Source organism: Rousettus aegyptiacus, unplaced genomic scaffold, assembly GCF_014176215.1.
Source record: "Rousettus aegyptiacus isolate mRouAeg1 unplaced genomic scaffold, mRouAeg1.p scaffold_m13_p_6, whole genome shotgun sequence".
Taxonomy (NCBI): Eukaryota; Metazoa; Chordata; class Mammalia; order Chiroptera; family Pteropodidae; genus Rousettus; species Rousettus aegyptiacus.
In genome coordinates, this window is record NW_023416309.1 from 73,327,791 (window position 1) to 73,388,738 (window position 60,948).

The following is a 60,948-nucleotide window of genomic DNA, read 5'->3' on the forward strand; positions in this document are numbered from 1 at the left end:
CTCTTTTCTCTGGAAGAAGTATCTAGCCATTATTTGGGTTTCAGCAAAACCTAGGCCATAAATATTTGGCCCAAAGTTGCCTTGTTATGCTCTACTATAAAGATTATGCAAATAGTATTTTAGATATCTAAAGGTATTTTAGATATCTATCTACAAGAAATGTTCAAAGCAGACAGAGAAGTTATCTCTTAAGCTTATCCTAACTATATGGACACTAGCTCAAACCTTAGGTAAACACATCACTGGAGGGAAAAGAACAAGGTGTAGGAAGCCCAGCTGAAATCCTCCAGTACAGAATATCCAGAAACCTTTCAGAAATTATACAACTTATAAGTCCATCAATAGTGGACTGATTAATTTACAGAACAACCAAACTATGGGATGTTATAAGCCATGAAAAATAATTACATACTTCTGTACCTTCAGAATGGAAAACCTCTCACACATATTGTTAATCTTAAAAGAAGCAAGTTGCAAAAATAACTGGTTATGTGTGCAGTGTATATTTTTGATTACATGGTAATCACGGTTATCTCTTGGGAGTGGGGCTGTGTGCTGGATTTCACTTTTTCCTTTATGTACTTCTACATCAATCTTTTTTTTTTACAGTAAGCATGCACTACTTTTATAATTTTAAAATCCTCAGTAAATATTTTAAAAATTAAAGAAAAACAACCATATGAAATAGGGGAGGAAAGAGTGGTAAGAAATATAACAAATCATTAAGAGTGGTTATCTTTGGGGGAGGTTTTTCTTCCTTTTATTTTTCTGCATTTTTAAAATTTTCTAAAATTATCGATAATTTTATAATGGAAAATTAAATCATTTTGAAACACTTTGAATGTATAGAAGAAGAGTGAGTATAGTATGTTACTATTTATAGTAAAAAGGACATTTATATAAACATACACTTTTATCTCTGGAATGTTAGACAAGAAAATCATAACCCTGACTCTTCAGATAGAAACCAAGTCACTGGGGGACAGTAGTATAGGGAAATTTTTCATTCTCTACCCTGGTATAACTTTTGAATCTTACAACATGTGCACATATTACTCTTTCTAAAAGGTTACGATATTTTAAGTTAAAACTAATATATTGCTTTACTAAATTTGTTTTGAAAATGCCATGTTCACGAAGTTTTATGAGGTAATTTTTTTGAAGGGAATATGATGTTTATTGATTGTTTATTCCTTGTGAGGACTTTTATACACATTATCTCATCTCATGACAACCTCAAAAAAAGGATGCTTTAAGTAGTTGAGGAAACTCAGGCTCAGAAAAATTCAGTGGCTTGCCTGAAGTCACATGGCAACACGGATCTATTCCAGAGTTCAAACTCTAGGCTGTCTGGCATTTAAGTTTATGTTGTACTCACTCTCACTGGCTGATTCTGAGGATTATAAGAAAGTAGCCACCAACCAGTACTTACCTGTGGCATTTTTTTACCTCTCTCTCGAATTTTGTTTTTTCTCATACTTAAAATGCAAATATTGCTTTTTCTGCCATCTTGGAACCTATGGAGGCCTGATGAGGACAGGACTTCTAAAACAACAAATATGTCTGGAAGGCTGTGGTCCAAGGCCATTTTTGCTGGTTATTAGTGGGGTCTCTGGAACCAGAGTGAACACACCACTTTTCTTAAAATTGAAGGTGTTTATGCTTGAGATGAGACTGAGTTTTATCTAGGCAAGAGATATGCTTATGTGTACAAGGCAAAGAACAACACAGTGACACCTGTTGGTGAACTGAACAAAACCAGGGTAATCTGGAGAAAGGTAACTCATGCTCACGGAAACAGTGGCATGGCTCGTGCCAAATTCCAAAACAACCTTTCTGCTAAGGGCAATGCTGTACCCCTCACAGATTTAAACTTATTGAAAGTAAATAAAGCAGATTTGTTCTGTCAAAAAAAAATGGAAATATTGATCATTGGTATTTAATAAAATTCTATTATTTGAATACAGTCCTTTAGTTCATGGGAAAAGGACAATTGGTGGAGTGTGTATACTCATATTCATATTATTACAAGTGTGTCTGAGTGTCAACCAAATACAGTGCCTTTGGAAGTACCCAGCTTAAAGAGAGAATGTGTCTTGCAGATTCAACCTCATTACGTGCTTGCAAATGTCATAGCTAGGGTAATACCAGCCTAGTCTTCTGTCTCTTCGAACTCTTATTGTTGATTTATGAAGCCAATTTTATATGACCCTGCTTGGCCTTACCTCAAAAAACCATGAACCCTATCAAAGCCAGTCTCCAACGTCCCTTATTAGATAAAGATTTATCTTAAACCTCTTGCCCTGGTTTTCACACTCTGCTCAACTGCTTCCTGATCCATGTGCCTTCTAACACCCATGTCCTTCTCACTAATGCCTTCGCCTCACCCCTCTGGCCTGATGTTCAGCACTACTTCTCCACCTTGATTCCTTTGCTTCCTTCTTCAACCATAATGTGTCATCTCCTCTAGTTAGGCTGCCTTCAGCCACTCACGACAGATATACTCAGTCTCTTCTGTCCCCCAGACTTCATCTCCACACAGGCCTTCCCTGGAAAAGCCTGTTTTTATTTGTTTGTTTGCTAAACAAATAAGGACATTCTAAAGTGAAGGCCAATGCTAGTAGCAACACCACAGAAGTGTGGGAAGTAACTCTTATTATAATGAGTTGACGACTAGCTGATGACAAGAGGAAGCCAAAACCAATGAAGTAGAAAGTTATTTCCTTCTGATTAGGGAAAAACTGTCACCAGAAGGTTTGTGATCTCTGTACACAGATACCTTATGTAGCTCCTTCTTTATTTTTCTCTTCTGCATCTTACATGGAAAAGAAACTTGGCTCCAAGGATTGAACTATTTATTTGCTCATGGAGTAACAGAAGGCAGGGACTTTTCCATTGTATACATTCCCTGTGCCTATCTCAGTTACTAACATATGGAAGGTACTCACTATATATATTTTTAATAACTAATAACTAAATTAAACTTTAAATAATTGTAATATGAAAATGTCATAATTATAAAGTTGCAGGAGAGGGGGCACGTTCTGACAGCCCCACCGATTCTCAGAAAAGCCCAGTTTGGGTGATTTAGCTGAGCTATCAGGGCCATCTAGTGGTAGAACACCTACATTACCAGCTTAGTAGGTTAGTCAGGGTTTTCTTTTTTGAATCAATTTTTTGGAAGATAAACTATAAAACTAAAATTAAGACGTGATAGTAAACATATTATAGCATAAGAGATTATTAGAAAAATGGAGAGGAAACCAAGAGATGGGAGTTACACCGTTGGGAGAGTTGAGGAAGAGAATGGCACCAAAGACAATATAAGCAGAGGAAGGAGTAAGGTAAAGGGAGAAGGGGTGGGGTTGGGTCTTGTACTTGTCAAAGTTCACATCCAGCATGCCCGCCTTCTCTTGGCTGATTCGTAACAATGGTGTATCCAGGCGCCGAATACAGTCCTTGTCCAGCGTCGATGTCCAGTCTTGGAAGGTTTTTCGAACAAGTTCATCAATGGCCTGAACCATCTGCTGATAGGTATGTACACTCTCCTCTCCAGTCCCAATGTGGGGCAGGAAATGAGCACTAGAAAGACACTGAGGAGGAAGAACAATGAATGGGTCAAAGCCTACCTGCCACATTCCTCTAGGTTACCATCCCCCTGAGACCACACATACACATACACCCATACACTCACCTATACACACACATACACACCGATGGCACATGTAAGGCTTGCTATGAAGACTGATTTTGACTACTTACAGGAAAGGCAGAGCCAAAAAGGTTAAGAGGAACAGACCAATGCACAATGAGAAAGGAAGTCAAAATCAAGAAAGAGAAACACAGAGATTCAGCTTAAGAAAAAAGTTGGGGGAAACAAGTAAATTACAGGAGGCGAAGGATTTAAGAGATACCAGATTGAAAACTAGTATGAGGTCTTCCTCATCATAGTCTTAGCCCACCGCTTCTTAAGCAGCACCCAGTTGTCTGAAGGATGCCTTATTCTCTCCCAGAACCAATTAGATGATAGCAAGTAGCTCAATAGCCTTAGACCTACATTCCCAAAAAGTTTTTTTAAGTTGTTTTTTTCTGTTTCTTTGTGACTGTTCTTCTAGGGACACCACCCCTAAAAGAGCCTCACCTGTCCAGTTCTCTGGATTGTGAGTTTGTATTACTCTCCTGGTGGCACAATTTTGCAGATGCTGACCCTATTCCTCCTCTCCACCTTAACATAAAATGCCTAAAATGACCCATGTTCTACCACATACTCACCATCACTGCAAATCCAAGGCCATGGCCTGCCTCGCTGCTTCTGCCACTCCCCTGGGCAGACTTTCTTCTAGTCATGAAAACTCTCTAGGGAAACTGAACAATGGACGGGTCCTCCATCCTTCCCACCACATGGCACAGCCTGAGAACTCGACCACCTCACTGAGGACAAGTTTTTAAAAAGGCCAGGCACTCACATTCATGACTCTGTCGATGCGACGCCGTAGGATCCGCACCCAGTGTGCCTGTCCAGAGTAGTGGGCCTTGTAGGGCTCCAAGTATGGCCACTTCTTGATCAGTTCACGGTTTACAAGGGCCAATTCACTATTAAACAACATGTAGAGATCCACCGCCTTCTTGTCATACGTCCTCCTGATAGTCTAAGGAAGAAGAGAAAGACGTTGACAACATGCCCTGGGGATGTGGGTTCCTCCAGTTATTCATCCTACGGGAAAGCTACACCCTGTTGTGGGAGTCACACTCCTTAGCAATCTGGAAACCAGGGGAACAGAGAGAAAAAAAGAGACCCTGGCTATCTAGGACAGAAGAAAGAGCATGAGGTAGAATGGGGTCTAGAAGGCTCAGGAGAAACCGAAGGAAAGCACAAGAGAAGCAGGGGTGGAGGAAGCAGGTGGAGCAGCAGCACCTCACGGGTTGCAAGTCTATAGAAGGTGTCCAACAGCAGCACGCCATGCTCCACGTCTCGAACTAACTCAAAGGCGGAGGTGATCAGGTTCTGAGTCATCACCTCCAGGTCTTTGACTCCAGCACGAAATCTGTTCCATTAGAGAAGTATGTGGAAGGGTGGGTGCCCTCACCAGACCCCAAGTACATCCCCTGAGTAAAAATCCTATGTGTTATGTAGTGAGGATTTCCTACTTGCCAGGCAGTAAGTACTTTATATGCATTAATCCATTTATTACTTAAAACAAGCCAACGGGATAGGTAACCTTGTTTCATAAATGAGGACACAGAGGCTCTAACTGGTAATTCGTCCAGTCACATATCTAGTATGTGGCAGAACTGGGATTCAAGTTCTGGAAGGCTGACTCTGGTCTCTTCATCCGAGCAGCCGCCTCATTCCTTGCACTGTCTCCTGCCCACCCCCATCCCCGAACTGTCACTTCCACACTTTCCTTTCTATACTCTCACCACTCCTTCCTTTCCTGTTTCCCCTACCCTTCCTTCCTTGCTCTACCCAAGTCGGCCTGTGGCTCTCTCACCGATTGTAGTCTTCATGCCAAGAAGTGTTCTTGACATCCAGGATGCCCCCACGAACAGCTCGTAGCATGTGCAGATTTTTATGAAAGATGTCCTCAATCTCCAGCAAGTTTCGTGTTATCTGGGGCCCCTGGGCACCAAAGAAGCAAGGAAGTGGACCTTGCTTGCCATCTTCCCAGCGGGCGAAATGATACTGACAGTCACATACCTAAAAGAAAAAGTCATTGTGAGAACTCTTGCTCTCCTTTCTGATCTTATAAGTCCTATGCTCTTTAGCTTAAAATGTCTAAACACTAGGGAGGACCATTCAGATGCAAGAGGCTACTTAAATGAATTTTGGCTGCAGAATAGAATATGAAATGCTAAGGCAATGATAGTAGGCAAAATTTAAAAAAATAGGATGATAGTAGGGCACACAGTGACACAGGAAGAGACAAAGCAGTAAGTTCTATGTTTAGCCTCTGCCCCAGCTTCCCCACTCCTGGATGGGGATTCTGGAGCATCTGCTGTTGTCTTTGATTCTCCTTCCTTGACAGTCTTCCCACCTCAATCAGGTCCTTGCAACGTTGCACAAAAGCATCAACCTGAGCAAATATGCTGGTCTGGTCTAGGACCCAGCCTCGACTGGAGAACCTGTGTTAGGAGAAAAATGGACCAAATCAAAATAACAGGAACACTAGGTATCAATCTGCCAATGCAAAGCTAGACTTGGTATCTTCAATTCAGGGGAGCCTTAGAAAATGAGACCCTAAGAAGCAGTTTTCCTGAACCCTGAAAGAGGAAATGCAAGGTGAGGAAATAAAGTATCTCGATTCTAAGAGGTTTATACATAATAGAATTTTAGACTTCAGGGCCAAGAAAAAAGGAAAAGACCAGGAAAGACTTCTGGAATCAGGGAGAAGAGATTAGAGTGAAGACAGTTAGAATATCTGTACCCAGAGAGAAAACTCAGACCCATTTAAAAACTCCTAGGTCTAGAAAAATATAATCCATTGGCTTTAAAAAAAAAAATAAAGTGCAAGTGAAAGGAGTCAGAATCTACCCTCCATAGGAATGACAAAGGAGTAACACACAGGACATTAGGGGAGACATATCGTACTGGGTATGCATCTGCACGGCCCGCAGGTAGTGATCTTTCCAAGCATGACAACAGGAGATGCAGCCTTGTAGATCCTCCTTGCTAGAAGTAACATATCCCTCAAAGATTCGATCCAGGGAGATGGCATGGCAGCATAAGCGGATGATCTCATTGCTCATCTGCAGAAGGGGTCCCAACAGCCTCAGTTCACAGCCTTAGTTGCACCCACTCCCTACTCGGAATCTCCCTAATGTGCCTCAGGTCTCAGCCTCCTACTTCTTCATTTGACTCCCAATACCCATCTGCCCCCAGGCCTCCACTTCTAGAGGGCAGCCTCTCTGGGCTCCACCTCCCTCTCTGCCTCAGTCCAGCTCACAACTGCACTTCCCAGAGAGCACTCAACTCAGCGTCCTTTCTCCCACACTTTGGCTCTATCACCCCAGTTGAAATGTGTCAGGTCCTGCTCCTTAAAAGTCAGTGTTCCTTTCTAAATCTACCTCTTGCCCACCACAATATCTTTGGAAATTAGAAGAAGGTCTTCCCCTTTTGTACAACTCAGCCTGAGAATCTGTCCTTCCTGCCTCCCTCCTCACACTACACCAATTCTTTTTTCAAAGCCCCTTCTCCCCTGCTCCCCAGGCTACTTCCATCTGGAAGCAAAATGTCCAAGCTAGGCCTCAGTTCTGAGTGCCACTGACGTTGACGATGTAGGCAGAAGCCTTCGGTCTCTGTCAGACCCCAAGGGTGCTCCTCACAGCCTTTCACCACAGATCTCTGCTAAGGGAATTCTACCTTATTCAGACAACCTGAGTTCTGTCAATATGACCACCCTCTAAACACTCTCTGCCCCACCCTCTGCAGACACACACCTTTCGGAAGAGGGAGGTCAGTCTCTCCCGGGTGTTGTAGTGGGGAGAATTGACCCAGATGATGCGAATGAGACTGATCAACCTAGGAAGCTTACTAGAGATGTCCTTAGGCCTCATGAAGGCCAATTCCTGGTAAGGTTCCTTCAGGATTGACAAAAAAGTCAAGTTTGACTGTGCTTGACAAGAACCATCCTGGCAAAAAAGAGAAAACAGAGTAGACTTATCCACTGGAAAGAATTGATTTAAAGTGAGTGTTTTTTATCCATCTTGAACTCCATCCTGACTTGCCTCCACTGGGAAATATTCCCAACCCTACTTGGTACCAGTCATTTCAAATCTCTGCGGCCCTCAGGACCAGAGTTTGTACATATCAACTTTTACTCATTTACTAGGTTCTATGAAAGTATTTTTACGTCTTTTCTCCTGTGTGAGTCCCATCTCTCCCATTAGAAGGGAGTTACCTGAGCTCAGGTTTTGTGTCTATTCCTCTAGTTACTCCAGTTGAACTCAGCACTGTTGATCAACTAACTAGGCATCATTCCCATTCACCTCCATAGTTTTCACCACAGTCTCCTTCATTGCCCTGTTCGCGACCAGGGTTTTAGACTTCTCCACCTAGCTGTGTCTCAATTCCCTTAACACCTAGCTTAAAATGCCACCTAGGAAAAGAAGTCTTCTATCTCCATATTTTACAGATCACTCTGATCTTCTGTATCCCAAAAAAATCACATAATCAGCTTTTCATACTATATCAAATTTATTTTTTAAGTCTTTATTTTGTAACTCTCTTAGCTGAACCACATGGGTTCCTCTCTGATCCCATGACATCTAGTAATCCTATTTTGTGTAAGTCTTCCTTTCTCAGGATTAAAGGGGTTGGACTCATAAAGGGTATTCAATGTATATTGGTTGATTAACCAGTTGTCTCCCTAACTAAACTATAAGCTCCTTGGGACCCTGTGTTCTGCTACTTTTATACTCTCCCATCAGTACAAGTCCAAACCTGGGTGGATCTATCTTTGCTGTTGATTTTATTTTGTTGGCTCTCTCTTAGCACCCTATATTGTCCCAACCACTACCCACTTTCTGCTAAGCCTCCATCCTTCAAGCCACTCACAAACCTGGATCTGCTGAGCTAGTTTAATAAAGGGTGCTAAGTAGGATGACTTGGCAAGGCGCAGGATGGACTCAATGTGTTTCACTCCTTCTTTCACTAGCTGTGTGCTGATGCCAGACAGGTCCATGCATCGGTTGCGCCAGAACTCAATCTCCTCCAAAGGACCTAAATTTTCTCCTGTATCCACAGTCTCCTGGGCACTAAGTACCTCCTTTATCTGCCGGGTCCAGTGGATCATGGAGGCTGCAAGAGAGAATACGAAATCTCTCCATTTCTTTACATTGCTCCCTAATGTGTCCTTCCCTCTGCCTCCTACATAGCCCTCCTAACCCAATTCTTTTCTCAGCACCTGGGCTGCCCCCTTTCCTCTCCTCTGGGATCCCCGACTCATGAAAAAATGCCAGCCACTCACTCTCTAGCCGCTGCACCAGTTCTTTGTCCTTAAACACCACCTCAGGCTTCATGTTCAAGGCCTCTGCAGGGATGTAGAGAACAGTGTGCCCCTCCAGTTTATACCGAGTATCTAAGGAAAGGAAAGGACCATGGGAGTTCATAGACAAGAATGAGTTTATGCCACCCCACTTCTATCATGGTTGATGAACTGGGACCCAGGAAGTACATGTATTTCAGGAGAGCAAGCGGAAGAAACTGACTCATACTTTGTTGATATCAAGAGGAAAAAATGACAGAAGGCAAGAGGAAAACCTCATTAAGGTATAATAAGAGATCATCATAAAACAAGGGCAAGGTTCCATGCCCTCAACAGGCTCATTTATGATATATGCACTTTCCCATTACCCCATGCCACCTAAATTTCCTCTTACCCCACATGTACTCTTGGAAACTTCCAACTCTAAATTTGGAAGGTCTGGCAAACTATTCTACAGCAGAAAACTATATCTGAACTAGAAGGCAAATTCTGTACCTTGTTCCATTCATTCAACAAACACATACCAACTACCTACTCTGTGCCAGGCAATGTACGTACCCAGAATGACTCTCTCACATGTCTCACTAGCACTAAAACAGAGTGTTGAGGCACCAGGCACTCAAGCCTGTCTGCTCACCTGTCAGGCAGGCCAAGAACCTGTGCAGATGAGAAGCAAAATGATTTCGAATGCTCTCAGGCCAGGTTGTGTTTGTAAAAATCTGAGGAGCAAAGACACCACTGAGGAGGCGAAGCAGGGCTGGAATATAGGAACCCCGCACTGTCCCAAACTGCACAGTTGCCTCAAAGTTCTCTGGAGTGATAGGAACGGGTGCTTGGCGAATGAAGTAGACAATCTGGTTCTGGGTCTGCATGAAAGACAGTAGATCAGAGTTCAGTTGCCAGGCCCAGCCATGATACCCAAAGGAGACTCCAATCATGAAAGCCTGACTGAGTTCTTTGTCACATTCCCTAACCATATCCTGATCCTTTTCCAAATGTAAGTGTCATGAAATGCTCCCTGTTCTTTTTAGGGACATAACAGAGTCCATATCCAGAGATGTAGGGAGGAAATGCAGAGAGCATGCCCTGAGGGTAGAGACTGTATATTTTGTCCAACTTGACTCTAGAAGGTAACACAGTGACGAGGATGTATTATTAGATGTTTAAAAAATGCTAAAGGGATGGATGGATGGATAGATGGATGGATGGAAGGAATAGGATAGACTAGTTGAAACACTTTCAGCTATAGGAAAAGCAGAAAGGAGAAGGTCTGGAAGAGAGAGACTATTGTCTAAGCTTTTCTATTTTGGTTGTATACACTTTTCCGCCAATTTTTCATTTATCCTTCCATTTTGTTTATAGTGAGTTTTTGTTGTTTATATTCAGAAAAGTATAACTTTCATGTAGTTAAAACATTTTGAATTTAAAGTTTCCAACTTCTACATGCCTGGAAAGGTTATTCCCACCCTAAGATCAAATTCACCTGGTTTTTTTTCTTTACTGCATTTGTAATTACTCTTTACTATTTATTTAATTTTAAAACCGAAAATAAAGCACAAATAAAAAATTAATAATCACCCATCTTCCCATCCCCCAGAATTAAATATTGGCATTTTGTGTCTATTTTTGAAAAAACATAACAACTATTATTTTTGTTAAAGGGATTCGTCAATTATAAATAACTGAAAACAATGCAAAAAAGTACAAAGATAAAGTTAAAATGTTATCTGAAGTTCCACCACCCAGACAATGCCATTAACATTAAAGAAAACATTATTCCAAACATCTTTTTACATATACATACAAAAAATAAACTAAAATCATTATTTCAAAATAGGATCATGCTATTTTTAAAGTATTAAATTTAATTTTACTTGGATTTAATAGGATAAAAAGACATTGACATGAATATAATAAAGGAATTGTTAAGCTTCAGATAAATGTTTCTTTACCTGTAAGAGAGATTTCTTCCTTAAAAACCCCTTTCTAAAGTTATGAGAGAAATTATAAAAAAATATTAAGAGGTTAGTTTTCTCACTACCTTTCATTTTTAAATTTTATCGACTCACTGCTTTTAAAGATAAGAACATTGGAATCCTCACACTTCATCTCATTTTCTCACCACTTCCCAATTTTTGTTACAGTAGTATTATTTTCACATTGTCCAAATTGATAATATTCACATTCAAGAGCATATAACCATAATTCCCATGGTTATTTAGCTTTAGTTCTTTATTTAAATGAATTAGATGTTCATAGATTCTCTATTCCTGAATTCTTTATTTGGTTCATTTTTTTTTTCAATACACAATTTTTATTGCATCTTTAAAATATCATGGGTAAGTCTGCGGAATCACCCGGCATCTTAGTGTTTCTGTAGCTGGACCACTTTGACCTTAATTCATCGGCCTGTTGAACTGTTTCTTTTTCAGAAACATAGATACCACCCAAAATTTTTCTGATATCCTTGTTTTTCATTGTGGCTTGTTGAATCAAAGCCGCTGAATTTGATACAAGTTCAATGTCATTTCCTTTGAGAATTAACTCATCTTTCTGGGCTTGAGATACTGAACAAGCAACACCTGACCTCATCCAAACCCCGTATATGTATTTTTCACCCAAGAAATTTCTAATTTCAACAAGAGAACCATTCTCTTGAATAAGGGCGTTGATGTGGAAGTGAGCATACACAGACCTCATCTTGTAATAGAAGTCCAGTGTAACACCCTTGATCGTGTTCTGTACACTACAGATAGTGAGAACAGTGGCCAGTTCCTTTCTATTTCCCCACCATTTGTCAACCTGGGGCCTCTTCTTTTTCTTTCCAAGGAGACTGAGTTCTACATCAATGTGATTGAAATCCCTCCACAGGGCACCTCTGGGGCCTTCATAATAACTTTATGTCCCTTCAGAGTGATACCCACATTTGCTGGCATGTCAACAGTCTGATTGCTGAGAATGGCCTTCATCCTCACAGTAGATGCAGCAAAGTTATTTGGTTCATTTCTTAATGGGATGGACTTTTGTTGATGATGTTATTTTTGTTTTTTTAAAGTAGAGTTCTTTCACCTTTTACCCATTTGCCCCAAGAATACTTGCCGGCGGTACATCACTTGAGGCTGCAGCATTTACCCTGAGATAACGCGCAGGATTACAGTCCCAACCTTACCCCCAAAGTTTGCCATAAAATATCTTGCTTTTATTATTATTTTTGCATTGCTGTAGTATATCGATAGCCTTTGGAAACAAATGACTATTTAAAGCATTCTATTTTTAGTAGTTCAATCACTGAGTGTCAAATCCTAGAAAATTAGCATTCCTACGTGTGATATTAAATGAATGCTGGCAGCAAGCTGCACTTTTTTTCTAAAAAGGAAAAGGGTTCAAAATTGAAAATGACTACCTACCTGTTGCCTTCATATTTAATCATCTAGGCCAGGAATAATACCCTTGAGTCACACTCTTTCCCAGAGTACTCTGGAGGTATGGTCTTCTGGGTGTTTGAAGAAGTCTGAGACCAGCCTGATGTTTCCCCTTACTAAATTATGGCTTTTTACTATAAACCTAAATAATATTTTCCCAAATTTTTATTCTGAAAAAAATTCCAACCCATAAAAAGTTGCAAGAAAAGTACAACGAACAACAACATAGCCTTCATCTAGCTTATCTAATTGTTAACATTTTGCCCTGCTTGCACTCAGTTGGGCCTCCCCACCACCTCAGGTGAGCCATTTGAGAGTTAGAAGCAGACATAAAACTATATCCTTAAATACTTCAGCATATAGCTCCTAAACGTGAGACTAGTCTCCAACATACCCAACACTAGTTATCACACCAGAAAATTTAACTTCATATAATAATTTATATAATACATAGTCCACATTCCATGTTCCCCAGTGGTCCCAATCATTTACATCTGTTTTTTTTCCCATCCAGGATCCAATCCAGGATCACACACGGTCATGTCTCCTTAGTCAACTTTAATACCACACAGTTCCAGTTTCCTTTCTTTCATGACACTGATATTTCTAATCGTCCAGGCCAGTTGTTTTCCAAAAAGTTCCTTGATCTGGATTTAATCTGATTGTTTTCTCATTGCTAGATTCAAGTTAAATATTCATGGCAGGAATACCACATAGGTTCTATTCCTAAAGAATTAATTTCCTCAAATTTTACTGGCTCAACTAAGATGTGTATTAACATTAAAACACTACGTAACAAATTTTGTGGAACAAAGTAAGTCCTTTCAATTTCCAGATTCGATTTCTTCTACAGATCAGGGGAATACTTTGTATTTTATCTTTAGTTTATATTCTGTTTCATTAATTGACTCTATTATACTACCTATGTCTGCCTTTCATATCTATTAACTTTTAATTATGTTGCCATTGGTTTTTTCTTCTGCATACACTGTAATTATCTCAAGCCACTCTTTTATGTCAATTCATATTTTCAGGGATAGCTGTTCATTTCTTGTTTCTACTAGTTTTGTAATATGCTTTATTTCCTAAAATTTATTTCCTAAAATTTGCAATCTCCCTTTTATGTCATTCTCATGTTTTGTTATTTCACCTCTCAGCTTTTTTTTAAATCGAATTCATGTTCTTATTAAGTTATGCTATAACATGATGTTGTGAGGAATTTCCTCCTGTTCAGTTGTTTTCCTTCTCTGCATGCTTTGTTCTATCTCAGGTGTTTTTTTTTTTCCCCTTGATGTAATATGCTTGCAGTTGCCGTGCAATTTCTTTTCACTTTTTTCATGCTTGAGCAGCTGTATGAATTCATTATTTTTGCTGTAATATACTATGGCGTGACTTCTTGATGTCCCACTCTGAGAGCTCAGTTTTTTCCCCCTCAAAGTTAAAGTGAAAAAATTGAGTCTTTAATGTTTTATTTACTTTTCTCTAGCCTAAGAGAATTGCATGAAGGCATGGGCAGGTGGTTAAGGCTAATTTAAAACAGTATAAAATCTTTGTTAAAATTCCTGGATTCTCTATCTCTTTTCGGATTTTGTTAGATGCCCTATCTAAGGTTCACTCCCTCTCACTGGGGCTTACCATTCCTGCCAGGAGGATGGTTTCCTTAACTCAGGGCATGGACGTTTCACTGGCTACCACTTTTAATTAGATTAGATTATGCTTCTTTCCTTGTTTGTTTATTCTCGGGTGACTTTTTTTCTGGTTTTACTTTTTGCTCATTTTATCATGTATTCAAGGTTACTAATTTTTAAGGAAGTTTCAGTTGGCCATCTTAACCCAGGAGAATATAATTAAGTCTATGACTGTGATCTATTTAGCACCCATTTCAGCATGCTAAAGATTTTTTCAGCTTTATTGAGTCATATTTAACAAATAAAAATTACATATATTTAAAGTGTGCAACTTGATGTTTTAATACATGTATCTATTGTGAAATGATCACCACAACCAAGCTAATTAGCATATCCACCATCTTGGTTACATTTTCTTGTGTGTGTGTGTGTGTGGTGAGAATACTTAAGATTTACCCTCTTAACAAATTTCAAGTATACAATATATTATTAACTATAGTTACCATGATGTATATTAGATCTCCAGAATGTATTTGTCTTACATAACTGAAACTTTGTACCCTTCTCCTCCACTCATGTAATTGAGATATAATTGACCTCTAACATTATATTAGTTTAAGGTGTACAACTATGATTCAATATATGAATTTATTGCAAAATGATTACCTCAAGTTTAGTTAACATCCATTACCTCACATAGTTACAAACTTCCTTATCATGAGAACTTTAATATCTACTCACTTAACAACTTTCAAATATATAATACAGTATTGTTAACTATAGTCACTATGATGTACATTATATCTCCAGAATTTATTTATCTTATACTTGAGTTTGTTCCTTTTGACCACCTTCACTCATTTTCCCTATTCTCCACCCCCTGACTCTAACAACTACCAACCTGTAACCTGTTTCAATTAGTTTTCTCCACCTCTAGAGTCCACATGTGAGATTATAGTTTGTCTTTCTCCATCTGACTTATTTCACTTAGCATAATGCCTTTAAGGTCCATCTATGTTGTTGCAAATGGCAGGATTTTTTTCTTTCTCGTTGCTGAATAATATTCCACACACACACATTTTCTTTATCCATTCATCATCCATCAGTGAAAACTTAGGCTGTTTCCATGTCTTGGCTACTATTAATAATGCTACAATGAACATGAGAGTATAGATATCACTTCGAGACAGTGACTTCATTTCCCTTAGAATCCACCAGGAAGTGGAATTGCTGGATCATATGGTAATTCTATTTTAAATTTTTTTGAGAAAATTCTATACTATTTTCCATAGAGGCTGCACCAATTTACATTCCAACAACAATGCACAAGTGTTTCCTTTTTTTCACATCCTCACCATTTGTTATTTCTTCTCTTTTTGATGATAGCCATTCTAACAGGTGTAAGGTGATATCTCATTGTGGCTTTGATTTCCATTTCCCTGATAACTAGTGACATTGAGCATCTTTTCATGTACATATTGGGCATTTGTATGCCTTCTTTGGAAACATGTCTTTTCAATTCTGCTGCCCATTTTAAAATCAGATTATCTGTCTTTTTGCTCTTGAGGTGTATGAGTTCTTTATATTTTTTGGATAATAACATCTTATCAGATTTATGGTTTGCAAATATTTTCTCCTATTCCTTAGGTTGTCTTTTCATTTTGTTGATGGGTTCCTTTGCTATGCAAAGGTTTTTCGGTGTGATGCAGTTCCACTTGCTGATTTTGCTTTTGTTGCCCTTGCTTTTGGTGTCAGAAACTTTGTACCTTTTGACCAACATCTCCTCATTCCTCCTTCCCTCCAGTTAAATAAATATTAAATGAAAAAAACATTTTTTTTCATGTTTCCCATTTCTATTCTTTGAATAATTCATCTTTCCAGATCTTAAATGCCATTTTTATTTTTAAAAAATGCTTACATATATGGTTCTGTACTTTGTTTCTTTACTGTTTCTTATATAATGTATATTGCTGCCCCAGCATGTTTTTAATTACTGTAGTTTAATAACAAATTTTCATATTCACTATTCTCCTCCATTACTTTCCTCCTCCTTCATTTTCTTTGCTATGTTCATGCATTTTTCTGGATATATTTTGAAATCTTTACACAAGATATCTAGGGACTATATCGCTTGGATTGGAGTTGAATTGAAATGATACATTTTTTTAGATGGAATAATCTTTCTTATATTAAGATTCTGACCCAAAAACAGAGTATGGCTCACCATTTACTCAAATTTTCTTTTGTGGCCTTCAACAAAGGTGGTTTCTTTCATATAAATTCTACATATTTTTTTTGCAAATATTTGTTCCTTTTATGAACAAAATCTTTTTTTCATGATGTTTTGTAGCTGATTATTGCTGATATAAAGGAAAAAACCATAGCCCGTTTTTGCCTTTAATATGGAACATTTCACAAATTGTACTGTTGCATAGGATCATGCCCATCTTCATTATCATTGTGATTTTTGTATATGTGCTGCCAATAAAAGCAAACCAATAGCCTTTTTCTCTTCCAAAATTTTATTTCAAAAAATTTCAAACATACAACAAAGTTAAAAGAATTTTACAATAATGACTTGTACACTCACTGTTCAGATTCTAACATTTTACTGTCTCCTTACCCATGGTTTACCCTTCACGAATATATCCTTCATATTGTTGAAACAGTTATCTATCTAACCATGAAAGCCTCTAGTATTTCTCTCTAGGAAGGAGGCCCAAATCTTCGTATAACATACAAGTTCTTTCACAAGCTGACCCCAACTCGCCTTTTCAGTATCACTTCCCACAACTCTTTTCCTTGCACGTAAAGTGTCCTTTACCTGAACACCTCTCACCAGCCTCAGTGAAATCCTGCTTCATGAAATCTAGCTTCAGCCTCAACTCAAATGTCACCTTGCCAAGCCTTGCCAGCACGCCACAGGCTACATTAGTTGCTTCCATAAAGATCCCATAAAGCTTTGCCTATGCATTCTAATATATTGTAAATATTTTATATGTCTATCTTCCCCCCTAGACCATGAGATCATCAAAAGCAAAATGTTGCCTCATTCCTCTCTGTATCCTGCTGCTGAGCCAGGTGCGTGACATACTCTGAGGCTCAACAGATCTTGGGCACAGGAGATGAGACTCAAAGATGATGAAGATACATAGAACCCTCAGCTCCCTGGAAGACCATCTCAGAGTCTGGGAAAGCAGAGTACTCACCTGTATTGGCATGCCCAGATCTAGCTTCAGCCCCAAATAGGGGTCAATGAAGATTGTAAGGATGGGCTCTGAGGGGTCCTGGGCAAAGTGTTCCAGAATGGCATTATGTTCCTCTGTCCATTTGGCATCCGCCAGTCCTGTCAGCACAGCTCGGGACAAGAAAAAGGGCTTCTACAGAAGGAGAATGGAGAGCCAAAAAAAGGTACAGCTGTTAGGATGAGTCATTTCTCCCATCTACAATCACATGCAAGGACATGGGAGATGAGAGAAATCAGACAGGTCCAGAATGATGAGGATGAACTCAATGATAGGTTTCAAGCTTTTGAATAAATGAGACAATAAGATTCTCTTGCCTCTGAGTAAATCGAATGGATCATTGAGGAAAAGTAAGGATTTATCCTTGGGAAGTTTATCCTTGAGATATTATCTTCCCAAAATATTTCATTTATGCCTATGGTTGTAAAAATGCATTATCGAGCAACCCTCAATCTCAAAGTCAAACTAAATTAAAGGAACCTATAGGATATTAGCCTAAATCAAACAATTAGGAGCAAGGAGATGACAGGATGGAAAAGGGATAAGGGTACAAGAGTAATTTCTTCATGATGCAGCCTCCTCAGGATACTAAAATAAATATGAGCTATTGAGTGAAACTCAATCGGCATAGCAGTGAGAAAAAAGTGAGGGAAAGAGAAAAAAGTGAAGGATATGGTTCCATAGTGTAGCAGTTAGCATGTCTGTTTTACACGCAGAAGGTCCTGGGTTCACGCCCCAGTGGAGCCACAGTCCATGGTCTAAGGCCATGCCATCCTGAACAAGCCCAATGTCTGATCTCAAAAGCTAAGCAGGGTCAGGCCTGGTTAGTACTTGGATAGGAGACCACCCAAGAAGACCAGGTACTATAGACATAAATAATAATAATAATAATAAAAAGAAAAAAATTGGAAAACACCAAAGAACAACTCAATTAGATGAAAAATAAATTGTAACTGATGGCTAGAAAAAAATTAATCTGTAGAACTCTACTAAATAAATTAAGGAACCTTGAAGATATAGATATAGCTCATGAACCTAAGAAGCCAACCTGTCCTCCCAGTACTGGAAAATAAAAAGGAATCTCATTTATTTAAAGTTTCCAAGTCAAAAAAACTTAAGACAGTGATCTAAAATCTTTCCTATGTAAAAACATAGATAAACCAATGAGAAAAACACTAAGACCCTGATAAATAGATGGACAAAAGGACATGAACAGACACGTCATGTCATAAAAAAGAAAAAACAGTCTACGGCCATGTCACCCTGAACACCCCCAATCCCGTGTGATCTCGGAAGTTAAGCTGGGTCAGGTCTGGTTAGAACTTGGATGGGAGACCATGTATGAATATCGGGTGACGTAGGTGTTATAAATAAATAAATAAATGAGTGAATGAATGAATGAATGAATAAGAGAAAAAAATATGAAAAAACATTCGATTAATCTTGAAATCAAAGAATACAAATAAAAATAATAAAGATATATCATTTATTGCCTATCATTTTAAGAGAAAAATCCTTGCTAAACTGGTAACACCCAGGCCTAGAAAGGGTTTGTTGCTAGTGTAAGGGCAAAAAGTGCAATTTGTTTGGAAACAGCTTAGCATTGTGCATTAAAAGCATTAGAAATGTTCCTTACTCTTTGATTCAGTAACTCCATCTAGAGGAATACATCTTAAGGAAATACTAAGTACTTCAAAATGTGTTAGTTTTACTTATAAGATTCATAGCAGTAGTATTATGAGAGCAAAAATTAGAAATGGCAAAACGTCCAAGAGTCATGATTTAACTATGGTACATACATCTAATCAAGCATTATATGGTCATTAAAAAATGTTGCTTCCAGAAAGCATATAATGACATGAATAATAATAAAAATTTTGTGTAAAAAAGCTTACTAAAAATTATAATATGTGGTATAGGTAGGATTTAAAAAAAAAAAAAAAAAGCTCATAAACCTATACACAGAAAAAAAAGACATGTACCAAAGTACATGTGTTTAAGCATGTGTTTAAGCAGTAATGCTATGATTTTTATTTTCCCTTTTTTTTTGTTTTACTTTTCTGTCCCTTCCAATGATTCCTTTAATGAGTAGTTATTACTTTTCTCTAAGTTTTAAAAAAATTTCAAGTTCATCACTCTATTTTTCTAACCTCAGTAACTATGGGTAGTGCTGGGGTCTAATTCAACTTGGAAATAAAAGTGTAGGGGTCATTTAGTACCAAATTCGACAAGTGCATGAAGTGGCTTCTGTAAATTCTTCAGCCAAAAGAGAGAACTAAAAGAAAGGAAGGAAGAGTATGTCTTAGAAATTAGTATCCAATTAGGACAATATCTACCCAGCTTGTTGAACTTGTTCAGATATTCACCCATATGATTGATTAAACTTCTCAAAGTTTTACCCACAGCGGGGAGACAGGAAATGGACAGGTAAGAGACCTGTTCCTCACTTAAAACTCTCTTCTTCTGGACAGGTGGGGTACATGGATAACTTTGCCCCTTTACTCAGTAAACTGGATTTGTGGTGAACAAGTTGCCAGTAACAGAAATAAAAGGAAGTCACAGATTGAAGAGAATTCTTCATATATCATTCTATAATGATCCTCTGATTCACCAGTTTTTGGGGAAGAATATTTGTCCCAAGGAAAACCCAAACTTACCACATCCACCTCAGGCTCCTGTAATTCTTTCTGTACTGCAGGTTCCTCCAATACTGGCTCTAGGAAGAATAAAATTTTTAAATGAAGGCATTCCTTTAAAAGTTAAACCATATGATTCAACAATTTAATTTCTAGGTATATACTCAAGAGAATTAGAAACACAGACTCAAACAGACAATTGTATGTCACCAATGTTCCATAGCAGCATTATTCACAATAACCAAAGGTGGAAACAAGCCACATACCCGTCAACAAATGAAAGGATAAAACAAATTGCAGCAGAATATTACTCAGGCATAAAAAGGAATGAAGGTCTGCTACAATGCTACACCATGGACAAACCTTAAAAACACTATGCTAATGAGTCCCACCTCTTCCTCTCAGTCCCATATTGAATTCAAGTTGGAAGAAGGAAGTCTGGTCTCAAAATGGAGATTAAAACCGCTGCCTGGTTGCCCTTAGTCTCACTCCAACCATCACCACCAAGGGCCATGATCCAAAGGAACCAGAACAGTTGAGAAAACTGTTTACCAGTGGTCTGAGGTTTGAAACTATAAGTGATAGTTTAAGAGAACACTCTAAAAAATGGGGCACACTCACAGATAATATGGTAATGAGAGACCCCCCAAAAAATGTTCCAGGGACTTTGGTTTTGCAACTTACTCTTGTGTAGTAAGGTGGTTGCAGTAATGTATGCTCGACCACATACAAGGTTGAAGGGTGTGTAATGGAACCAAAGAGAGCTGTTTCTAGAGAGGATCTGGTAAAGCCTGGAGCCCATCTAACAGTGAAGAAAATTTTTGTTGGTGGTTTTAAAAAAGATAAGAATATAATTTGAGAGACTATTTTGAAAAGTATGGCAAGAATAAAACTAAAAAACTTATGGAAGACAGGTGGGGTGGGAAAAAAAGATTTGCTTTTGTAAATTTTGATGATCATGATACAATGGATAAAATTGTTGTTCAGAAATACCAAACTATTAATGGGCATAACCGTTAAGTGCAAAAGGCCCTTTTAAACAGGAAATGCAGTCTGTTGGATCACAGAGGTCGTAGCGGTGGACCTGGCAACTTTATGGGTTGCAGAGGAAACTGTAGAGGTGGTAGAGGTAACTTTGGCCATGGTGAAAACTTTGGTGAAAGAGGAGGCTATGGTGGTGAAGGTAGTTTGGAGGAGGTGATGGTGGCAACTATGGCAGTGGTCTTGGTCATAGTAGTAGAGAAAGCTATGGTAGTGGTGGTGGTGGACCAGGAGGATATAGAAACCAAGGTGTTGTATACGGTAGTGGTGGTAGAGGATATGATCATTACAATGAAGGGGGAAATTTTGGCAGTAACTATGGTGGTGGTGGGAACTATAATGATTTTGGAAATTACAGTGGAAAGTAGCAATCAAATTATGGACCCATGAAGGGGAACAGTTTTGGTGGAAGAAGCTTAGGCAGTCCCTATGGTAGTGGTTATGAATCTGGTGGTAGAAGTGGTAGATATAGTAGCAGAAGATTCTAAAAACTCAGGAAAAAAGGGCAACAGTTATTAGCAGGAGAGAGAGCAAGGAGTTGTTAGGGAGGTTGCTTTGTTCTCGTGCATTAGCGGAAATGTAAAAATCTGCCAGAGGAGAAACAATGATCCATAGTCAGAAAAGTTACTGCAGCTTAAACAGGAAACCTTCTTGTTCAGGACTGTAATAGCCACAGTTTGCAAAAAGTGCAACAATTGATTAGTGAAATTAGTGTCAATTAGAGATACTTTCCTGAGGTATTTTATCTGTTATAGTTTTGTCTTTTCCTTTTTCTTTTCATTACATCAGGTATATTGCCCTGTAAATTGTGGTAGCGGCACCAGGATAAAAAAATTAAGGAATTAAACATAAAAACAAAAAACAAAAACAAAAAAAAAAAAAAACATCACACTAAGTGAAAGAAGCCAGTTACAAAAGGCCCACATATGGTATGATTCCATTTATATGAAATGTCCAGAATAGGCAAATCCGTAGAGACAGAAAGTAATTAGTGGTTACCAGGATCGGGGGGCAGTGGGGGACTGGGGAGTGACTACTAAAAGGCAAAGCTCTAATGCAACTTAGAAGTAAAGATATAGGGCTCATCTAGTGCCAATTTCTCAAGGTACTTCAAGTGGCTCATTGGAGGTGGGATGAAAACGCTTTAGTGGTAATGGCGGCACAGCTTTGTGAGGATAACAAAAATTACTGAATCGTATACTTTTAAATGGTGAATTTTATAGTAAGTGAATTGTATCTCAATTTTCTTTTAAAAAGCTGACTGGGACTGGAGGAAGCAGGGGGCCGGAGAAAGGCAGGGAAATGAAACCTTAATACTAAGGTTATTCTAGGTATTCAGCTTCTGGCCTTCCATTCTTCCTCCAATCCTCTTCCCACATGGAGAAGCCAGGGCCCACAGAAACTGGTCCCTCTCCAAACAACTAGGCTGCTGGATACTCATCTGTCATACCCACTCTGGAACCTCCTTAAAACCCAGAGGGTGTTGCTTTCCTGATCTCTCCTGACTCAAGTATACCTCCTGATCTGTCACTCACACAGGAGACTGGGGTAAAATTGTTGGGTTCCCCATTTCCCATGAGCTGAAAGGATGAAGGAAAAATGAGATGGAACCAAAAGACGTTGGGGAACAGGACACTCTAACTTCCGGGGGGGCGGGGGGACTAAGAGGGGAGAAAGGCATAGAGGCCAAGAAAGGAAATCATGAAAAAGATGGGGTAGATGATTCCAGGAGCTTTGTGATGAGTGGGACGGGTAACCAAGAAATCCAATGCCCTTTGAGAAAACTGAGGGTGTTCAAGGTTTCAGACAGGGGGAGGGAGACTGAGAGGATCTATAATTTATATAAAGTCTAAATCATGCAATATAATACTAGCATATGATATTCTTGGATACATGAAGTAAAAATTAAAAGAACAAAGTTGAGAGTGAAAAAACATCAACTTAGGATAACAGTGATCTCTGGAGAAGGAAAGGAGGGTTTTGGGGAGGTAGCCTGGGGGACAAAAGGAGATTTCCTTGTTGCTATCATAATTTATTCTTACATTGGGTGATGAGTACATGGGTACATGGGTGTTCATTATATTATTCTCTATACTTTTTCTGCTATACTTTTTCTGCAAAATATGGGTCTACAATTCCTTATCTAAAACCCTTGAGGTCAAATATGTTTCAAAATTTAAAATTGTAATATAGCATGGTATATAATACCCCCCAAACCCACCGCGGGCTCTAGAATAGCACTCCACAAACTTATATTAGCAGTACCTCTGCAGTAAAACATGAAATTTTATTCTAAATGACTTAAATAGACTATAAATACCTTCAAATCAGTTTAAGTTAGTCTTACCACCAAATAAGTTTGGATGCCAAACTTTGGTAAGAACTTTTAGTTCTCAGTGCTTTTTAAAATCAGAGATATGGGATTGTGAACCTGTATTTCTTCTTGTTCTTTTCTTAATGAGCACTGAGGAGCATTCAGGGAAGCAAAGGATGTCACTATAGACCTCAAAAGGGTGTTCTGTCTACAGCCATGCCACCCTGAACACGCCTGATCTCGTCTGATCTCGGAAACTAAGCAGGGTCGGGCCCAGTTAGTACTTGGATGGGAGACCACCTAGGAATACCAGGTACTGTAGACATTAAAAAAAAAAAAAGGGGGGGGGAATTTAGGTTGGACACAAACACTCAGGCCATAGCAGGCTCCCTCTTGTCTCCAGTGGAATAGGCCTCAATCCTTGCCCAACTCCAAAGGTTATGGGGATTAATGTTCATTTTGGAGTGCATTAGAGGTCCAAGTCTTCTCTGAATCTCTATGAGGGTTACAGGTCAGCTGAAAAGCTTCACATCAAACAATAAAAAGGCTTAGTTAGAGCTAAGGGAGTCAGAGATCCTTGGCATTTGGTGATCAATGCTTTCATTTAGAAGCTCCTCTTTCCATCCCAGAGAATTCTCCAAATTGAATCTCAATGCTTTCCCTCCTCCCTCACCCTACTCCTGGACACCCCATTCTAGGAGCCAGTCCCGTTTTAAAATGCTTTCAAAAGAATTCAGAAGAAAAAAAAAAGTGTACATTTCTAATGTCTGGATCCTAGGGCAAGATCCTATATACCCTGGGCCTTTCTCCCATGCCCAACCTTAATCTTTCAACCTTTCATATGAAAAGGGGATTCTGTCTCTCTCCATCTTGACAGGCTGCTAGCAGTGTAAAGAAGCCCCAGGTAAAAAGGAAGGGCTATACTTAGCTCACAGTTATATCTACACCAGCCCATGTTCAAAAAGACAGCCCAATGACAGCAACAGCTAGCAAAAACCCTCAAACCCTATTGGCTCCAGCTCATTCACAGGGAAAGAATCCTTCAGATCAAAGCCACAAGAGGCAGCCTCTTTAAATGATTTTTTCCCTCAGTCCAAAAGTCAGGCTTTTTTTCCTATGGCCCTGAACCTGAACCGCCTTGTCTACCAAGGCCCTGCCAAAATTAGGGTGGAGATACAAGAGCCTCAAACAGATGGGAGAAAGCATCAGTCAGGCTTAGGATTCAAAGGGTGGCAAAGTAAGCTGAGTCTCCATGGTGATGGCTTTAATGGGAAAAAAAAAACATTATTTGTTTTGCCACCCAGGGTGAAAATGGGAGAAAAGGAAGGGATCAAACCCTCTCTACTGGGGTAGGAGCAACCAGGAACACTTGAAATAAGGAGGAAGAGGCTTAAATAAAAAATTCGCGATGAGCTCTTGGTGCACTGGGGGAACATTTTAAGATAAAAAGAACAAGCACAAGGCTGGCTAGGAGGAAAATACACAAAAAAGGGACCCAGCAGAAGGCCTGAGATTCCACTGAACCCCTGCTTCTTACCCAGGAGCAACAGAATCTGCTCCCCAGCCCCCCCCCCCCCCCCCCCCCCGCCCTAAGACCCTCCGGAAATACAAACATTCTCCCTCCAAGCTTCAGGCAGCATGTACCCACCAGGCTCCTCCTTGAGAGGCTCTGGCTCCGGTTCTGGCTCAGGCACTGGCTCACTGGCCGGCAAGGTGGCCTCCAAAGCCTGTGAGGCTAGAGCAGCCTGAGCAATTCGCTTTCGAGAGCTCCCCCGTCCACTCCCTTTCTGCTTCTTTTCCGCTTTGCTGGACATTGTGTAGGCAAAACCTGAAGACACAAAAAGCTGGGAGTCCACAACCACATCCATCTCAACCTAGGCCCTTGATACGTGCAGTCCCTTTTGAATTCCTAATATAGTCTACGGCCATGCCCCCCTGAACACGCCTGATCTCGTCTGATCTCGGAAGCTAAGCAGGGTCGGCCTGGTTAGTACTTGGATGGGAGACCACCTAGGAAGACCAGTTGCTGTAGGCTTTAAAAAAGAGTAAGTGAATTCTCAAATATGACTGAGACTCTTACATCAAAATCTTATCTGGGGTACCCTCACCCTGCTCCATTAACCACCTTGCAGTCCTCGCTCCTTTTCCTGGGATATCCCACTTTCTTCAGAGCATTGGGTTAAAAATCAAAGTCATGCCTCAAAGCATTAGGAATTTATGTACGTTAAAGATGGTGGCTCAACAGATACCCCACTACTAAGGGTTTAGGAAGCCCTGTTTCTCTGCCCAGAGGTATGAGAATATAAGATAATCAGGATAAGATCTACCACACTGAGGTGTGGTTGCTTCCCTCAACCACTCTACCCCTCAAGGCCATGAGTGAGTGAGAGAAGGCCCAGGAAAAGGAAGACTCACCAGGTTCCCCACCCTTTGTCACTGTGTCAATGAAGCAAATCAAGATGATTTTCCTACTACCTCCTTTCTTCTCAAGTTACCTCTGGAAGAGAGGAAATGAAAAATCCTCCTCCTGCCCACACTACAATCTGCAACCTCTTTAAACAAAGAAAACCATATTTGCAAAATGTATGGTTAGCTTTTAATTATTGAGGGGTGAAAACCCTGCTTTTTGTGTACTGAGAAGGTTTCAGCATAGCACCTGAGTAACTAACTCTGTGCTGACTGATAATGAAAACCAAAATTATTTGACACCAAATGCCCTGAGAACAGATTAGAAGAAGGACCAAAGTAACCTGACAATGAATTTCGAATTGTGTCTAGGGAAGGAGGAAATAGGCGAATAAAGGCCATAGTAGTGCCTCTATTCAGAAAACAGGATAGCCAAAAGCAGGAGCATCTCTGGCAGGCGGTCAGGATCCCAAGGGCAATGTCTAATTCACTGGGCATTCTTTCACCATTCAACTATCTCCTGACAGCCACCTGTGGTTTTCCTTCCTCATCCCCACAGGCTGCCACAGGCATTGATTATAGGTTATGAGTTTCAGACTTGAAGGATTTGTACTTTGCTCCAAGGAGAACCGTTCTATTAGGCCAACACATCAATAATACCAACTACAGCAGCTCAGCTTCCTCCATTGGTCTCCAGAGAAGCGTCAGGCTGTGCTTCCCTGCCTCCAGCTGGAGCCTCAGGAGCATTCTGCTGGCAAGGTTGGGAGCCTCCTTCTCATGGGGTTCACTCCATGATCCCACATGGCAGGCCCCAGGAGGAGCTGTTCTATTAGCCTGGGACTCAGTCTATTACTCGGAATTACATTAAATACCGTAGGGGACCGGCCCTCTCCTCAAACTGACTACCATTGGGCAAATTTCCCCCCAACAGTAGCTTTTTCACACAACAGTCACAACTGTCCCCGCTTCCTCATCTCGATCTCAAGTGCCCCTTCTCCCCTCCACCCACAACTGACTCTTCCCTCCCCCAACTGCCCTTTGCTCTCCCCTCCCCTATAACTGCCCGTTCCTTCCCCGCCCCACAACTGTCCACGTTAACTCCTCACCACTGGCCCTTCTCCCCACAGCTTCCCGCTTCTCCCCAGCATTCCTTTTCTCCTCCCCTCTGCCCCCGACACACACCTCACGACGCCGACCTTCTCCCTAAGCCGACGGGTGGGCCACTCCAACTAAGAAGTTGCCCCGCTTGGCCCTCTCTGGCCCGCGCCTGCACGCGTAGCCACGACAACCCCAGGCAGGGAGGGGATGAACCGCAGGAGCTGGAGCCTGCGGAGAGCGTCCTCCTTGGCGCATGCGCAGTGAAGCCCTGCTCAGCTGCCCGACTTGTCCCGTGTCTCCCCCGCCGGGACCCATGGCAAGAGGGCTGGGGGCAAGGAAAGCCACTAAATCTGGCAATCTAGAGGATGCGGGAAGCCTGGGCTGAAAACGGGGCTCAAAGGGCTGGGGCTAGAAACAATGAGCTATCTTCCTGCAGGGTACCGAAAAGGCAGGGGGAACCCAATGGCCCGATCCCGCCACTGGGTCTGAGGGCTCCATCCCGAACAAGTCCAGCAGATGGCGCCCGGGGTCCCGCCTGCGAGGCTCATTGGCGCTATAGAAGGCGCTCCAGGATTTTGAGGCAGCCGTGGCTGCAGCTGGGTCCGGGGAAAAAACGGGGCTGGAGCACCCCTGCCCTCGCGCTCGTTCCTCCTTCTTAGTTCGGACGGGGTCTAGGATCGCCCAGCAGAGCGAGGCAGGGGAAGGAGGGAAGAACAGAACTGGAATTTTTGGAATCTGAGGATTGGCTTTAGAAAGCGTCGCTCATTTTGGGGGAATGGGAGGCGGGGAATCCCTGGGGAAGGTGACCAGGCCAGGGAGGGGCTCGGCTCTCCATAAGAACAAAGGCTGAGTCCTGGGTAAGCGAGAGGTGAGGGGTGTGATTGGAGGGGCAGATCTCAACCGCTGCTAGGGGGCGCTGCGGAGCGGGGCCTCAGGAAGCGGCGCCTAGAAGACTCGAATTGTACCTGGGTCTGGGGAAGTTTCAGACAGGCCTGGGAGATTCAGGGACGAAGCTGGTCTAGGGGGATGGGAAGGCACCCTCCCTGCTTCCATCAATAGTGCCTAATTAAGACAAAGCCAGCAGAGAGCCCACTGATTGCATTTCCATGAAGAACTAAATTGATGACATTTTCTTTGCTGGATGAGAAGAGAAGCTGGCACCTCAGTTCTCCCTTTTCTTGGTGGGTATTTACACCTGACAGGTCTCATTATGCCAGTCTGGCACTGCCAGGAGTGGCGGTCTCTAGTACTCTTGAAGGACCAGTGGATTAACCCACACCCAGACCCAACCCTGACCTCACCATCCCACCTATTCTATCTTTATTTCTAGAATTGACAGCCCCTGCCCTTGGCACCCCACCACCACCACCATTATCTTTAAGGTGGGTTTCTGAGCTCTGATCTGTGGCTACCTGCCCAGCTCAAACTCCTGTTGCTGAGGACAAGAACTGAAGGAGAGGGTTCCTGCCACATCCCAAAACCAGCTGCACAGCAAGCAGGGTTAAATGGGTGATCCTCTAATCAGATAGGCAGTGGGTGGCAAAGAGAAGCAACATGATTGGTCTGATCCCACAGGGAAAAGTCTCTAAGGTGTAAAGATCTGAGGGGAGTCCTGGGGTGGGGAGCCTTATAGACAGGGCTCATGGCTCCCTCAGGATAAACTGTTATGTAGACCCCATTTCTTTTCTGACTCCCACCCCCCACCAACCTTGGCTGTGCCTAGGGATCCCAGCCCCCTACATTATGCTAAATAGGTAATCAAACATCTCGCTTTGCTAATTACTGCTCAATCCGATTAAACGCTGCCAAAGCTCATCAACAGAGGTGGAGGTAGGGGGACTGGATAAAGGGGGGCCAACCACAGCTGTGGTGGGGGTCTCCTCCCCAGGGACTCTAGGGGACAGCTGAAAAAAAAGCCTAGGGAGCAAGACTCTACCTCCCAAAAGAAAGGGGCAGGAAAGTTGTACTCGTAGTCCTACTGTATCCTCTCAGTCTCAGGCTTTTCTCTCCTCCCAGAACCTCATTACCCTCAGAACCCAGGCATTTGGCCATTCCCACAGCTCCCCCTACACACACCCCTGTCCTAGCTTTAATAAGTTCTGTTCTCTCACTGTCAATATTTGATTTCTCAGAGCCATCTCCACGGAGAGAAGGGGCTCTTCCCTTGCTTCCCCCCTACCTTGAGCTCTCTTTTGCCCACCACAGTCTCTTTGTGCCCTCAACCTTCTCTGAACTAGCTGACTTAATGAAATGATATTAAAGTCTTAAGCAACTCCCAAAGAATGGTTGTTATGGTGAAGGGAGTGGGCAGGACGCCTGGGTCCCTGAGGGGAGCAAGGGCTGAGGAGGGGGAAAATGAGCCCGAGGCTAAGGTCTGGAGGCCCCAGTCCCCAATGGGGAGCAACAGATTTGGGGTGAGCTGGAGGCCAGACCTCTGGATCTTGGTGGGAAGTGGAGAGTGAGGGCTGGGGGCTAGAAGAAGGTGGGAAGAGAGGACATTCAGGGGGTCGAGATCTCACCCTGCTGTCTAGAGCATCAGTCAGGGATGGAGAGGCCAGCTGGGGGGACCAGGCCTCTGTGCCAACAGCTTCCTTGCAGACTGTGCCCTGGACTAGTCCCGTGAGAACCAGAGTAGATTCTTCTTCATCCCTGACTCATCCCTCTTCCCCACAACCTCCCTCCTGCAGACCCCCACAAGTGATTTGTAGCTGATGCCCTCCCGATGGTAAAGGCCATGACATGAAGAGCTTCCAGGAGAGGAGAGAACACAGACCAAGAGTTGGAAAGCCAAGCACCACTCCCACCTTCCCCCACCCATCCCCATCTCACTCCCCTGGGGACCCTGGCCCAGCCCCAGTCCCCTTGGGGTGATGAGAATGTAAGGACATTTGGCTGGGGCTGATTGATGAGAGAGGAGGCAGCTACTGGGCACTGAGGCTGTTGTTTGCTGAGCACACAGATTCCTCCCCACTCACCAGCTGCCGCCCCCTGAGGCTGCTCAATCTCCCCACCACCACTAGTAGTCACTGAGGTTGGAGGGAGCTATTGCCAGAGTTTCTGATGACAACTGGGGAAGAAGAACGAGGACACCGAATGTTTCAACTGCCTGTCGGAATCAGGGTACCTGGGACCTAGTCCCCACAAAACTGCTTTCAGGACTCCATCTTCTCCACTACCTTTCAAATTTCTCTCCTGCTGCCCAGTTTTCGCTCCCATTTATGCTGCATCCTTTTTCCGACCCCCGCCCAACTCTCTGAGTCCATCCCAGCTAGCCCCTTGCCTCCAAACCACCCTGCGACATTTCTTCCAGCCTGACTACAGATCTTGAAACTTTCCATGGGGAGGGAGTGCGCCATGTTTGTGATTCCCCAGGTAGCCCCTTAGGAAGCTCACTTTTCATTCTCATTGAAAGTCTAGTTGTGATGTCAACCATTCCCCATCAGAAATTCCCACTGCAAACTTTTTTGCTCTATTCCCCTCCCCTTAAAACCCCTAACATGAACCACATACGCAAACACACACACACACTTCAACTTCATTTATATCCTGTTTCTGTTTGCAAGGTGTGGCAAAGTTTGACCTTCTTCTACAGCACAGCTCCCAAAACTTACACTTCTGTGATCCCCAGCCCTCTTAGTTCCTTTGTTTCTGCTCTTGTTTGCCTGCTCTAGACTCTGTACCAGCAGCTGTACCACAGCCCCCAAGAAGCTCAGAGCACCATCCTTGCCCTCCAAGAGCTTAAAATTTAGTCAAGGAAAACACAACTCGCATACACATAAGAACTAAAGGGAGAAGAAATAGAAGACTGAGTTAGGTCAACTTCCTAAGTTTAGATTCTAGACCCTAAGTGACTTGCTCCCCTCTAGGTGGAGGCTGGAGAAGGACAGGACACATCTGGAATGTATGTGAGGTTATGATGTCCTCACTATTCCCAAACATGCCAAGATTTCACCTCTCTGCTTTGCACTTCTGTTCCCATTGTTGGGTATGACATACCCTTTCTTGGACTGCATGCCTTATTCTGCATTATTCAAGGTTCTTATCAAATGTCAACTCTTCAAAGGGACCTTCCTGACCTAATCTAAAGCATCTCCTCGTTACTCTCCATCCTCTTCATCCCGATACTGTTTCGTTTATACCACTTATCACTACTAGAAATGTTTTGTTGTTCCCCACAAAAATGTGGACCTCACAAAAGCAGGGACTTTGACTTATTCACTATATACTCCCAGTGTCTGAAACACTCCCTGGAACAAAGTAGACACTTAATATGTTGTTGAGTGAATGAATGAATGAATGAATGAATGTCTTCCTATTTGCTTTGTTGTAGTTGTTACTTTAGGAGAGTGTGTATTTGTGCTCAGAAAGCAAATAGTATGGCATATGTTGTTCTGTGTGGAAGTCACCAGCGCTTTCAAATAACTCAAAAGATATACAAGTCACTACACATGTGGGAGGATATAAGTCTTATGTTATTAATGTTGGGGGTGGGAGGGAGTCTATAGATGCCAATACTCCAAGGGGGTGTGTCCCAGGGTGCTATGCAGAATGTGTTGTTCCTCTCCCCAGCTGTGCATCTGTCCCCAGGTGTCTTCCTGTCTCTCAGCATGTTATGATGGTGCTTTGGTGAGGTGTTTGTCACGGAGACTGTTCTTCCCTTCTCTTCCCTCTTGTCTCTCCACCAGTGCCTCTAGATGTATGTATAGGGGGTGTCTCCTTTGGCTCCCTTGCCCCTCTTACATACAGCCCTGCCCCAGTCTTGGACCCCTCCCTTTCTCATTGGGCCCTGTTGCTGAGCTCTGGGTTGCCATAGTGACGGTTGCCAAGTCCCTGAGGCTGATAGCCAGCGATGGGGCTGTCGGCTTCATCCACGCGGGAGGCTGAGGGGGGCTTCCCATTGTGTGGAGAAAGGGATGTTGCCATGACAACAAACCCCCACTAAGGGGCAAGGGACCAGCCCTTCCACCCCCCTCAAGCTTCCCCACCTCGGGCAGCTCCATTTTGGGTTCAGAATACTGTATATTCCAGACAGCTCCAGCACCTGGCCTCTCAGTTTTCAACTTCCCTCCTACAGAACCTGTACCTCTCAGGACCCAGGCATCTTGCTCAGACAGGGAGAAGGGCAAGGGTCCCACTGGACAGAGGAGCAGGAGGACCCCTTGACCTCCAGGCAGATGGAAGACAGCAGGAGGGGACCTAGAATCAGGGGAGGGGCAGACAAGGCAGAGGTTGTGACCCCTGCCAACTGGCTTCAACGATGCTCCAATGCTCCGGATGGCTGCTTTTGTAGTTGGATAATGGGTCTGAGTCTAGGGGGCTGGGCACCCAGGCTTTTTAGGGGAGAATAGCCTAAGATATGGGTATACAGGGGGCCAAGGGACAGGCAGCTTGAGTCTTCCGGGTAGCCACACCCAGTCTTCTCATAGCAAAACTACTTACATCAGAGGTGTCTTGGGCAGAGGTGGTGAATAGACTCTAACACGTGAATATATTTTTGTTTCTAATTGAGATTTGCCTTGTCTCTGGTGCTTTGGTTTAGCAATAGACTCAGGCTTTCCCCACATCTAAACCTATATTCACATGTACCTCCCCTTCCCCCGCCCCTGCCCCGGATGTACTGGCAACTCCTGCTCCTGCCTGGGTTCCCCTCTCCCTTCCCTGGAGGTGACTGCTTTTCTCACCCAGCCCATTTCCCATTCCCAGCACTGCCCATCTCACCCCTCCAACTCAACCCTTTCCCTATCCTTACCCTTTGTTTCCTTCGATCCAACCCTGAGCTTAAAAGCCATTCTAACCACCAGTTCTCTGTCCCAATTCATGTCCAGTCATTCTCCAGCCTTCTTGTCAACTTTTGAAGTTTTTTATTCTTTTTTTGGTTTTTGTTGTTCAAAATTCCCTTTTACAGTAAAACTATCGAGGTGACAGCCATACCCCGTCACCTCCCCCATGGCAACATCAACTTCCTGTTCCCTGGATGGAGCAATCAGAAAAATCAGGAAGGAGCTGGGAACTATACCAGAGAGATGACTTAACCTCTGGTGGACAAAGCAACCATGTTGGCTGGTGATTGAGGTGGCCGACTTGGTGCCCAATGGCAGCTCCGATCTAATGAAACTGAGCTGGGAGGAAACTGAGGCAATACCCAATTGTGTACTAGAGGGCAGGAAGAGGTATAAGCTGGTCACTATGAAAACAGTGTCAGTTGCTAAGTCCCACTATCAACTAGACCAGTCAGTAGGCCACCATTTTGGTCACTAAGAAGGGAGCTGTGTTGAATCTGAAGAGTAGAAAATGGAGGATGTAATAACCAAGACAGCCATCTGGGTTACTATGGGACAACACATAATTCTTGGGATAGTTCTGTTGAGTAACAGAGTTTATATTGGGGTATGGAAATGGAGTAGAACAAGACAAATTGGGCCTGCCACAGGAGATGGTAGTCATCTTATCTGTCTTAAAAGCAGCACAGAGAACAAGGGAAGGGGGATTCTGGGAAGTGCCACTGAATACTAGGAAAATCCTCCTCAGTCCACCCTATCTTCTTACAGTCAGTAAGATCCAGCTTCCTCCTGAAACAGGAAGCTCTTCCTGCATCCCCTTCTCCACAGAGTAAGAACCATCCATCTCCCCCCCGCACCCCACCCTACCCCCTCCCCACTCCCCAGACTAAGCCACTTCGATTTCCAGCCAGACCACTTCCTATTTCAGAAGTGCTACTTCCTGTCCTGGATGAAGGCACTTCCAGTTCCTGCTGCTCTGCTTCTGCCACTTCCCAGGCCACTTCTGTCCAGGCCTGGCCACTTCTTGTCTGGAGCAAGTCACTTCCTGTTCCAAGTGGCCCATTCAGCATCAGACCAAGTCCATATGTGTCCCGACTGGTTCATATCTTGCTATTGGCCACTGTACAAAACAGAACACTTCTTCTCATGGTAGCTGTTGTGACCCAACCACCCCAAATGGCTGGAGTAAGTATGTAGAGGCCTAGGGCAGGGCAGAGAAGAAGGCCCTGCTACCCATGCCCTGAACAGGAGTGGAGTGCCAGAGCCTTCCCCATAAGGCCCCCATTTTTGGCAGACTGAGTGGTTGGTGAGAGGTCAGAAGAGAAAGCTCAGGGGAGAAAAGCTTTGATGCCCCTACCCATGAGATGGGAGAGGCACAGGATAAGAAGCCAAGAGGGTAAAAGGAGATGTAGGGAGGATGATGCTGGAGAAGAACAAATCTAGAGACAGAAGAGGGCAGGGGAGAGAGAAGGGAGGAGGGAGGAGGAGGAGAAGAAGAAGAAGAGGAAGAGAAAGAGGAAAACGGTGTGAGGCAGAAAGAAAGCGGTGCCAACCAAAAGACAGACTGTTACCCCCACCAGCTCTCAGTGGGTAAGGGGAGCAAGGATTACTGGGTCATGGTCAGAAGAAGAGGCTGAGTCTCGTTCCCTCCCCAAAGGAATAGGACCCAGGAACACAGAGACAGAGAGGGCACACATGGCCAACCATAGGACAGGAGGTGATTCAGTGGAAGTCTCAAGGAAACCTACAAGTAGAGAAGAGGGCAACAGCCAGGAGGAGAAAAGGAGCTGGTGGGGCAAAGGGAGCCAAGGAGATACTAGAGGTGTCCCTCCAACCACAAATTATACTGGAGGAGCACCCCAAGAAGGGTTAGATCCAGGAGAGTTAGGTAGGAGGAGCCCTCATACCTTGTAGTAGATGTTTGGAGGACTCTGGGGGGGCCCATCCTGCACAATGTACACAGGATGCCCATAGTCACCACTCACCTTCTCATAGTGGGGACAGAATGGGGGTTCTGCAGCCCCACCGCCCCTCAGAGCTATCCCTAGTTCTCCTGGCTCAGCCTCCCTAGGTCCCATCCCACCTCCACCCCCAAGGCCCAGAGACCCACCCCTCCCAAAGGAGCCAGGACCAGGGTGGCGACTCTCCGAAGGCTTGGCCCGCCGTCTCCGCCAACACATGGCACCCCCAGCCCCTGCCACGCCCAGCAAGAGCAGCGCCAGCCCCCCTGCTGCCCCAGCCACTGCAGGCATGCTGGGAGGGGGCAGGGGGCCTTCAGCACCCCGGGAGGTTGCATTGCTGGTGGGGTCACCTGGCGGGGAAGGGATGAAGGAGGAAAGAGGAGGAGGGGCTGAAGGAGCCACCTGGGTATCTGGACACCCAGCCTTGGGGGTCCCCGTGGGCTTCCCCAGCAGTGCCCAGGCCTCTTGGGGATCCCACCTCCCCCCACAAGCCCAGATCAGAATCCAGGTGTGTCCAGCCCTTTAGCTCCATGCCAAGGAGTCCTCCCCACTTCTCTGACAGCACTGATTGAAGCACTAACATGGCTAATTAGTTCTAATTGAGTCTTTTCCTCATTTGGCTTCCATTCTCCTCCCACCCTCCCATCCTTTCTTCTCCTCTTTCTGATATCATCCCTACCCCCACCCCCCCCCAAAAAAAAAAAGACTTAAGAGGGAGAGAGAGGGTAAAGGCAGGGAAGCTGGGGTCCAAGAGCAGAACAGGCTGGGGAAGGCAGAAGGCTGGACCCCTAGTTCCTACCTGGCACATTCTCGTTCCCAGGCTCTAGGCTGTGGGCTGCCCCTCGGTCTCTTTCCATGGGCATTTCAGACACAGGTTTTCGTGGAGCAGCCCCTCCTCGGGGACCTGGAGATGGGGAAGACCCAAAAGAGAGAGACTGAGACAGCAGCCTCCTGACCATGATGGTACTGCCCCAACCTCCCTCAGATCCTAGGAGGTATGCCCCAGCCACACTCACTTTGTCCCACTCGGAGAAGCACCTTCATGCCTCTGGTAAGGCACACACCTCCCTGTAAACTCTCTAGGCCTTCTCGGGTTCCATCTGATGTGGCTGGGAGAAAAGAGCCACAGGGAGGAAAAAGTTAGCACCCCAGAGTGTAGCTTCAGTTCTGTCCCCATGTCCTGGCCCAACCACCACCCAAAGGTATAAGGGATCTCTCTCTTGGCTTTAGAAATTTCCTCCCTCATCTGCCCTTGATCCCAGGAGTGTCACCCCACTCAACCTTGCCCTCTGCCCAGCAGTACCAATTATGTAGTAATCGTGGTGTGAGCGGAACTCGTGGCCCCAGAGGTTAGGGCTATACTCCTGGAACTTGATGGTGAAGCGGAGATCCAGGTCTGGCCGGTCACAAGTGAGAAGGAGGTTTGGGGCAGGGGGTGCCTCACAACGTCGACCTTGGGCACCCCCTACCAGATACAGCTTGTAGAACTCATAATTAGGAGAGGAGTGGGGGCCAGGAGGCCGGGCCCGGGGACAGAGCAGGTCTAGCCGGTCCCCAATCTGAGGGTAGAGCACATAACCACCCTCTGCCTGGAACCTATACAGAGGAGGGCAAAGTGGACAAGAGGGAGAGGTGTCAGAGGTCTGGCCTCCAGAGCTTCTCCTCCCTCACCCCACATCCCTGCAGGGCAGCCTAGCCTTTGTCTGCGTGGAAAGTCTGTTCTGACAGAGCAGGCACTAAAGACTCTGTAAGCTCATGTCGGAATCAGCAGGAAGCCAGGCTCAGAGGTCTCCTGCCCCTTGGTGTGCCCAAATGCACTCTTCAGTCCGCCCTCACCACATGCACACTGCCATCTCTTGCTCCATCACCAGCCCTGTTGCCGTGGCAACAAGATGCCAGTTACCAAGGAGCTGGCCTCTCTGGAACCACACAGCCCACCCCTCCCAGGTGATTTCACTATTCCATGGCAGTCAACCATGAGGGTAGAGCCTCTCCTCCCCCAGGCCACCACCAAATTTCAGGGATTTCAAGGCAGAGGTGTCGGGGTCAGGAGTGATCCTAATCAGTGTCCCAAGTTAGCAAAGCGACATAACAGGAGGCAAATGCCTGGTCTGGAAATGGCCCTAAATGGGGCTAATTGGAACGAGGGTCTGGGGGCCAGGTGCCCCAGACATTTTCCTGGTCAGTACTCCTCCTCTCCCAGGTCTCAGACTCATTAGGGAAAGTGCCCCCATTGCTTTGGAATTCAAGGAGCTGACTCTTCTAACCACAGCCAATACAAGCCCACATCTCCCTCAGCCCAGGCATCCACTGACCCAGCAAAGCCACTATTGACAATGACTGCAGCCCCTCCTTGTGCATTAACAGCAGACAGGGTCTCAGAACTGGGTCCCAGGGGACTGTTGCTCAGTATCTTCCCAGATTCTCAAATGATCCATTCCTTCCCATCCAACATTCCAAAGAGCACCTAGAACACCCTAATCCCCTTTTCTTAACTCTGTCAGCATAAGCCTAATGTCCTCAAGCTGCACATGATACTCAAACTGCAGCTGGGAGCTGACAGGTAGGAGAATGAATAGAGAATGAATAGAGAAAAGAGAGTTGAGGTTATACCCAAAGAGATGTATATGGGAGGGAGGCCAGAAGAGGGAAATGTGATGGAGGCTGTTAAGTACAGAGAGGAAGGGCAATAATCCTAGTTCTCCTCTAATGAGTATATAATATGTTCCAATACCTTACCTCTAATCCTCATAAAAGCTGTAAGGATTGAGGATACAAACTCAGAAAGGTTAAGTAATGTGCCCAAAACCACACAGTTGAAAGATGTTGAGCTAGGATTAAGACTTTAGGATTTGATGAGCTCCAAAGCCCACCCTCTTCCCATGGCTTCGCACAGCCTCCCCAGGGAAGTAGGAATTTTTCAAAACACAGAACTAATGGGGAGTAGGATCTGCATGGAGGCAAAGGACCCAGATGACCTTCCGTGGGTCCTGTCCTACTCTGTGTGGCTTGAAGTTTCATTTGACCCCTGGCCTTTTTTCAGAGCAAAGCGAGCATGCCGCTGAACAGAAGGTCTGGTCTGATGGAAGAGTTTGCAGCAAAGATGGGGGAGGAAGCAATGGAGACCTCAGGACTCCAGATGCAAGAGGGCAAAAGCAGAGGCTTTAGGGGGCTCCAGGCTTCTTCCAGAAAGAAGTCCCCAAGCCAGAAACACAGGACTCTCTTTTGGTTGGGAATTGTTCCACCAAGAGCTAATTGACCCTCTGGCTGTGGGCAAGAGTTGAGAGACCGACTGTGTGATGAGTCAAGATGTCTTGGGGGAGTTGTCCCTAGAGCCCCCAAACTGAGCCCCCTTCCCTCCCATCTACAACACTGAGTCCCTTCTAGGGAGAGAGGCACCCTGCCCTTCCCCTCAACGCTTCAGCAGCACCTACTCAGCTGCTCTCCTGAGAGCTGACATTAACCAGGCTCCCTTCAAGCCCAGCCCCCGACATCAAGCAAGTCTCCCACAAACCCACATAACCACTCCACTGCCATCCCCGCTCCCCGTGAACTTTCATATGCTTGCCCTTTGAGGTCCTTCAAACTCTCAACACCTGAATATCACCACCCACATCCAGCTCTGTGTGCAACTCAGGAGTCTGGCTCCCAAAATCACCTCCATCTAGTTACCCATCAGCTTCCAGCATAGCACCAGCACCCTCCTTCCAGCCTCTTCCCAGCTCAGAGAATGCAACCCCCAAAGTCCCCAAAGCTTTCCACCCTACCTTCCCGGAGGAAGTGGGGTCTCCCCAGCCCGGACCGCTCACCTCTTATTCGCCGAATTCCAGTAGACAGGCTCCAGGCTGAGCCCAGACACCAGCCCCCAAAAGCCGAGCAGCAGCAGGGCCCCGACTCGCACGCCCCCCGGCCTAGAATGGGGGGCCCCCATGACCCCGCCAAGGCCTGGGGGGCGGGGCACCAACTCCTCCAAAGTCGCTCACCCCCTGGGGTGACTGCCTTAGCTGCCCCGGCTATTCTGCCCGACCTCCCGGGTGGCTGACGCCCCACCCGCCCCGCTCCTACGCGGACCCGCTTCTTGCTCTGCCGGTGCTCCACTCCGGAGCGCTCAGCCTGTAAGAGCCCTTCCAGGGGCGGTCTGCAGGCGCCCTACGACCCGGCCCAGGCTCCAGCACCACGGTGTTGGTGAACGGGCGTAAGTCGGGGACTGGGGGAGCTGGGGACCCGGCAGGAATGGCATGGGGCGCCGGACGAAGGAGGGAAGAAGGGGGCACCGAGACGGAGCCCCAGCCCCGCCGGGATTGAGGGCAGCGGGCTAAGGGAGGAAACCAGTCCCAAACCCGGGAGGGGGAGTTAAAAGAGAGGCGGGGAGGGGGAGAGGATGGCGGAGGGAAAAACCGGAGCTGGAGCTTGAGGAGCGGGCAGCAGGATCCCGCAGCCCACGCCCCCACACCTTCCTCACATCCCACACCTCCCGCTGCCTCACCCTGCCGAACATCCTTGCTCCCTGGCGTGGTCTCTCATGCCCCCTTTGTCTCTGAGACTAGTTCCTGGCTGTTTCTGCTGGTCTCCCCTTCTGCCCTCGTATCGCTGGAGCGCTCGTAATCTTCCTCTCTCGGATCCAGAAAGGGTCTCGCCCTTTCCATCTCAGGATCCCAGCCTGTTTCGCCCCCGCTGCCTTTGAGTCCCCCCACCAAAAAACAACAACACTGCTCCAGGGAGATCTGGAGAGAATAATAACCTTGGAGGCTTCACACTTTACCAAGTGGGCTGAGTTGATTGTCACGACTACCTGTGTGAGGTGGAAGGGGCGGGGCTAAAGGATCCCCATTGTAGTGATGAAGAAACTGAGGCTCAGGGAGGCCCCCCAGAACTTGCCCAAGGTCATACAGCAAGTCGAGGATAAAGCTAGGAACCAAACTCGGGTTGCTGAACTCCTGCTCCTGGGGTCTCTTCTATCACAGCTTCTTGTACACTTTACTGCTATTTGGGAGCTGGGTGAAAAGTGAGATCACTGGGGGTGGGGAGTGGGGGGTGGGTGGGGGTGTTGTAAACTTGGGCCCTTCTTGGATGGTTGTAGGGAGAAATAGGGCTGAGAGAAGAAAGGGAGTACCTACAACTCCATACCCACATTCAGCTGGAAGGGCTGTTTCCAATTATCCTAGGGGAAGGGAGAAGGGTTTGCCTTTTTGGGTGTAAGAACCCTAGCTTTCAGCACCCCTGGGCAGTGACATTCCTCTCCGATTGAGCTGTCACAGGCCTTCGGTCCCTTCCCTTTGATTATGAGGTCCAAAATCAAATACCTTGCTGACAGTTTTTATTCAAAGCCCCCCCCCCCAAGTGTTTGGCAGGGTATGTTTGTGGGAGGAGTCTCTGCTTGAAATAACACCCCCCCAACCCCCAGACAGCAGATATATGGAGAAATAAAACCAGTGACAGCTGCTGAATGAGACTCTTGCCCTTGTCCAGCATCTAATGGGGAATGCAGAATCGAGTCTGTTTTTCAGCACCTTTACTCTTTCACGTGTCCTTGACTCTAGCTACTCAGTCACTTGCCTCCTGGGGGAGTCCAGGAAAGGGGAAGCGGGTGCTCCTGCTTCCCTTCCCCCAGAGCTGAGTAATGGTCCCTCTGCTGCTGGATGATGCTAAACAGTGTTGAGCGCAAGTGAGCGGGTGTCTTGTCTGTCACTGTCTGCAGTCTCACACGGTCACACCCAACAGTCTGACACACAGCTCCCGCCACTCTTGCTCAGCCACGATTCACTTTGACCCTTGCCACCCCAACCTTGGGAGTGAGATTTCAAACAGGCTCTCCCCTTCAGTTTACCAAGTTGCCTGGCAACCAACCAGTCAATGGCATGAAGCCCCACCCCCCACTCACTTGACTTCACACCAAGCTCAGCAGTCCCATTGGCTACAACCTAGTCCCACCTCTATCCTGGTTCCAGAAACAATATGCCAGTCCCAACTGCTGCTAGACAAGGGAGCCCACAAGTACCCCTCCTGGCCCCCATCTCCATCATTTGCCTCTCCAAATAGACACAAAGACGCTAGTACATATAAAAACCTCTTTATATAAACTCATCCCCACCTCCTTCTGTCCCTCCCTGACCCTTCTCACCCTACTGAGCATCAGGGTTACTGGTGTCTGGGCTCCCCCCACACCACCAGAGCTGAAGCTGACACTCAAGGTGGGTGTGGCGCATGGAGAGCAGAGGAAGGTCCACATCCTGCTCCTCTTCGTCCCCACTCTCCGTGGGCTCCGGAAACACACGCTGACCAGAGGCAGTGGCCAGCAGAGGCAGGCTAGGATGCAGGCTGGAAGGAGAGACCAGTAGGGTCTATCAGCACCCTGAGAGAGAATGCTTGCTCCCTCAGCAATTCACCTTCCTCCCCAACCCAAGCCCCAAGATCTATAGAATTAACTGATGACCTCACTCCATTGGTGCAGTCCTTCTGGGGCAGAAAACTCAGCACTGGCTCCAGCTTCCCCTCATGCCCAGCTCCACTGGTGTCCCATACAGAGACGGCCCCGCTAGTGCTGCCACTCACTAGAAACTGCCCAGTCCTGGGGGAAGAGAGCAAAGGCTTGCTGGGATTAAGTCACCATTCTAGGGCAGGAACCCCTCACAACCAGGGGCTGGGATCTGGGCTATAGGTGGGCATCCCTGTGGGAATTGGGGCCCTGGGCAGGAAGGACCCATGGTCACCCACAGATCCAGATCAAAGTAGATGCGCTGATTGGTGGTCACTTCCCGACTCAGGGACCACAACAGATGACCAGGCTGCCGGAGATCCCAGCACAGAAGCTCCGCATCCTGAAGACACAGAAAAGGGACCTGGAGTCCACTCTTCACCACTACCACCCCTCCCCACAAGACATCTCTGCTTCTCTCAAGGTTTATAGGCATTCCTTTAGATTGAGTTGGTTTTTCCCCCATGTCTAAACCCAAAACATATCTGACAATATCCCCCTCCCGCATACTGCCCTTTGGCATCTCAGGACATGGCCCCTACCTTGCGGGCTCCCGAGAAGAAGCGGTTGCCATCGGGGTGAAAGCAGAGATGGGTGATGCCCCCTTGGTGCCCTCCCAGCAAGGCGAGAAGAGAGCCATCATCCCAGGCATACAGACCCAGAGAGCGGCTGTAGGAGCCACAGGCATAGAGGGGCTGAGCTGGGCTGAAGGCTATGCAGGAGATGATGCCACTCTGACCCTGCTTTTTTGCTAAAAAGGGAAGGAACAAAGTGGTGGAGGGGAAACAGCACCTAACATTAATTAGGCTAATCAGAGGTGCAACTCTATCTCCTGTTCCAGAGCCCATGTGTCACAAACAGGATGAAGACTTCTGATACTCCCCAGATCCTTCTATCTTCCCAAAGGACCTAAATGCCCAAGACCTACTTCTCTCCTCTCAAATCTGTTTTTCCTGGAAGAGATGGAAAGCTGAAGGCTTAAAGGAAAATAGAATCGGCTTCACCTCCAATTTCTTAGAGATACTAAGATTTTGGAGACCAAAAGGTATATAGCCGAAAGGGCCTGGGCTCAGGAGTGAACCAGATCTTCAATCAGCAGGTTGACTTTGGAAAAGTTGCATCCCTACCTGAGTCTGTTTTCTCTTCTGCCCACTGGGCACTGCCTACCTCCCAGGGCTGTACAGAGGAGGATGTAATCCCTGACATGTGACCCCCTTGGCTTACACAAGGCCATCTGCATGTGGAAGTACCCTCATCTTTCCTCCTCCTTTGGAGGCACAGATGCTTACCAAATGTGGCTCGGACCTCACAGTCACGGCCGGGTCGGGCTGTGGAGAAGACACGCACAGTCCGGTTGAAGCCACAGAAAAGCTGGGAGCCATCCGGGGAGAAGCAGAGTGAGTGGGCTGCTGTCAGCTCATCCTAGGGGAAAGAAAGAGCTGAAAACAGGACTAGCATAGCCTCAGCCATCCTCAAGGAAAGAAAGCTGGGCCAGGACAAGCCCTGGGGCTGGGCGGAAGGTCCCTACCAGGTGGTTGTAGGCGCGAAAGGAAGCCTGGAGCTCTCCAGTGAATGCATCCCAGATGTGAATGGGGTTCTCCCGGCTGCTGCTGGCCACACTGAGAGAGACATGAACACTGAGGCCCCAGTGCTGTCAAAGGAAGGGGAGGAAGCCAACTAACCAGCCCTCTCAGCTCGCATCTGAAGAGCGCCTGAAGAGCACACCAAGCTTTCCTCCTGAGACCCCTGGGAAGCCCTTGATTTTCTCAGTAGAGGGTCCCCTTGAAACTGCTGTGGGGAGGGGGGAGGGGCAGGTCGGGTAAGGGAGGCAAAGGACATTACTTACTAGGAGGTCTCTGGCTGGGATGAAGACATCAGAGAATACCAGCAGTAATCATAGATGGTGTCACCTTCCACCATCCGAAGGACAGGGGCCTGGACAGAGATTTGGGAATGCCTGGGTCATCGGTAGGGGAAGGAGGCAGACTCAGGCCTCCGACAGTTCTATGGCAGAGGGAGACTGTTGGTATTTAACCCAGGCAGGAGAAGGCAGATAGGATTAATATGAAGAACAGAATGTTGATCTCAATATTCAAGGGCCAGCATAGACTCTAATGTCAGATCTGGGCCACCAAAAGCCATACGGATTTATCCTTTAGCTTTTTAAACACTTAGAGAGGAAAAAACAAATAATTTCCCAACCCGAAGACAAAGAACCAACCAATGATATGCATATTTATTGAGCACCTACTAGGTACCAAACATGCAAAGAAGTATTAAAAACAAAAAAAACCTACCCTGTGACTCCTCCACCCAGCTTAAGAAATGAAATATTATACAAAACAGTTAAAACCTCTTTCCAATGAAACCTTCCCTCAGAGATAAACACTATCCTGAATTTATAATTCTCACATATTTCTTTAGGAATATAGTCATACAGAGCTAAAAACAAAAAAACAACCAAAAAAAACCTTGTCCTACATGCCTTTAAACCTAATATTAATGGTATCACACTGTATGCATCTCTTTACAATTGTTGAGATTTCACCATGGTGACACATTTAGCTCTTATTCATGCATTTTCACTATTGTACAGTATTCCACTCACCTATCTTTCTGTATTGATAGTCACTGATGTTTTTCCATTTTTTTGGCTAGTGTACTTTTTAACATTCTGATCCACATGTGGGAGGGTTTCTCTGCAGTTTCTGCTAAAGAGGGAAGTTACTGGGCTCCTCAGTATGCGCTTTGCCAACTCTGCTAGATAATGCCATGTTTTTTCCAGTGCTCATCTGATGCACTCTCATACCAACAGCATGAGAGTCCCTGTTGCTCTGCATCCTGTTGGTACTGCCAGGATTTTTTAATTTTCTCAATTTTTGAAAGCTGTAAAATGGTATCTCACTACGATGTAAATTTGCATTTCCTTCATTATTACTGAGGTTAGACATTTATCTATGTTTATTAGCAATTTAAGTACAACTTTTTGTAATTTTTGTCTGTTTTTCTACTAGATTGTCTTTTTCTTACTGATTTGAAGGAATCTTTAAATCAACTGGATACCAGTCCTTTGTCAGTTATTTGCTGGCCCTCAGGATGATGTCATCCAGCCATGAATTCAGTTTACACTTCTTTACTCTAAACCCATATATCCAACTGCCTAGTAGTAAGCTCCACTTGGACATCCCACAGGTAACTCAAATTCAAGTTGTCCATAAGAAATTGCAACTGCCACCTTTAAGCCTGCTGTTCTTCCTGAGCTCCACAGCCAATTTTCAAGCCTGAAATCTGAGCGCCTACTTTCAACTACTATTCTTCACTCCCTTGCTACTCCTGGCCTAACCCAGTACTAAATCTTGCCAATTCCACCTCCTAGGTTTCTCCTGAACCTGTCCACACCCCTTCATTCCATATGAAGCCATTGCCTTCTTGCTAGCATTTCTGCAATGCTCTACATGTTCTCCGGGACTCCCTGCACCCCACACTCCACCCTGCCCATCCATTATTCACACTACAGCCACATCAAGGCCCTATAAAGACCCTGTTAAATTGAAATTCTGTGCAGCGTCGCCTTCTTAAAATGTTTCAATGACTCCATATAACCCTCGGTATAAAACCCAATCTCCTTAACAAAACTTTCATTTACCAGGCATCATCAACCTCCTATCCACCTCTCATGGCTCATATCTCTGTACTCACTCCTTTAAAATCTCTACATCCTACCATTTTGGCTCTCGGTTCTCAGAAGGTACCAACTCACCATACTCTCAACCTGCAAGTTTTCACACTTACTAGTGTTCAAGTTCAAAATATTCTTCTTTCACCTCCCCCAACAACTTCTCCTGGTTGAATCCTAATTATCTTTCAGATCTTTTAGATGTTTCTTCCACTGGGAAGCCATCCCTAACCCCCTAAGCTGAGCAAGTTGCTCTGCTCCATGTTCCTATAGCCCTTCGTGCTCCTTGCTCTGCATCGTACGTGTCTGAGAAGGCAGGAACCATGTGTCTTGCTCACCACTGTTTCCCAACACTGAGTGTTTTAATGAGCAAATATTGACAAGAAACTATTCCAGCAATATAAAGGTCAATAATAGGACCCTGAATTAAAGTAGAGGTTATGAAGTAGAGAGAAGTAGGCAGATTAGAAAGATTAGGTAGACTTGATGGGATTTTGTAATTATTGGATGTGGGGAGTTAGGGAAAAGAAAGAATAAAGGATGAGACCCTGACTTCTGGTTTGAATACCTGGGGTGACGAAGATGGTAGAAAAACTTAGGGCTCACAGGAGGGCTATGATGTGCCAATGTCCTTGGTGAATGGGAGAATCAGAAAGCATAAGCCTCAAAGAAAAAGTTTTTACAAAGAGAAAGAACAACTGTCTGGACATAGAATTTTGGAATGAGGGCTTCTACCCTGAGATATATAGGGCACAGAGGATGCACAGTCTACCCTGAAGAGAGCAAGAGGGGGAAGTAAAGACCTCAGGCAAGAGCCACAAGGGAAGAAGATTACTCAGGGATGAGACTATACAGTTAGGAATAGGAGTTCCAGAAATGGTAGAGAAAGGAGAAGAGTTATTGGGAAACTACGTTGGGAACAAGCAGCACACAGGTGTACGAAAATAACCAAAAATTGTCCTCCCCTAATTTCTCCATCTGTGCATACTTTATCCATTTCCAAATATTAAACTTTAAAAATGAAAATACCTAATCCGTGAGGTTGGGCTGAAACTGGTATACATACTCACAATGCTAACAGCACTCTAAAAATCTTTGAAAACAAATTAACAAGCTATCTTTCACAAGACACACACAAATATTGATACTGTCTGACATACAGTATTTTTCACTCATATAACTTCTCTTATGAAAAGAATCTCCATCAAAACACATTAAGATATTCACTGAATAATTTATATATATAAATCCTGGAAACAACCTAAATGTCCAAAACAGGACCTCCAAGTCCTATTAAATAACACTTCAAATCCATCCCCATCTCTCCATCTCTCCTAACATCACCCTAGACCAAGCCGCTATCATTTCTTACCTGAACTATGAAAAATGCATCCTAATGAGTCTCCCTGATTTCACTGTTGCCCACTGTCTAAACTTCAGCCATCATTTAACAATTCTACTTTGAAACTCCCCCATGGCTTCCCAAATAAATTCCAAATGCCCTACTCACAAGATCCAGCACAATATGGCTACTAGCCACCTCTCCATCCTTAGCACTTTCCCCCTTACTGACCACAGCCCAGGCACACTGGCCTTCTCTCTGTTCCTTGAAGACTGGAAGCTCTTTCCCAGCTCTGGGTCTTTGTAAGATCATTGTCTCTTCCTGAAATGCTTTTTCTACACCTCTTCAGATGATAGACCTCATAATCCTTCAGGTCTTAACTCAAATGTCTCCTTTTCAGAGATCTCCTCCCTCGCCATTTTATCTAAGTGGTACCCTCTAGTTTGCCTCTCCTCATTCTGTTTATTTCTCTCATTTATCATAATCTGTAATAAACTTGATTATTATTTATTGGTTTACCTATTTGTTGTCTATCTGCCAAACAAGAAAGCAAACCTACTCATCTGTCTTATTTACCACTTTATCCCAGCACCAAACACATTATCAGACATATTAGCAGTCATTCAATAAACATCTGTAAGTCAATTAAGTACTGCCATGAGAAATCTACTACTCTTTTATGGAAAACACATATTCCTGACTAATGAATGGACAAACATTTCTTCAAATGACTTCAGAATTCAGGGTGGAAAATAGTACCTATAGAAATTCATGGTGAAGAAATGTTCTGTTTGTGAACGGGAAACATGTGGACTGTACTTTTTCCATCTACAGGAAAGACTTAAACGTGTAGTGTCTGATAAAGGGCTGAAACAGCCCTTACCCTTACCATTTCTGCATATTCCAGCTGCTCTCCCTCGTTGTACAGCTCTGGAGGCAGGTTATAAATCCGTAGGATGTTATCAGCACTATTGGTCAAGATGCAGGAACCATCAGGGGCCCTAGGAGTAAGGCAAGAGTTAGAAAGCTGGACTATGTTTTCCAAGTGTAGAGCTAGGGCTGAGCCTACTTTTGGAGTAGGTAAGCTCCCAAGACCTTAATGGAAATGGAAGAGACAATCTTAGATGAAATTTAAACTCAGTCTAAAAGAGATTCTTAATCCTATTCCCACCTCTGGTGGAATATTTTCCCAGTTAATGTAGTGTTTTAAGGTGAAAATCTTGGTGTGATTATCTCCTTACCCCATTTTCCTTACCACTTACAGCCTTTCAAGAAGTTCTCAGGCTGGGTGCTGAACTCTGACCAGGAACCACTGAGAAACTGAGGTGGCTGGGAGAAGCTGTAGTTCCAAGTGCTGGAAGAAAAATGGGAAGGAAGAAGGGGGGAGGAGGACAACAAACCTGAATTTCCAAAGCAAAGAGGAAATAGGCCTGGAGAAGTGGGGCTGAGGACTGGCAGATAAAGTGTATCTCACACTTCCATACATCTCACACTTCCAATTTCCTCAGATTCCTGAGTCAACTGTCAATACCACTTACGGGTATCCTTCATCCTCAGGAGTGGGTTCCTCAGACACACCTTCTATGGCTTCTTCAGATCCTAACTCTGGCCTATTCGTTTCTTCTGCAAGAAAGCTCACACTTTCAGAAAGTTCTTGCTCCTCGATTCCAGGGCTCCACTCACCAGGGGTGCCAAACCCTGTTTCCAGCGGAGTGGAGAGAGAGGCTAGGTCCCCCTCCCCTAGCTCCTGGGACACAGCTGAGCCAGCCATGGGATCTGGAGACATGTGGGGCGGTTCATCCCCATCGGATGGCGGTGGCATCAGTTCAGGGTCCGTATTTTTATCCACTGGGGAAGCCTGAGAAGAGATACGGGCTGGAGCTGGGGCCTGGTCTGAAGGCGGGCAGTCTGAAGCTAACGGTGGCGCCTCTGGCGTATTCATACTGCAGAAGAAACGCGGCAGACATTGGCCTCGGCCAGGCAGCCCTCTTCCCACAGGCTACCAGCTGGATGACCTGCGGAGAGACCGAGACAGCTTCAAAGTCCATAAGGATCCGCGACGCAGGCTGAAGAAACCCACCTGTATCTTCCTTCTTCCGGGAGGGGGAAGACGACCCCCAAAAGGCGAAGCCAACCGGGACAATGTTGAAAGCACGCTGGCCCTAGGCCGGGTCAGTTGCTATGCGCCACTTGCTCTCGAGCGATTTCGGAACACTTTTCGATTGGACCTCCGCTGTTCGGATAAAATTTCGCGGGCGACCCACCGGAGGGGCGGGGCAGGGACGTACCAAATCACGGTTTGTCATTCCCATCAAGCCCTAGGACTCCTAGTGGCTGCTGGAAGTTGTAGTCCGAAAGTTTCTGCCGGGACGCGAAGCGCCTGCGCTCCCGCGGTCTTTCTTAAAGCGCCTACTTCCCCCCTCACCTGCAGAGGGCGCTAGTGCTATATTTGATTTTATAGGTTTTGAACCTCTTGCAACTCATTCGGCAAATTCTTGACTTACGTCTCTTCATTCATTCAATAAACACTTATTATTGAGCTCTTACTTGCCACCCAGTACCGTAAGGCACTGAGAAACACAATTGAGTAAGACAGTGGACAAATACTATGTTACTGTGTATTAAAGGCAAGGAATAAATCTTTTCAGATAGTGATAAGAGATGTGAAGGAAATAAAACAAGATAGACTGATACAAAGTATTGAGGAAATACGTTAGATTGGGATATTAAGACTTTCCTAGAAGGTGACATTTTAGCTGATGAGAAGACACTGTCCAGCTATCTGGGAGAGGAGTGTTCCAGGCGGAGAGAACAGCAAATGCAAAGGCTTTCTTTCTCCGTTCCACCTTCGTATTTGACACGGCACCAGGAGTCTTCCAAAATGGTTTCCGCCAATTCTATCCTTACGGCTCTGACTTGTCGAACTTCCCTATCCCAAAATGTCGGTAGCTGCAGCACCAATACGGCGAGAAACCTGACTCTCCCCGCCCTCCTCTCCCATTCTCCAGTCCCACGGCCTTCGCCCGTTGGCGAATTGCTTGCCCTTACTTGTCATGGCCACTGTCCCCCTTTGTGCCGGAAGCTTCGCGGGGGTTGCTGGGATTGGGGTTTTCCCCTCCCATGTGCTCCGACTGGCGCTAAAAGTTTTGAGCTCAAAAGTCTAGAACCACCATCCTGAGTGCAGGTGGTCGCTGGGCCCCGGGGTACACCTGGAATCCGGCCTCGGAGCGTGCTTCCCAGGACAATAATACGCTCCCCTGAGGTTCGGGTAAGCTCTTGACTGAGCCCGATGAGTCCTCTCTGAGACAGGAGCCATAGGCTCCATTTATTTTCAGCTAGGGAAAATAGTGGGGATTGGGGGTTGGGCATTGGGGACTGGGCGATTTAGAGTGTGTGTGTGTGTGGCGGGGGCGGGGGCGGGTTAGAAGCTTGGCTGGAGGCACTAACAGGAATGCAACGTTGGGAGGCCTGAGTGTTTATAGTTAGGACTAGCTGAACTCAAAGCTGAAAACCTGGGCGACAGCGTAGGACTTTGGGGAACTTTCTGCTGGCCTGAGGGTTTCTTCCCCACCCTTCTACCTCCATTCCGGCTGTGGGGAATCCTGAAATAACGCACAGAACATCAGAGACCGAGACTCGAATCTCGGAACTTTGGAAACTTATAGCTCTTGAAATTTTAGAGCCATAGTATTCTGGTAGAATCTTGGGCTCCATTCCGAAATGATTATTCGCGCAGATCTGGGAAGCCCACGCTGCTAAGGTCCCATAACTTTCGGACCTTTGTCCTTCCTGGAGTAATCTTTCCAACCTGCCTCCGGCTCCGCTAGATAGAGAAAATCCAATTAAATATTGTCAGTTGTGAAAGTGGAAAGTGCTGAATGAGAGGTTTGCCTGCGAAACCGGGGAGGATTGTCCTGGTCTGAGAGGCCCAGGAGCCCTGTTATTGTTTGGGTCTACATATACATTTCTGCCACTTGTAGCATTTCCGGTTTCTTTCTTTGGAGCAACTCATATTCACTCGATGAGAGGGAAGTAGAAAAAGAAAAAGCTTTTTAGGCTGGTGGCTATTACTTGCCGAGGGAGGCTGATAATCTCCTCTAATTTTATTTCTTTCTGGACTACTCAATTAGGGCTTTCGGAAAGGAAGGGGATCTTTGTTTTGATGCGAACCTCAACCCCTCCCCCTCTTCGAATGGTGTGTTCCACCCAGGGCGACTGCGATCTAGGCGGAAGCTACCATTACGTGGGACAGGGTTTTAAAAAGTGCATAGGGAAAACCCTGGGTACTTTCGTGGATGGTACATTTGAGAATTAAATGATGAAACAGTGTAACGACGGATAGTTTGTTTCTGGCGGAGAAACAACTAATCTTGCGTCTGGCTTTGGACTAAGCCATTCCAACTTCGGACGCAGACTGAACGTCGTGAAAGCGGAAGGGGCGGACCTTGGGGCGGGGTGGCCCCGAGGTCCGAAGTGCAGCGCCCTAGCCCTTACTAGTTGTCGCCTGTGGGAGGCGGCGGAGCCCGTTCGCAGTCCAACACCCAGACTTCAGTCCTGCATCTTCATCCCACAGGACCTGGTCATTTTATTCAGTCATTTACAATGCACCTGCTGAGAAACAGACACTGCGCGGTACCAATGTGTTTATTTTTTTTCTAAATTGAGGTTGCATTTACACCCACTACAATTAGACACAAGTTTTAGCGGTTAACCACCCTGTAACGCCTTTCAAAGTACGGAACATTTTTATTGCCTCGGAGAAGTTTCTTGTGTCTTTTGCCAGTCTATCTCCGGCGCCCACCTCGATTTTTGTCATCATGGGTTCGTTTTACCAGTTGGGGAACTTCATGTAAATGGAATCTTACAGTCTGTGCTCCTTTGTATCAGGCTTTCCTGAAGCATGATGTTTGTTAAATTCATGTTATTGCATGATGTATCGGTGGTGTGTCCGTATCTTGCTCTTTTTTACTTAGTATGTTACATTAGATGAATCAACCATCGATTGTTCATTCTTTTGATGGTCATTTGTTTCATGGTTAGGGTTATTTGGAATAAAGCTGTTATTAACATTCTTGGCCAATTCTTTTTGTGGTTATGAGTTTTCATGTTTCTTGAGTGGATACTTAGGATTGAAATTGCTAGGTCAAGAGAAGTAGAGAGTAGATCTCTATTTTAACTATAAAAAATTCTAATTTTCAGAGTGATCGTACCATTAACTATGTTCATCAGTTTTCATGTGCTTATTGGCCATTCCTATGTCTTGTGAAGCGGCTCTTCCAAGTCTTTTCCCCCATTTAAAAAATGTTTTAATTGAATTGTAATGGTTTTTATGTTCCAGCTACGGTTGATTATCTTTTGTCTGATAAATGTGTTTTCTCTTGACCTGTTGCTTGCCTAAAGGAACAGAAGATTCATCTTTCTCCTTTTAATTGTTTGCTGTGACCCATTTAGGAAATCTTAACCTAAGGTCATGAAGATTACTCTTGTACATTTTCTCATGTATTTTCTTCTAGAATCTTTATAGTTTTTGGTTTTACCCTCAGGTCGATGAGCCATAATTAACTTAAAATATTTTTTTTATGATATAAGAGTCAAGATTCTGTTTTATTTTATTTTTTCCTAAATAGATAGCCAATTGTTCTAGCTCTTGTTGAAATAGCCTTACTTTCCCACCGAATTGCTTTTAATTGGAGTGCTTGGTCCATCTATATTTAATGTAATTATTGTTAGGTTTGAGTTTAAGTCTGCTATCTTAGTACTATTTTCTATCTGTCTCCTTTGTCCTACTCTTTACACATTTGGGGAAGAAATAGCAATCGTACACAAACTTTTTGAAAATATAAAGAGGAGGTAACATTGCCTGACTCATTTGGATAGACTGGCATAATCCTGATAGCAAAATCAAACAAGGACATTACAAGAAAATTTAAACCAATATTCCTGCTAGCATTTATGTGCAAAAATCTGACAAATTTTGGCAAATCAAACCTGCTAGTATATAAAAATGATAAATACATCCTGACCAAGTGGAGGCTATCCATGACTATAATGTTCATTTAACATTCAGAAATCAGTGTAAAAGATTAAAATCCTGTGATCATTTCAACAGATGTATAAAAAGCAGTTGACAATATGTAGCAGTTATTCGTGATTTTTTAAAAAAGAAAAACTAGCCTCCCAGAAAAGTAGGAAAAGAAAACTTCCTCTGTCTGATGAAGGGGCACCCCCAATCAAGTTACCATTAACAGTATATATAATAGTGATAGGCTGAATGCTTTTCCTCTATAATCAGGAACAAGAAACGGATTCGATTCTCGCCACTCCAGCATTATACTGGAGGTCTTAACCAGGCAAGAAAAAGAAATAAAGATTAGAAAGGAAAAAATAAAACTTTATTCACATATGATATGATTGTGTACACTCAAAAAAAATCCTAATAGTCCATTTAAGAACTACCAGAACTAGTAAGTTGTTATAGCAACGATACGTGCTTTAAAAGCACCATACGTAAATTGTATTTTTGCATGATAGCAACCATTGAATCTAAGCTTGGAAAATGAATTTTAAAAACAATGCCATTTACAATAGCATCCAAAATCATGGCATATTCTGGTAATTTAACAAAAGTTGGACAAGAGTTCTATATTGAAAACTATAAAAATACTGGTGAGAATTTAAGGAAGATTTAAAGAATGGAGAAAGGTACCATATCCACTGATTGAATCACTCAATGATGTTAAGATGTTGATACCCCCCAAAATTATTTAATTCAACCCCAGTCAAAATCCTACCAGGCATTAATTAACCAATGTCACCATAAAATTAATTAATTAATTAATTAAAAGACCCTAGCAGACTTTTTTTGTAGAATTTCACAAGCTGATTCCAATATGAAAGAATAGTACGAAGTTGAAGGTCTTAAACTACCTGACTTAAAGATTACTGTAACGCTGCAATAGGATGACAACAAATGAATAGAACAGAGTTTATTTGTGTCTTATTTTTGTCAAAATTTAATTGCACAAGTAATGTTTGGATACCATCTTTTTTTTTCTGTTAATAAAGCTAAAACTCCCTTTGACTATATACCCCCAGTTCCATGAGCATGACTATCCCCTCTCTGAGACCATCATATTATAGTTTTGTGAATTTTTATTCTTGCTTGTGTTTCATACTTTTACATACATATGTTTATAAGCAATATGTGGCTTTATACTTTTACATAAACTACTTTCATTACCATGTTTTGCTTTTTTCCTTCAAATCACATTTTTCACCCAATCCATTTCTAAGCTATATCAGGCTACATCTATTCAGATAAATTCATTTCCTTAAACTGCAATAGTAAATTTGTCTTATGGGTGAGTATACCACATTTAATTTAGCCATTATCTCTACTGATGGGTAGTAATATTGTTTCTTATTGCCTAACATTAGAAATAAGACTGACTTAAACATTTTTGTGCAAGAATCCTGCTGCCCCTGTGCAACTGCTTTTCTGGGGAGTCTACCTAGAAGAGGTTTAGCTGAGTTAGGTTTGTGTGTTTTCAGTTTTGTGACATTGCCTTATTACTTTCCAGAAGCAATTTTTCCCCCCAAATAGCTCTGGCCAGAATTTTTTTTTTTTTATACCCGACTGTGAATGAAGCCAGAGGAGTATAATTATTTAGAGCTTGGGTGTGGCCTCAGACTGCACAGGTTCCAATCCTTGGCCCTACCTCTTGGGAGCTTTCTGAGCCTGGGTAAGTGACTTAATTCCTGTAACTTTAGTTCCCTCAGCTGGTGATGGTGATAATACCTACCTTCCTGGCTTTTTGAGAGGATTAATGAGATAAGCCACTGAAAGCAGTGGGCCCTAATAGAGCCTATAAGCAGCAGCCATTGTTATGATATAGTTATCTGGCCCTCCCTTCTTTGGAGTCCCAACTGGGTTCATTTCCTCCCCAACCTTTTAGGTCTGGTTCAGCTTTTGACAATTTATGGTATCCTGGCTCCCTGATGTTCATACCCATGGGAAGTATCTGCTCTGAAAAGTTTTCCGGAATAGCGATGACTGTGCCTGCTATTTTGAATGAAGCATTGAGACTTTAGTTGCTACCAAGGACTGAAAGAGGGAAGCCTCCTATGTGTCCATGGGACTGTCCCCTGGTTGGATTGACACCTCGGGCCCACCATCCCAGGACTGCCCCTCCTGGCATGTTAACGAAGTTCCCTGAAGGAAGCGAACCAGCATTAATGGGACAATACACAAAAGCTTCCCCCATTCACAATCAAACTTCTCACTCTAGAATAATAATATAGAAAAATTAAATGGGACAATCATACAAACCAAAACATTTGTTACGCTCTTACTATGTGCCAGGCACTTTTCTCAGCTCTTTACATTTCCCTTAATAAGTAAGGTCCTACTATTTTAGAGCAAAGGACACTAAGGCACAGAAAGGTTTAATAAACTCCCAGCTCTTAAGTGGAAAGCCTGGGATGCTAGCCTGTCTGCCTTTAGAGCCCATGCTCTGCTACAGCTGCCTATGTTTCTCGGTCTCAAGTTCTTTGCACTAGAAACAAAGATGAGTAAAACTCAGTTACTGTACATGAGGAAGCCAAAAATTAGCCTCTCAAGATAGGTAAGGTCATGTAGCAAACTTGAGTAACAGTACATCACACACTAGGGCTTTTGACTTCTGAGGCCCCTCTCCATTCAATTGAGCTCCCTTCCATAAAAGTCTCAATTTTCTTTTGATCATCGATCTAGGGAGTCCATAATACTTTTCCCCCATCCCCTCGCCAAGGCAAATGTTTTTGGGATTGCTCCTTTTTAATAAAGCTCATTCAATCACCTGTGTACTGTGAGCCTGGGCACTTAACCTCTTTTAAGACTCAGCTTCCTCTCCTGTAAAGTGTCAAGTGTGGTTATCTAGACAAATAAGATAACCACTTTAAAAGGTTTTTGCAAACTAATTATATAAGGAAGAAAGCCTTCTATCAACATAAAGGTAAAGGTGAAGTTCAGGGAGACTAGAGAGAGCTCAGCAGTGGCAGCTGCTTGCTGGAGGCAGGAGGATATTTGTCAGCAAAACAGAAAGAAAAGTATAATTTGCAGCATGTATGTTTCTTAGCAAAGCGGATTGACAAATTTAGCATAAAGAAAGATGATGAAGCCATTTGAAAGCTGGTCTGGGAGAAAGAGATGATAGCAGCAGAGGCTAGTGCAGGACTCTGGCTCAGACTGGGACCTCCCCACTTCTCTGTCACCCTTGCTTCTTTTACCACTCATAACCTGCTCACAGCCTGGGCACAACAATTCACTTATTGCTAATAGTATGATAAACAAGACATAGAACTTTTTTGTCCTGAGGAAGTTTATATGCAACTAGAGGAAACATGAATAAGGAAAGGTATCAGACAGTGTAAGTACCATGAGAATTAAAGCAGGTGACAGAGTTTGGCTGGCAGTCTTTGAGTGTTCTGGGAAAACATCCCTAAAGAGGTATGATAATTCAAGTTGAGGTCTCAGTGAGGAGCCTACCCTGCAGTGATGGTGAGAACAGTGTTCCCTGTTGAGTGAACTGGAGAATGAAGAGAAGAGGAAGGCAGCCAGTGTACCTCAAGCATCAGGGAAGGGAAAAAGTGCTAGGAGATGAGATCAAAGAGGCAAGCAGGGGGCTGATTGTGAGGTATTTGTAAACCAGGATAAGGAGCTGACCCAAGGGAATGGGTGGGTGAACAGTGACAGAAGATACAGTGGTTCTTCGGGAAGCTTTACAATAAAGGGGATCATGTGGGGAATGTGAGGGTCAAGGGAAGTATCTTCCCCCAGATGGAGGGAATGGGCTGATAGTTACTTCATCCTTATTACCAGGAAGGAGAGCAGAAGTTAGGTACACTTTTCATGAAGGCTTGTAGATTCAGTGGTGGGAAGATTGGAAGTCCTTCTGTTTATCTTTTTCTCAAGGAAGTGTGTGGAGAGTCTGGTGAAGGGTGAAGCAGGCAGCCTGGGTTGTAATAAAGTATTTGAAGAGAGAAGGTATAAAGGAGGAGTCTTACTCTTCAGGAAGTCAGGAGGTTCTTGTGTCTCAGACCCTGGTATGTGTTGTCAAAGGGGGCCCTCCTGCCTCAAGGCTGGGCGACCTGGTTCTGAGTGTGTCTCATGCTGGGTCCTTGCTTCTCCCCCGACAGCAGCCACACTGCCTTCCAGGGAGCTGCAATGGATATGCCTCAGTCAGAACTCAATATGGAGGCCCCTCTGAGTCAGGAGACATTTTCAGACTTGTGGAAACTGTGAGTAGAGGTCTCTTGGGAGGGGCAAGTTCACTGCCTAGCCTGTAGTAATCACTCTCCCACCCCATTTCCCAGCCCCTTAGGCCTATAGAAAGCAAAAACCAGTACTGACTTTCTGCTCTTGTCTTTTAGACTTCCTCAAAACAACGTTCTGGTAAGGACTGGGGGTGAGAAGGGAACAGGAGCTGCAGGGCCAAGGGGCTAGGAACTTGGCCCTCTGACTCTTGTCTATTCCATTCGCAGCCCCCCGACATATCCCTGCCAGTGGATGAATTTCTGCTGCCCCCGGACCTTGTGAACTGGCTGGATGAAGATCGAAATGAATCCCCCAGGGGCCCAACAACTTCTACAACAATAGCTGCCACCCCAGCACCTGCCATCTCCTGGCCCTTGTCATCCTTTGTCCCTTCCCAGAAGACCTACCCTGGCTGCTATGATTTTCGTTTAGGATTCCTGAATTCTGGGACAGCCAAGTCGGTAACCTGCACGGTCAGTGACCTTGAGCGGCTGGGTTCCATGTGATAGTTTGATGCCTCACCATATCCCCCTGGGTTTTTCTTTTCAGAACCCTGGAATTTTTCTCAGCCTTTGTCTTCTTGTCTGTCTATATCTTACCTATTTAGTCTGTTACCTTTGACCTCTGTCCAAAAGTTGAGTTTTCCCCCTTGACTTTGGGCTTTCATCCTTCTCAGCATCTCATGGAGCCATGGAACTTTTCTTTTTCTTTTTTTTTTCTTTGCTCTTATTCATTCCTTAGCTTTTGTAAATAAGCTTCTGGAATGTAAGTCCCCAACTCTGCCATCCTTAGTTACCCTTCCCACATGGTACATGGCTTCTAGTTGATGCTTAAGTAGTGTTTTTTCTTTTGACCCCCTGGATGCTTGATCCCCTGACCTTCCATTCATTCTTCTTTTCCTACAGTACTCTCCTACCCTCAACAAGCTATTTTGCCAGCTAGCAAAGACCTGCCCTGTGCAGCTCTGGGTCAGCTCCCCGCCCCCGCTGGGCGCCCGTGTCCGAGCTATGGCCATCTACAAGAAATCTGAGCACATGACAGAGGTGGTGAGGCGCTGCCCTCACCATGAGCGCTGCTCTGACTATAGTGATGGTGAGTGATTGGGGGCTGCAGATGAGACAGAGCTGGTGCCCAGGGTCCCCAGGTCCCTGATTCTTCCTTAATTGCTCTTAGGTCTGGCCCCTCCTCAGCATCTTATCCGGGTGGAAGGGAATTTGCGTGCTGAGTATTTGGATGACAAAAACACTTTTCGACATAGTGTGGTGGTGCCCTACGAGCCACCTGAGGTCTGCTTTGGCTGGGGTCTCTTGTGGGGAGGGGCCTGGAAGGGTTTTTCATTGGCTATCCGGGCGGGAGATAGGGGAGCTTTCTCCTGCTTCTTCTTTGGCCTTCCCACAACACTGAGGCATGGAATGGTTATCCCCATTCCACAATTGAGTAAACAGCTTACAGAGACAACAGGCTTTCCCAGGGCTGGGTGGCCTCACCTTGGGCCACTGTTCTCTCCCAGGTGGGCTCTGATTGTACTACTATCCACTACAACTTCATGTGTAATAGCTCCTGCATGGGCGGCATGAACCGGCGGCCCATCCTCACCATCATCACACTGGAAGACTCCAGGTAGGGACCCGCATACCACCCTTCACACTGGAAGACTCCAGGTAGGGACCCGCATACCTCCCTAGTCTCTGCCTGTCACTGTCTCCTGTGCCGGGCCTCTCAACAGATTCCTCCCGTACTACCAGCCCTCCTTTCCTCTCACTCCCATCCCCATATGTAGAACCAGTGCTGCTCCTTCCCAGTTTTCTTTTCTTTAGCTTTGTGATCTTTCTTACCTGCAGCTTCTCTAAATGACTGGAGCTGAAACTTAGGCTCCACATAGGATGAAGGTGGTTGAAAGTAGGTTGGGGCCTGGTTTGCAGGAGACCAGGAAGATAGTGGCCACCTTTCTAACTGCCTCCTTGTTCCTTCTCTCATCTGAGTAGTGGTAATCTGCTGGGACGGAACATCTTTGAGGTACGTGTTTGTGCCTGTCCTGGGAGAGATCGGCGCACAGAGGAAGAGAATTTCCAAAACAAGGGTAAACCTTGTCCCAAACAGCCCCCTGGGAGCACTAAGCGAGGTAAACATGCAAGACGAGGAAGTGGAAGAGGCAGAGAGGGTGCAGTTCTACCCCAAGTTCACTCTTCTCACCTTTCCTTACCTCTTTCCCAGCACTGCCCACCAATACCACCAGCTCCTCTCCCTCACCAAAGATGCCATTGGATGAAGAATATTTCACTCTTCAGGTACCAAGTCTAGGAAAGACTAATATTCAATCTCTTGCCCCTACTCAGTGGAATTGGATAAGGGAATAAAAGATAGAAGTGTAGCATATGTGAGGTTTGGCCCAGATTCCCTAACCGTCCTTTCCTCTGGTAATGGAGACTTGTTAAGGTTCAAGTCTAGCACTCAAAAAAGCTTTTTCTTCCTGACTTCTTTCCCTGCATTTAGGACATTTGCCATCAGAGGGCAGTAGTGCCTAGAGACAGTAGCTCCTGTTGTGCCTAACTTCTGCATGCCAGTTTGTACCATAACCTACATTTTAAAGGGTCATCTTTCAAAAGAAAATTGTTGAGGAGAGCATGAAAATGTTTCCATGACTTTGTCTAATACTTCTGTATCCCTCTCCTCCCCTGCCATAGATCCGTGGACGTAAAAACTTCGAGATGTTACGAGAACTGAATGAAGCCTTAGAGCTGAAGGATGCTCAGGCTGGAAAGGAGCCCAGGGGAAGCAGGGCTCACTCCAGGTAAGTGTTCCCGCCTAGCCCTACTCTCCTACCTTCATATGTTGAAAAGCCTGGGATTCCATTCTAATTCTACCTTCAAGGTAAAAGGCAACTGATCCCCTCCCATTGGGTCCTGGTCTTGCCCAAACATTCCTTAGTCTTCCTCCAGTTGGATCATGTAACTGCTTCAGGGGGTGTCCACAAACCCCTCAAGCCCAGATATAAGCATGGATATTTCTTTGTCATTTCCAGCAACCTCTAGCTTAGAGGTGGGGGGTCTCAAACAGCAGCCCGAAAACTATATAAGTATCGGACAGAGCTGGGGTTTGAGGGCAGATCCTCAGCCCTGCTGAGTACCAGCAAGTCCTTTGTGGCCTTGTTATCTCCCCTCTCAAGCTCAGTTTCCTATTTTGTCAAATGCCGTAAGGAACAAGTAAGAGATTAATTAATACACACAAGTACCCAAGGTGTTCTGTAAACATGTATGCAGTTGGTGACCATTTTAACTTAAATTCCCCTTACTCCAATTTTAGACCTTTCAAAGCCTAGATCTAGGAAGAGGATGCCTGAGCCTCTTAATCAGATGATGTTATCTCCCTTTCCCCTTCTATCTCCCCCACAGCCACTTGAAGTCTAAGAAGGGGCAGTCTACCTCCTGCCATAAAAAACTCATGCTCAAGACAGAGGGGCCTGACTCAGATTGACGTCCTCTGCTTCCTATTCTCCATTAACACCCCCACCCTCATCCCCCTTCCCTTGCATTTTTGGTAACTTAGTTGCTTAAACTTCTGTCTGCTTGGTACAGATGTGCCTCAGAAACACTCTAGAATTCCGTTTGCCTTGGCTCTGCTAAAGAAGTTGGCCTGCACTGGTGTTTTTTGAGGGAGATGGGAAAAGCTGGGATGTTTCAAGCTTATTTAGCTTTTAGGATTTTTACTGTGACGATTGTAAAGGTATGTCAGGATTAGGTTTTAAATCAGCCATACAGTGGGTTGCAGGCTAGCCAGGGAAGCTATTACAAGTTGTTGAATTTTTCCTAACTTCATAGTCCATATTGATAAAATGCTAATTATACCTACCTCACGGGGTTTATTGTGAGGGTTAATGAAATAATGTATTTCTGGAACTAGGCACTCTCAGGGGTGCTGGTTCCTTGTCCCGTTGGTGGATGGGTTGATGCTTTTTGTGACTGGGCAGCTGGTTAAGAGGAGGGAATTTCCAAATCCCTTCTCTGCTAGCCTGGCCAAATCCTAACTTGTTGGTGAACCCCAGCCCATAAGAATTTCACCTCATCCCATACCTTGCAGGATTCCATCCCTGGTGTAGGATCTGTGTCTTCCAAGATCTCTTACTTCACCCAGATGCTCAGGGTCAATTTCTTTTGCACTCTGCAAAGCACATCTGTATTTTTCACCCACACCCTTTCCCTCTCCTTTTTATACCACATTTTTGTATTATTTTACAATAAAGTTTTGCTACAACCCGTGTATCTGAGGGGTATATGCCAGTATAGGCTGCCTGGGGTCTGCGATGCAGGGGTGAATTAAGGAGGTGATATTGGGAGACAGCCACCTGAGTCTCCAGAGAATGTGGGCTAGGGGGCCCAACACCCGGGTTCCGGGAGGAGAACAAAAGCTGGAGACTGGGTCAGCCTGCAGGCTGCATGATAAAAAGGGAGGGGGTTACACCATTCATAACTCAGGAACCAACTGTCCCTCCTCCCCTCCTGCCAGGGCTGGCACAAGGTTCTCTTGCCCCTGCTTCTAGGATTCAGCTACTGCCCCCTTGTCGGCGTCTCACCAAGGATTATGGGATTTAAATGTCTGATTTAGCAAGCCTGAGCCTCTGAGGTAGCCATCTGCTCCACAGGAAAGGA

At 44.8% G+C, this 60,948-nt stretch overlaps 5 protein-coding genes and 3 pseudogenes across 13 annotated transcripts in view; 4 read left to right on the top strand and 4 right to left on the bottom strand.

Moving 5' to 3' along the window:
• Positions 1–26,966, bottom strand: part of DNAH2 (dynein axonemal heavy chain 2) — a 92,976-nt gene extending 66,010 nt beyond the window's left edge. For 3 of the 6 annotated variants that reach the window (XR_004951465.1, XM_036223240.1, XM_036223242.1), the window contains exons 1-13: positions 24,919–25,246; positions 19,937–19,995; positions 17,244–17,414; positions 9,622–9,850; positions 8,967–9,077; positions 8,559–8,797; positions 7,438–7,629; positions 6,590–6,747; positions 6,036–6,123; positions 5,493–5,698; positions 4,916–5,045; positions 4,467–4,649; positions 3,379–3,593 (exon numbers count right to left, since the gene is read on the bottom strand). Coding sequence is in view for 5 of the 6 variants with exons in the window: in XM_036223240.1 (XP_036079133.1) it covers positions 3,379–3,593; positions 4,467–4,649; positions 4,916–5,045; positions 5,493–5,698; positions 6,036–6,123; positions 6,590–6,747; positions 7,438–7,629; positions 8,559–8,797; positions 8,967–9,077; positions 9,622–9,850; positions 17,244–17,414; positions 19,937–19,995; positions 24,919–25,138 (2,201 nt within the window). In the remaining variant the exon portion in view is untranslated. Of the gene's footprint in view, positions 1–3,378; positions 3,594–4,466; positions 4,650–4,915; positions 5,046–5,492; positions 5,699–6,035; positions 6,124–6,589; positions 6,748–7,437; positions 7,630–8,558; positions 8,798–8,966; positions 9,078–9,621; positions 9,851–17,243; positions 17,415–19,936; positions 19,996–24,918; positions 25,247–25,685; positions 25,768–26,858 lie in introns of those variants that run through there. The other 3 variants (XM_016154765.2, XM_016154766.2, XM_016154767.2) reach the window with 3 other exon arrangements.
• Positions 11,158–12,140, bottom strand: LOC107515686 (60S ribosomal protein L9-like). The gene is given in 2 exon segments (XM_036223280.1): positions 11,158–11,875; positions 11,878–12,140. Coding segments are annotated over 2 exon segments (642 nt in total). The 5' UTR covers positions 11,954–12,140; the 3' UTR covers positions 11,158–11,309.
• Positions 20,128–21,444, top strand: LOC107515637 (annotated as a pseudogene).
• On the top strand, positions 23,477–23,595 carry LOC118604858 (annotated as a pseudogene).
• On the top strand, positions 25,188–25,305 carry LOC118604319 (annotated as a pseudogene).
• A 5,594-nt stretch (positions 26,967–32,560) lies between the features above and the next one.
• On the bottom strand, positions 32,561–39,544 carry EFNB3 (ephrin B3). 2 transcript variants are annotated; one of them, XM_016154771.2, is made up of 6 exons: positions 38,325–39,544; positions 35,819–36,111; positions 35,532–35,624; positions 35,315–35,419; positions 34,665–34,865; positions 32,561–33,674 (listed from the first exon to the last, which is right to left on the bottom strand). In XM_016154771.2, the coding sequence occupies exons 1-6, from the start codon at positions 38,444–38,446 to the stop codon at positions 33,655–33,657; spliced, it is 834 nt and encodes a 277-aa protein (XP_016010257.1). In that variant the 5' UTR covers positions 38,447–39,544; the 3' UTR covers positions 32,561–33,654. The 2 variants fall into 2 exon arrangements, with proteins under 2 accessions (XP_016010257.1, XP_016010256.1); XM_016154770.2 differs by having other exon boundaries at positions 33,534–34,865.
• Positions 39,545–40,569: 1,025 nt separating this feature from the next.
• On the bottom strand, positions 40,570–48,301 carry WRAP53 (WD repeat containing antisense to TP53). The gene is made up of 11 exons (XM_016154769.2): positions 48,089–48,301; positions 47,547–47,951; positions 47,264–47,362; positions 46,898–47,009; positions 42,837–42,925; positions 42,519–42,609; positions 42,280–42,412; positions 41,533–41,741; positions 41,230–41,333; positions 40,949–41,083; positions 40,570–40,833 (listed from the first exon to the last, which is right to left on the bottom strand). Exons 2-11 carry the CDS (start codon positions 47,948–47,950, stop codon positions 40,638–40,640), a joined length of 1,572 nt encoding a protein of 523 aa, XP_016010255.1. The 5' UTR covers position 47,951; positions 48,089–48,301; the 3' UTR covers positions 40,570–40,637.
• Positions 48,302–49,125: 824 nt separating this feature from the next.
• TP53 (tumor protein p53) lies at positions 49,126–60,561 on the top strand. 3 transcript variants are annotated; one of them, XM_016154772.2, is made up of 11 exons: positions 49,126–49,276; positions 56,185–56,286; positions 56,419–56,440; positions 56,530–56,775; positions 57,208–57,394; positions 57,476–57,588; positions 57,813–57,922; positions 58,288–58,424; positions 58,517–58,590; positions 58,987–59,093; positions 59,695–60,561. In XM_016154772.2, the coding sequence occupies exons 2-11, from the start codon at positions 56,213–56,215 to the stop codon at positions 59,774–59,776; spliced, it is 1,152 nt and encodes a 383-aa protein (XP_016010258.1). In that variant the 5' UTR covers positions 49,126–49,276; positions 56,185–56,212; the 3' UTR covers positions 59,777–60,561. The 3 variants fall into 3 exon arrangements, with proteins under 3 accessions (XP_016010258.1, XP_036078506.1, XP_016010259.1); XM_036222613.1 differs by having other exon boundaries at positions 49,144–49,276; positions 56,188–56,286; XM_016154773.2 differs by lacking the exons at positions 49,126–49,276; positions 56,419–56,440.
• Positions 60,562–60,948: the final 387 nt, after the last annotated feature.

Excerpts from the sequence above, each read along its gene's own strand:
- EFNB3 (XM_016154770.2), bottom strand. The coding sequence starts at position 38,446 with ATGGGGGCCCCCCATTCTAGGCCGGGGGGCGTGCGAGTCGGGGCCCTG. Across the intron at positions 36,112-38,324 it reads TGGAATTCGGCGAATAAGAG|GTTCCAGGCAGAGGGTGGTT; the intron begins GTGAGCGGTCCG and ends TCCTCTGTATAG. Across the intron at positions 34,866-35,314 it reads TGGGAACGAGAATGTGCCAG|GTGACCCCACCAGCAATGCA; the intron begins GTAGGAACTAGG and ends CTTCCCCGCCAG.
- WRAP53 (XM_016154769.2), bottom strand. The coding sequence starts at position 47,950 with ATGAATACGCCAGAGGCGCCACCGTTAGCTTCAGACTGCCCGCCTTCA. Across the intron at positions 42,926-46,897 it reads AGCTGGAATATGCAGAAATG|GCCCCTGTCCTTCGGATGGT; the intron begins GTAAGGGTAAGG and ends ATCTCTGTCCAG. Across the intron at positions 41,084-41,229 it reads ATCTACTTTGATCTGGATCT|GACTGGGCAGTTTCTAGTGA; the intron begins GTGGGTGACCAT and ends CTCTTCCCCCAG.
- TP53 (XM_016154772.2), top strand. The coding sequence starts at position 56,213 with ATGGATATGCCTCAGTCAGAACTCAATATGGAGGCCCCTCTGAGTCAG. Across the intron at positions 56,441-56,529 it reads TTCCTCAAAACAACGTTCTG|CCCCCCGACATATCCCTGCC; the intron begins GTAAGGACTGGG and ends TTCCATTCGCAG. Across the intron at positions 58,591-58,986 it reads AAGAATATTTCACTCTTCAG|ATCCGTGGACGTAAAAACTT; the intron begins GTACCAAGTCTA and ends CCCCTGCCATAG.